The 72,089-nt window shown below is 42.8% G+C and overlaps 1 protein-coding gene across 1 annotated transcript; it reads right to left on the minus strand.

Moving 5' to 3' along the window:
- Positions 1 to 2,420: 2,420 nt before the first annotated feature.
- On the minus strand, positions 2,421 to 43,458 carry RGMA (repulsive guidance molecule BMP co-receptor a). The gene is made up of 3 exons (XM_070762094.1): positions 43,051 to 43,458; positions 7,752 to 8,263; positions 2,421 to 4,375 (listed from the first exon to the last, which is right to left on the minus strand). Exons 1-3 carry the CDS (start codon positions 43,130 to 43,132, stop codon positions 3,662 to 3,664), a joined length of 1,308 nt encoding a protein of 435 aa, XP_070618195.1. The 5' UTR covers positions 43,133 to 43,458; the 3' UTR covers positions 2,421 to 3,661.
- Between the last annotated feature and the right edge of the window lie 28,631 nt (positions 43,459 to 72,089).

Here is a 72,089-nt window from a genome sequence, read left to right on the forward strand (position 1 = left end):
TGCATTTCTGGAAGAAGCCGTAAGAGACAATTGATGGAAATTTGGAAAAAAATGTCTTGGAAAAGCTGGGTGGCTATTTTGTTATTGGATCGTGTTAAAGAATCGAATGGAAATGGGTGCCATGGCTTTATCCACACAGGCATGAATTATGAAGGCAACCTTCAGTCATTTATTCCTGGGATCTAACTACCATCTAGGATTTTTACTCCAAGCCAACTTGCCTGAAATGCCATCTACGTAGGGTCAATGGTGATACAACCTGGCAATCAGGCACTGTGTGGAGAGCAGGCCCCCACACTTCCAGTATCACCAGGCTCTGTAATAAAATGAAAAGTTTGGCAGCCCACCTGGGACATCTATTGAACGCTCTGTCGTCTCCAAATGTTTTGTCCACCTACAATCAAAAAGGTCACGGTAGAAATCACCTGTTTGCACAGAATGTCCCCTGTGTTGGGGTTTCATGCCAGATGCAATTCTAGTGTGATGTAAGTGGTGTCATTCTAGCTTCTTTTGAACACCTTCAGCAAACTGGAGAAAGTCCGTCTAGATCAGGGATAGGCAAAGTTGGCTCCTCTATGACTTGTGGACTTCAACTCCCAGAATTCCTGAGCCAATCATGCTTGCTCAGGAATTCTGGGAGTTGAAGTCCACATGTCATAGAAGAGCCAACTTTGCCTACCCCTGGTCTAGACCAGTGTTTCTCAACCTTGGCAACTTGAAGATATCTGGACTTCAACTCGCTGGCTGGGGAATTCTGGGAGTTGAAGTCCAAATATCTTCAAGTTGCCAAGGTTGGGAAACACTGATCTAGACTACAAGTTTGCAATAACTCTCAGAGCAACTACAGTTACCACTTTAGAAGGTGGAGGATTGTAAGCATTTTGGTGAAGACAATACAGGAAGTCCTCAACGTACAACAGTTCATTTAGTGACAAAGTTACAACGGCATTGGAAAAAGTGACTGACAACCATTTTTCAGAGTTACGACCTTCAAGCAATTCAATTCAATTCAATTTATTAGATTTGTATGCCGCCCCTCTCCGAAGACATCCCCATGATCATGTGATCAAAATTTAGACTCTTGGTAACTGGTTCATACTTTGGACCATTGCTGTGTCCCAAGATCATAGGATCATCTTTTCTGACCTTCTGACCAGCAACGTCAATGGGGAAGCTATGTTCACTTAACACTAGATTACTAACTTGTCAACTGGATTGATTCACTTAACAACTTTGGCAAGGAAAGGTCATTAAATGGAGCTAAACTCCCTTAACAACTGCCTCCCTTAGCAACAATAATTTTGGGCTCCAATGTGGGCAGAGGTAGAAGACCACCTGTCCTGTGGGATGAACCATTAACATCAGGTGCTAGACATTCTGACCTACCATTTTAGCAAAATCAAAGCCCTGTTTGTTCATGGTAATTTTGAGCTAAATGCGGGGAGAGAGTGCTATTCATCTTGACTTCCTAGCCATTAAAAATGTGGGAAGAGAGCACCCTATCTCCCCTATGACCCTCTCTAAGTGGCCCCAATTTGCTTCTCTCAAACTGAGGCAAAGCTATGGAGAAGACACTCGGGTCCACTGATTAACTAATCATGAGTAATTAAAAAAATATTCCTTTAATTCATGGTCCCCAAACTTGGCAACTTTAAAACTTGTGGACTTATAACTCCCAAAATTCCTCAGGCAGCTATGCTAGCTGGAGAATTCTGGTAGTTGAAGTCCACAAGTCTTAAAGTTGCCAAGTTTGAAGACCTCTGCTTTAAATATTTTAGGAAGGAACCAGGGGAATTCCATCTGTTTCTTCATTTGGCAAAATGACCATGTGTAAGATTTAGTATGTGTTTAATTTACTTCAAAAGATAAAATATGAGCTGGCAGATGATTAGTCAGATGTTCATGTTTGAAGCATACAAAAACATGGCTTTGTGTACAACAGGAGGACATCTGGATGTCCTCCTGTTGTTGTGATGGTCAGAGAGGGCTCACAATTTAGGAGCAGACTGAGCTCACTTTCAAAGGATTCCCTAAAACCTGCATGTTGTCAGTATACACAACAAACACACCCACACAATACGTCTCCTTCTCAAGAATGGGAATACACCCAGCATGGTGTATTCAAAATAGAAAGGGATCAGGATAGGTTTTAGGATGGGATACTTCTCTTCTGGCACCTGGACCTAAACCCAAGATGATGTTTCAGGAATTCTTTAGCTCAGGTGTTGTATAAAGAAAAACGTGGACCTAAAGAAGGTGCAACTTATAAAACAGTATTTCCAGAATCCGGAGGCAGATATTCCATTCCTGCCTTCATCCCTCGAATAAAACAATGGCATTGTTTACGAGGTCTACCCATCTTCTGGGAAACGCATGGCTTCCTGATCATAATTGATTTATGATTTATGATCCATCACCTGTTTGAATGTAATACGAGTTTATGCACCAGAGACAAATTCCTTGCGTGTTCAATCACACTTGGCCAATAAAGAATTCTGTTCTATAATACAAGACCCGAATGATACAGTAATGCCACCAACTCAACAGAGTGGAACAGCTCATCAGACCCACTGCAGAAGCCGGAAGGAACAAGTCGGAAGGTACAACTGTGGTTTGAAAACCAACACCACCGAAAAAGATGTCCCAGCTCTTCTATGGATTGGCATGGTTAGTTTTCCAAAATGAAAGATTCAAGGATTAGGTCAACCAGAAGATTTGCACCTAGAGGTGGCATGGACTGGAGTAATACTGGCCTAGTTCCCTAGCTTATGTTCCTAAGTACCAGAACAGGAGTGGACAACGAGTTTGAAAACAGGACAAGCGTTGTAGTTCTCAAACCACACCCAAGAGTTGGAAAGAAACACAATCTGGTCACATTGCCCAAGAAACCAGGTCAACTCTCTCACTCCTTCCAAGTTCATTCTCCGCTGAAGTGGAAAGAAGACGTTTTCTATGAAGGAGACCAAAATGGAGCGAGGGAGGAAGGAAATGAGTTTGTAGGGGTGGTGGCTGCCCAGAGGTGGCAAAGGGGCAATCAAGACCTTGCAGATTGGTTCCTAGGCAAAAGGAACCTCTAGAAGTGGAGGGAAACACCACTTATACACCCACCCATCCAAGAGCAGCTGCCAGCAGCTGCCCAAGCCAAACTGGAGATAAGTGGGCACCACCAGGCTTCCGTGCACAAGGATGCAACCACGCGGACCCATTTTTCATGAGCAGGATGCAAAAACAGACCCCCCCCAAACGCCGTAGGACTCTGCCCATGTCTTTGCCCACTTAGGGACTCTTTGAACAGTCATCTGTCATCTCCAAGCCACTCTATGCCCAGTCTGGAAGCAACAGTTCTGGTTGCGTCTCCAAATAATATGATACAAATGCCATTGTCAGTGTAAGAGGCGTCCAAGAAAAGTGAGAAGGAAGAGCTCTCCATCATGTGTAGCAACTGGAGGAAGAAGAAAAGTGGCTGGTGTGGCCCTTGACAACCCTTCCACATGGAGGAAGACCTTGTTGACAGGAAGACATTGGCAGGAAGATCCAAAGTCATGTTGTCTAGACGTAACCTGGGTCAACACAATGCCTGGTTGCTTCAGTTTCACGCCCACCCCAAACCGTTAACAGTGTTCCTCAGTGTCCCAGCTCCACCAAGCGTGTCTTGTCCAGTCTACAAGAAAAGAGATGGACTTTGATTCAGGCACAGGAACGCCAAGAGCGAAAGCAACAGAGCCACGGACAGCTCGGAGGCGGCCCTGTCGCCTGACTCCAAGTCTCGTGTCCTTTCAAAGAGGTGAAGCTTGTCCTTGTTGGAGTGGAGCATCTTGACGTCTTCAAAAGCATAATAAGCAGCCAGGGTGAAGTTGACGTCGCCGGTGGTCAAGAGATCAAAGACGCAGGACTGGAAGTACAAGTCCTCAACTGGGAGCTTCTCTTTGCATTTGGCTGTGGCGGATTCATAGGTGAAGACCTCCTGTGAGGAAGGTGGGTTGGAGCCTTTCCAGGGAGGGCGGTTTTCAGTAGCCTTTGGGGTGGAAGGGAAGGCGTGGAAGTCCAGCTGCTGGTTGAGGGGGCAGCCCCGGAGGCAAAGATAGAGGCCCTGGTTGTCTCCGTCCTCCACGGCTTTCACGACCTCCTCCGGCATCCGGACGGCAAAAGTGAGGTAGCGACCGACTTGCCTCACTACGATGGTGGTGCCAATGTATTTGGCCTGGATCTCAATGTGTTGGCCGGAGACCTTCTCGGTGATCTTCAGACTGTTGGCACCATGCTTGTCCCCGCCATTCTTCGAGCCATCAGCAAAGGCTGCTGGGAGTTCATCTGTCTCCGCCTGGTACACCTTTTGATCCACGCACTCCTGGAAGCTCTTGAAAATGATAGTGAGCTGGTGGGAAGGAAAGGCAAAAGGTTACTGACATTGGCAAGATGGTCTAGATCCATTCATAACCTGCCCATGTTCATTTCACTCTTCTGCTGGTTCCCCTAACATAATTTTAATCTTAGCTAAGGGACGTGATCAATGATTTTATGACGCCATTGAACTGGGGGAGGCTAAATTTTTCCATTTCTTTGGAATGGAATGGAGTAGAGTAGAGTAGAGTAGAGTGGGGTAGGGTAGGGTAGGCTAGAGCAGTGATTTTCAACCTTTTTTGAGCCGCAGCACATTTTTTACATTTACAAAACCATGGGGCACATTGAGGGGGGGGGGGCGCTAAAAAAAGTTTGGACAAAAAAATTCTCTATTCCTCCCTTTTGTTCTACAGTATTTCTCTCTCCCTCTTTCTCTCCCTCTTTTTTCTCTCTCTCTCTCCATCCCTCTTTCTCTCTTGCTTCTTTCCTCTTTTTTGCTCTCTTTCTCTCTCCCTCCCTACTTCCCTCTATGTCTTTCTCTCTCCCACCTTCCCTCCCTCTCTTTCTCTCTCTCTCTCTTGCTTTCTTTCTCTCTCTCTTGCTCTCTCTCTTGCTTGCTTTCTCTCTTGTTCTCTTTCTGTCTTTCTTTCTTTCTTTCGCTCTCTCGCTTTCTTTCTCTCTCTTGCTTGCTTTCTCTCTTGTTTTCTTTTTCTCTATTGCTCTTTCTTTCTCTCTTTCTCTTGTTTTCTTTATCTCTCTGAGCTTCGCGGCACACCTGACCATGTCTCGCAGCACACTAGTGTGCCACGGCACACTGGTTGAAAAACACTGGGCTAGAGTAGAGTAGAGTAGAGTAGAGTAGAGTAGAGTAGAGTAGTAGAGTACAGTACAGTACAGTACAATACACTAGAATTCTTTATTGGCCCAGTGTGATTGGATACACAAGGAATTTATCTTTGGTACATATGCTCTCAGTGTACTATTATTATTATTATTTATTATTATTTATTGGATTTGTATGCCACCCCTCTCCGTGGACTTGGGGCGGCTAACAACAGTGACAAAAACAGAATGTAAAAATCCAATACTAAAACAGCTAAAAACCCTTGTTATAAAACCAATCATACATACAAACATACCATGCATAAATTGTAGAAGCCTAGGGGAAAAGATTATCTTAGTTCCCCCATGCCTGATGGCAGAGGTGGGTTTTGAGGAGCTTACGAAAGGCAAGGAGGGTGGGGGCTATTCTAATCTCTGGGGGGAGTTGGTTCCAGAGGGTCGGGGCCACCACAGAGAAGGCTCTTCCCCTGGGCCCCGCCAACCGACACTGTTTAGTTTACAGGACCCGGAGAAGGACCACTCTGTGGGACCTAACTGGTCGCTGGGATTCGTGCGGCAGAAGGCAGTCCCGGAGATAATCTGGCCCGGTGCCAGATTACATAAAAGAAAAGATTCATTTGTCAAGAATCATGAGGTACGATACTGAATGATTGTCATAGGATTTAAATAAGCAATCAGGAAACAATCAATGTTAATATAAATCGTAAGGATACAAGCAACAAGTTACAGTCATACAGTCATAAGTGGGAGGAAATGGGTGATAGGAATGATGAGAAGATTAATAGTAATAGTAATGCAGACTTAGTGAGTAGTAAGAAGGAATTATTTGTGATGGCGTTCGGGGAAAAAACTGTTCTTGTTCTAGTTGTCTTGGTGTGCAGTGCTCTATAGCGACATTTTGAGGAAAAGTGTTGAAACACTTTATGTCCTGGATGGGAGGGGTCCATAAATATTTTAATGGCTCTCTTTTTGACTAGTGCAGTATACAGAAATGTTGGATACCTTTAAAGCAGTGCTTCTCAATTATTTTATGTTACCACCACCCCCACCCCTGAAGAAGTAAACATTTTGCGCACACACACCAACTCTCCACTGGGACAATTGTTTGCAATATTCGGCATGTTTCCGCTGAAAAAACTCAAGCACCTTTTTAGAGTCATTGGGGTGTAATGTGTTTAAGTGACGCCTTAATTTATTTGGCTTCATGCTGTCTGCTGGCAACATTTTTAGACCCAGTAAACATAGCGGTCTTTCCTTGTCTCCCACTGTCGTCACAATGAAGCCAAGCGCTACATACACTTCGTCATATTTCCTCATCTTAGCTTTCGGGAGACTTACGCTTGTCTCATGATCTCCGTCTCTCTCCTCCTTTCTTTTCTTCCCTGTTCAATATTTTTCCAAGGTGTCTCTTAAGGGTTTGTTATCTGTACTTCACATCTCCTACTCTGTGCTGTGCGCTACTCTATTCCCTGTTGCAAAAAAAGTACATTCCCCAATGTCACACACTCCCCCTGGCATCACTCCATGTCCCCCCCAGGGGGCCCGCCCCACTATTTGAGAAACACTGCTTTAAAGGGGTAAGACCTTTTTGTTTTTGAATCCCTCCAAAGTGTTGTGGTTAGCTCTGGCCCAGCTCCTGCCCCAAGGACTGTGGATGTGGGGGAGACATCCATATGCTGCAGGCCTGTTTTGCCCCCGGTGGAATCTGATGATGAAGGCTCCTCTGACCAAGAAGACATGAGTGACAGGGAGGAGGAGAGTGTGGCAGACAGCTCAGAAGGAGATCAATTCTCTAGCTCCTCCTTGGATTCAGAACAAGAGTTAATGATACAGCCACACATGCGGAGAGCGATGCATAGGCAACAACAACTGAGAGATTATTATCAAAGAAAATGAGGCCACCTGTGGTTGGGTGGGGCTGTGGTAATTAGTGAGGCTGCTATAAAGAGCAGCCTGTGGGTTTGGCCATTGTGGAGGATTATCTGATCGTTGTGTTTCATGACTGCTTTGCTGCGTTTGACCTTTGTGTGCTGATTTTTCCCTGCTTTGAAACTAAACCAGGGCAAAGTATGTTTCACTTTATGAAAGAAGAAGGACTGTGAATTGCCTCACAGCTGCAAGCTAAGTATCACAGAACTGATAAGGGACTTGTACAAATTACCAGTTTGTTTGGAGACAAGTGCTCTTTGCTATCCCAAAAGAGGGCTTGGTTTAAGTGAATTTTCATTATAAAGAACATTGTTTTGAATTTTCAAACATGTGTGTGTCTGAAATTGTATCTGTTCATTTTGGGGAGGATTCTATCAGAGAGCTCGACAGAACACAAAGTAGGGAAAATTGCCCTTATTGAGGTATTTCAGGGAGGCCTAAAGAATGAAACGAGAGTTCTGAGTCTCCCAAAGCATTCTTAAATCCCCCAAACAACCACAGAAGGATGATGTGGAGGTCTCCAGAACAAGCCAACTCAATTTTCATGAGAAGTCAAGCAAAGGAAGCTTTTCCAAAAACGTCCACAAGGGGTCAGATTCTCCAAGCAATGCTATGCTAAACTATAGGGACATTCCTACCTTGGTGGTGGCTGTGGCCAGGGAGCCAGGCAAGACTGGAGTGTTGGTGACTTGCACATTCAGGTAGTTGTTGTCAATGAGCGGCCAGGCCCCTTGGATTTTGCACGTCTGGAAGCTGTCTGAAAACGTCCGCAGGTGGGGGTCTCCAAACAGCCCACAGTGGGTGTAGTTGGGGCGTACGGAGTGTTTGTGGAAACTACGTTCATAATGGCAGCTCTCGGGGCTGTCCGAACGCTCCTGGCTGTCGCCCCGGGGCACCGGGGGGAGGCGAGGCTGGGAGGTGGGCCCGTCTTTGGAGCAGTTGTGTTGGGTCATGAGGTCATCAATGCCGTGGACTGCAGAGTGGTAGAAGAGGTCTCCCCGGCAGGTGCGAGCTGTGTGGTGGGTGCAGAGGGCGTAGGCGCGCAGGGCAGTGCAGAACTCAGGAGCATCCTCAGCGGCCGGGGGCTGCGTCCCCGAGGTCGCGGCCAAAAATTCAGAGTTGCACTTCATGATCTTGCATGGAGACATGGCTAAGAGAAAGAGAGAAAAGAGGACACCTGTTGGAAATGCCCAGGGAGGCTTTCTAACCTACCTATACAGGTAGCCATCAACTCCATCTCCGGGTGTATCCCACCTACATGCAAATAGACTACTGCAAAAAAATAAACAAACAAACAACAACAACAGCACAACAGAGTTGGAAGCAGGAATGGGCTGCTGCCCGGATTTGGGGTGGTGGGGTGGTGGAACGTAGTTGGGTAGCAAAAATGGAGCACCCAATTTGGACTGAAAGATGTTGAAAGAAAATTCATAAGCCACGGCCACAGTGCGGTGGTAAAACTTTTGGTAGTCCTTCACTGGTTGGAAGGGACTTTGGAGGTCTTCTAGTCCAACCCTCTGCTTAGGCAAGAAACCCTACGCTACATCAGACAGATAGTTATCTGCTTAAAAACTTCTAGTGTTGGAGCATTCAGGACTTCTGGAGGCAAGCTGTTCCACTGATTAATTGTTCTGACTGTTAGAAAATTTCTCCTTAGTTCTAAGTTGCTTCTCTCCTTGTTTAGTTCCCACCCAGTGCTTCCTGTTCTACCTTCAGGTGCTTTGGAGAATAGCTTGACAACCCCTGGCAACCCCTGAGATATTGGAACACTGCTATCATGTCTCCCCTGGTCCTTCTTTTCATTAAACTAGATGTACCCAGTTCCTGCAATCATTTTTCATATGTTTTAGCCTCCAGTCCCCTAATCATCTTTGTTGCTCTTCTCTGCACTTTTTCTAGAGTCTCAACATCCTTTTTACATCATGGAGTCCAAAACCGAATGCAGTATTCCAAGTGTGGCTTTTCCAAGGCCTTATAGAGTGGTTTTAACACTTTGCGTGATCTTGATTCTGTCCCTCACTTAATGCAGCCTAGAACTGTGTTGGCTTTTTTGGCAGCTGCTGCACACTGCTGGCTCATATTTAAATGGTTGGCCACTAGGATTACAAGATCCCTCTCACAGTTACTACTGTTGACCAAGGTACCACATATACTGTGCCTGTGCATTTTGTTTTTCATGTCTAAATGTACAACCTTACTTTTTTCATCATTGAATTTCATTTTGTTAGATAGCGTCCATTGTTCAGGTTTGTCAAGATCTGTATCATGGGAACTTCTGAGCATGCACAGAAGCCGAATTTCTGGCACTGCACGTGAACCAACATCTTGTTTTTCGCTTTTTTTGCATTTTTTTTAAAAAAAATTGGCATTCTGCACACGTGCACAAGCAAAGTGCCTGCGTTCCCACGAGGTGCAGCCATGCAGTACAAGAAGAAGCGAACTGGCAACGAGGTAAGTTAAAACCCACCCGTGAGTTTTCTAATAATTTTATTATTTTATGGTTGGGGGTCACCACCAAGGAGGAACTGTATTAAAAAGGGTCACAGCATTAGGAAGGTTGCTCTAAGAGGAAAAATGGAAAGTCACTAAAATTGTTCGCTTCACAAGGGAACACTGAGAAAGACATTAGGTAAGTAAGTACTGTATTTTTCGGTGTATAAGATGCACCTTTTTCCTTCCTAAAAGAGGCTGATAATTAGGGTGCATCTTATATTCTGAATGTAGTTTTTTCCCCCCCAGCCCTAACTAGCTGCTAACGATCTTCCCAGCTTTTACCTTGCTGGATCTTTTATTGTTTCTCTCTGTGAAGAATGTTTTCCAAGCCCTAAGTTTTTGTAGGGTTTTTTCCATTGCTCTAACTTGCTCTGAGTAAGTTTCTTTGGGATGTGACTAGGAGAGACTGCACAAGGCCTCTAGGGGGAGCTATTACTCTATGGATTTTATGGATTTCAATTGAAAGATTGAGTATATAATATACAGTACTTTGCCATTTCACTCATCTCTCCATATAAGGCCAAATTTCCAAAGGCAGGTGTCACGCATAAACTCAGCCAGCATAAGAGGGAGTATGCCTCGATTCTACAGGAAAGAGATCAAAACAGAGCAGCCGCCGTACATAGGGCCAACACTGGAAAGCAGAAATAGTCCCTTCAAATTCAATGATCATAGCAAAAATATTAGAATGTGCGGAAACAAACTGACTATGGAAATACAAAATGAAGATGAAACAAGAGTTTTACAACATTTGGACGAGTTGGCACAATTGGTTGGAACACAGAAGTAAAGTTAAGTAATGTGTAACATGTAGAAAATGAGGAGATAGGTAGACTGATTTGGATCGGATGTTAAAAGGCAAAGAAAATAGTAATAAGTAAGAATTAAGAAATATCTTGACATAGATAAGTTGGATGAATAAAAGCTACATTGACACTAAAGATATGATTCTTTTTTCTTTTTAAAAATAATTAACTTAAATATTAGATTTGTTTATATTGTTTTATTACTATTGTTAGCCGCCCCAAGTCTGCGGAGAGGGCGGCATACAAATTTGATTAATAAATAATAAATAAATGATGATACACAAAACACAAAACATACAAATACACAAAATGAACAATAACAAATTGTTATATGGTATGTAAAGGTTATATCATATAATGTTGATGTTATGTTGGTTATGTCGGTTAGGTCCCACAGAGTCGGCCTTCTTCGGATCCCGTCGACTAAACAATGTCGTCTGGTGGGACCCAGGGGAAGAGCCTTCTCTGTGGTGGCTCCGACCCTCTGGAACCAGCTCCCCCCCCTGAGATTAGGATTGCCCCCACCCTCCTTGCCTTTTGTAAACTCCTTAAAACCCACCTCTGCCATCAGGCATGGGGGAACTAAAACATCTCCCCCTTGCCCATGTTGTTTTGCTGTTTGATTGATTGTGTGCTTGCTCTATAAATATATTGGGATTGTTTTATGAATTTCTTAACTTAAAATTGTAATTGGATTGGTGGGCATTAGATTTGTCACTATGTACTGTTTTTTGCTATTGTGAGCCGCCCCGAGTCTGCGGAGACGGGCAGCATATAAATCCAATAAATCTAATCTAATCTAATCTATGTCTATATATATGTATATTTTGTACTTAAATTATGATGGCTTTTTTTAAACTATTCAATAAAAACTATTTAAAAAAACCAGAGCAACAACCAAATCCTTTTCTCAATGTTGCAGACAGTGAAACCCTCGGGAGCCCAGGTTGCATCACAAACTCATCTGCTTCTTTCCCCCCCTGGTTTTTGGATCTGTTACATGTGCGATAGTGTTGGGTCTACTACAAGTGTCCAGATCCCCGGATAGGAAATCTGGCATGGTCTTACCTGACCATACCTAGTAGAAACCTTTTCAGGTTGCCACAAAATATGATTCTTGGAAGCTAAGACTTTTTTTCTATTCTTTTCCTGCAACAGCTGGTCCTCTGGAGTTGCGTTATTCTCTAATGAGCTTAATAATAGTAATAGCACTGATATACTGCTTCACAGTGCTTTACAGCCTTCTCTAAAGCAGCTGATTTTCAGCCTTGGGGAAGTCCATTTTGCCCTCTGAAGCCCCGGAGTGCGAAAAATGGCCAGAAGGGAAACCAGAAGTTCAGAAAAACAGACTTCAGGTTTGCCCATTGTGCTGCTTTTTTCACCCACAGAGGCTCTGGAAGGGCGTTTTTGGCTTCCAGAGAGCCTCCAAGGGGACGAGGGCATAGTTCCCTCTAAGCTGAGCAGTAAGCAGTCGCTCACTTAAAAATCATCATCAACTCAGAGTTTTCCAAACCTGCCCAGAAGCCGAGAGGGAAAGAGTGAGAGGGAAGGAGAGAGAGAGGAAGAGAGAGAAACAGATAGAAAAAAGAGAGGAAGGAAAAGAGAAAGAAAAAGAATGGGAGTAAGGAAGAGAGAAAGAAAATCAAAATCTAGTTTGAAACTAGCTCAACTATTTAAGTGGCATTTTGATATTGATAGAGTTGCCCTATTATGAGCTCACTGTTATAGACAGTATTTTATTTTGAAATTCTCTGAGGCAAAACAGGGTGGGTTTTTTATTTGTTTGTTTGTTTATTTATTTATTTATTTATTATTTCTGTGCCGCTCAGACACTATACTTTTCCGCCCACCCCCCAAAAAAATTAGAGGGAACACTGGACGAGGGAGGGTATTTTTACCTTCCCCCGGCTCCAGGGAAGCCTTTGGAGCCTGGGGAGGGTGAAACATGAGCCTACTGGGCCCACCAAGTTGGGAAACAGGCCGTTTCCAGCCTCCAGAGGGCCTCCAGGAATGGGGGAAGCTGTTTTCACCTCCCCAGGCATTAGATTGTGGCTGTGGGCACTCGCACATTATTATTTTATTATTATTATTTATTAGATTTGTATGCCGCCCCTCTCTGGAGACTCGGAGCGGCTCACAACAAAAACAACAGTATGACAAATCCCATATATTAAAAGACATCTAAAAACCCTTTATTAAAACCATGCAGCACAATCATACCATACATAAACAATATAAGCCCGGGGGTATATTAATTTCCTCATGCCTGACGACATAGGTGGGTCTATAGCACACGCACACGCTCTTTCGGCACCTGAGGGAAAAAAAGGTTCGCCATCACTGTCCTATGCCATTTCAGACAAATGCTTGTACAATCCCAGCGACCAGTTAGGTCCCACAGAGTTGGCCTTCTCCGGGTTCCATCGACTAAACAATGCCGTTTGGCGGGACCCAGGGGAAGAGCCTTCTCTGTGGCGGCCCCCGACCCTCTGGAACCAACTCCCCCCAGAGATCAGAGTTGCCCCCACCCTCCTTCCCTTTCGTAAGCTCCTTAAAACCCACCTCTGTCGTCAGGCATGGGGGAACTGAGATATTCTCCTCCCCCTAGGCTTACCAAAAATTTATGCATGGCATGTCTATATGTATGATTGGTTTATTAAATTAGGGTTTTAAAATTAACTTAAATATTAGATTTGTTTATATTGTCTTATTATTGTTGTTAGCCGCCCCGGGTCTACAGAGAGGGGCGGCATACAAATCTAATAAATAGATAGATAGATAGATAGATAGATAGATAGATAGATAGATAGATAGACAGACAGACAGACAGACAGATAGATAGATAAATAAATTCTTAAAAACCTCCAATGTTGGAGCAGCCACAACGTCTGCAGGCAACTGCAGAACTGATTGTTTTTGTTTGTTTGTTTACATTTATAGCCCCCCCCTTCTCCAAATAGACTCAGGGAGGTGTACAACAATAAAAAAATACAATAATAAAAATACAGTTTAAAACCCCAGTATAAACATTCCTACATCATTCATTCATAGCAAATTGTTTTAACTGTCTAATTGTTCTAATTGCCAGGAAATTTCTCTTCTGTTGTAAGTTGATTCTCTCCTTGAATTACTTTCCACTCACTGTTTCCTTTCTTGCCTCATGGTGCTTTGGAAAATAGATTGACCCCTTTTCCTATGGATACGCTGCTATCATGGCATCCCTAGTCCTCATTTTCATTCAACTAAAAATATGCTTTAGTCTCCAGTCCCCTAATCAGCTTTGTTGCTTTTCTCTGCACTCTAAAAAAGACGTCTCAACATTGGCCTTCTCCGGGTCCCGTCGACTAAACAATGTCATTTGGCGGGCCCCAGGAAAAGAGCCTTCTCTGTGGCGGCCCCGGCCCTCTGGAATCAACTCCCCCCAGAGATTAGAACTACCCCCACCTTCCTTGTCTTTTGCAAGTTACTTAAGACACACCTGTATCGCCAGGCATGGGGGAACTGAGACACCTCCCCCAGGCTCTTACATTTTATGTATGGTATGTGTGTGTTGTATGGTTATTAAATGATGGGTTTTTTTAGCTGTTTTTTAATATTAGATTTGTTTCTATTGTAACATTGTTATTATTATTGTTGTGAGCCGCCCCAAGTCTGCGGAGAGGGGTGGCATACAAATCTAATAAATTATTATTATTATTATTATTATTATTATTATTATTATTATTATTATTATTATTTTATATATCACAGCAACAAAAACTGGATGCAATAATCACCTTATATTCCGGAGAACACCATCTACCAATCAACCAAATAATCAGACAATCATATGTCCTGGAAGTTTATTCTCTTCAAAACCTCACATAAAGGATGAACGCCCCCCACAAATTCATACTGCCCCCCCTGTCTTTGCCTTTCGCAAGAGTCTTAAGACTCTCACCCCCCAGGCCACCTGGCTGACTAATGTAATGTATGCTTGTTGTGTGAATGCTATTGATTGATTTTAATATTATTGGGGTTTTTAGAATAACTAGTTTTAATTTAATTGGATTAGGATGCTCATACTGTTTTTTATATGTTGTAAGTCACCCCGAGTCTTTGGAGAGGGGTGGCACAGAAATCCAATGAAGGAAGGAAGGAAGAAAAAGAAAGAAGGAAGGAAGGAAGGAAGGAAGAAAAAGAAAGAAAGAAGGAAGGAAGAAAAAGAAAAAAAGAAGGAAGGAAGGAAGGAAGAAAAAGAAAGAAAGAAGGAAGGAAGGAAGGAAGGAAGAAAAAGAAAGAAAGAAGGAAGGAAGGAAGAAAAAGAAAGGAAGAAAAAAAGAAAGAAGGAAGAAAAAGAAAGGAAGAAAAAGAAGGAAGGAAGGAAGAAAAAGAAAGAAAGAAAGAAGGAAGGAAGGAAGGAAGGTAGATTTCGGTTAGGCTGGTTCAAAATAATTCAAGGAATGAAACAAGTATACCCCTTGAATTCACAGTCATGGAACCGAATACAGCTTGCTTCCCACATCATGTTTAACCAGGCCGCTCACAAACCAAGCAGTTCCATTTGTGTCCCCCACCTGCTAAGCTGGGTTTTCAGCTTTGGGGATTTTATTTTTATAAATTTTTGGGTGGTGTGACTCCAGCCCACTCCGTTTGTGACTCAAAGGGCTGGATGAACTCAGAGAATGAATGTGCTGATGAGATAAGCATGCTAAGCATGATGTGGGATTCTATCCTTAGAAACCATAATTGGACTCCAACTCGCTTTGAAAGCCGGGCTCGTCTCCCTTCCTTCCCCTAACTTCCTCCACCCCCTCCACCCCCACCCTTCGTTCAGCCGAGATTTGGACTAGAGAGAGAGGCCGGGCTTTTTCTGGCGGAGAGCCTCCGCAGCTGTTGGATCACATTCTGTATCTTTTCCTAGCACAAATGCTCTTGTGACTCAGGCATTTTGGCCAGAGAGCAGGAAGCAAAGTTCACATTGCTTTGCAGGAAAGATGCTGAGACTCTAGAAAGGGTGCAGAGAAGAGGAGCAAGGGTGATTCTCTGTTTGTTTGTTTGCTTGTTTGTTTGTTTGTTTGTCTACTGTGCAGCAGCAGTAAAAAAAAAAGCAAATTCCATGCTTGGCATGATTAGGAAGGGAATCGAAAATAAGTCAGTAAGTGTTGTATTGCCTCTGTACAAATCGATGGTGAGACAACACTTGGAGTACTGTGTACAGTTCTGGTCACCGCATCTCAAGAAGGATATAATGGAACTGGAAAAAGTGCAAAAAAGGGCAACAAGAATGATAAAGGAAATGGAGCCCCTCCCTTATGATACCAGGTTGCAACGCCTTGGTCTCTTCAGCCTTGAAAGACGGCGTTTAAGGGGTGACTTTAGTGATGGGCGAACCCAATGGTGTTCAGGTTTGGCAAGTTCGGACGAACTTTATGCAAAATTCGGCCGAACACGAACCAAACCCGAACTCGAACCTGAACAGGGAATCCCTCCCACGAAGAGATTCCGGGGGCGGAGCTTTGACGTCACGGGCAGGTTGCTAAGGACGCCAAGGTGATCACTTCCTGGATTCCATGGAATCCAGGAAGTGATCACCTTGGCATCCTTAGCAACCTGCCGGTGACGTCAAAGCTCCACCCCCGGAATCTCTCCATGGGAGGGACTCCCCAGCTCCTTCAAAGGGAGGTCTTCACGTAAAAATAAACATAGTTATTTTTACGTGGAAGGACGCCGCAGCGGCGCTGCAAGCAAAGGGCGGTCCTTTCACATAAAAATAAACATTGCTTGATTTTGCAAACTTTAAAAAAAAAACACGATTCTTAAGCAATCGCATTTAAACTTATATACCGCTTCATAGTGGGTTTAATTTCACCACGTTGTCGCTCTTATTATATTGCTTTACCATTTTCCCCCCCACAACCCTTTTTTTGGGTTGTTAATAAAGCTGAACGTTAAATCTAGAGCATCCCATCCTGAGATCAGGCTGGGGGAAAAAAACCCCCACTCCCTAGCATCTGAGCTGCCTCTCCCTCCCCTGCCCCCACCCCCCTAAAGAAACCCTAGCCAAAATACTTTTGACAGAAGGCAGTGCTGGCAGAGCTCTGGAAGAACTCATTTGAACAGTAGCCAAGAAAACTCTGTTTGTTCAATTCTGCATAATCCATTTTCCATCGACTCAGAAATGCATTTGGGTTCCAGCCACGGATGACTTAGCATAGGAGCAGGCTGCTTTGTGTCTGCTGCTTGGAAAATTGACACACACAACAAAAAGTGGGGGGGGGCAGATATTCCGGAGGTTGGGGAGACAAAATCCTGCCCTGGGCCCAGAGTTTCCCCAAACAATTGTCTCTTATTTGCAAGCAATGCAGGAAAGTGTTTATATACAGGATGCAATTTTGCACACACATTACACGCGTGCCAATTAAAAACAAAACTGATACGGAACACGTTTTGTGTGTGTGTGTGTGTGTGTGGAGGGGAAATCTTGAGCATTTCGCTTCTTATTCAATTTTATCCCTTTAAAAGCAGCCAGATGCTTGTCCTTTTGGTGGATCCGACCATCTGCCCAGGTTGGCACCAAGCAGTTGATTTTCAAAGTGGCTAATTGATGGAGCCTCCCCATTTGCAGGCAAAGGCGACCTACACTCAGTGAAGGGCTACCAAAATTTGAGTCACAAACGGAGTGGGCTGGAGTCACACCACCCAAAAATTTATAAAAATAAAATCCCCAAAGCTGAAAACCCAGCTTAGCAGGTGGGGGACACAAATGGAACTGCTTGGTTTGTGAGCGGCCTGGTTAAACATGTTGTGGGAAGCAAGCTGTATTCGGTTCCATGACTGTGAATTCAAGGTATACTTGTTTCATTCCTTGAATTATTTTGAGCCAGTCTAGCCAAAATATACCTTCCTTCCTTCCTTCCTTCCTTCCTTTCTTCTTTCTTTCTCTTCCTTCCTTCTTTCGGTCCTCCGGTCTTTCTTTCTTTCTTTCTTTCTTTCCTTCCCTCCTTCCTTCATTCATTCATTGGATTTCTGTGCCACCCCTCTCCAAAGACTTGGGGCGGCTTACAACATATGACCTACACTCAGTGAAGGGCTACCAAAATTTTTACTACCACACTGAGGGGCCCCCGCACCTACCAGGCACGCATGCGGCCACAATGGTTCCTGGAGAGAGCACCAGTAGCGGCCGGTAAGTGGAACTCCCGCCTGATTGGTTGGATGTTCTTTGCTGAGATCTGCAAGTTGGCTAAGCAGTTTGCTTGAGGGGAGGGTGACCAGGGAATAACTGTCAGCAAAACCAGATGAAATGATGCAGCCAAAATGAGAGGAAGCCAAGAAAAATGACACAGGTCTCCTCAGTGTGCGAGTCGCGGAATCTATGTGCAGAATATTCTTTGGATCGCAGAGCATCCGTCGCCTTTCTTTCACGGAAACTAAATCATCCTCGACATACGTCACTGCATAACACATTTGCACCTCGGCTGTGCATTTCTTTTGCCCCCTGTGCATCATGGCTACCAGCCTTCAAATCTGGCTATGTCCAGGCATAGACATGGTCCTTGCCGTTACAGCCAGCCCATCTCTTCAACGCAGAACATAATTTGTTGACAAGCACATTATGGCAACAGTGCAAATTAGGTTTGCTGAGTGTTGCACCAGAGCTGTGGCTTATCTCTGATAAACTCCATCAGTCAAACCACTGGGGAGTTTTGCAGCCTGAATCCATCCTCTTTGTGGGGGTGGGGGTGGTGTCAACACACTTGCCTTTGAAATTTGACATGTATTTATTTATACGGTCAAATGATCAACAACACAAGAGAGATACAAGAGAGCAATTACAATCAGGATCTACAGGGAGAGGTGAGTGCAATTATAGATTAGCAACTGCAAAATAATTCCAATATGGTATATACTCTAAGCCCCTGCATTATTATGTCACGTTTCTTTGTCTAACACAAACAAATCTAATATAAACATTAGATTTATACATTAAATAATACATTATACATTAAATAATACATTAAAATATATGTAAAAATTATTAGGAAATAGCTAATCATAAGGCTGATTAAAAATAAGGGCTAAATAAATAATTACTAAATGGTATCAAACATAAACAATAATAAGGAAAAGAGAAGATAAGGTAGAAATAGAGTAGACTATTATATGAGGTATATAAACAGAATTGTGAAATATATGGATATAATAGGAAAAGAAATTGAAGAAGAAATAACTGCAAATCCTAAAATGTTTTCACGATGTGAAAATGTCCTAACGAAGGAAACTGTATAAATGTTTGTTTTTAAAAATGTTCAATAAAAATAAATAAATAAGGGTGTTTGCTTGTTTAGTCCAACTTTGGCAACTTTACGACTTGGGGACTTCAACTCCCAGAATTCCTCATGCGTTGGCTGAGGAATTTTGGGAGTTGAAGTCCACAAGTCATAAAGTTGCCAAGGTTGGAGACCCTTGGTTTAGCTGGTTTTCCCCCCTTATTATCATTGCAGCAGCACCAACTTCTGTTACTGTATTGGCAGTTCTGTGTTAGCAAAAACTTCAGAAGAGAAGGATTTAGGGGTAGTGATTTCTGACAGTCTCAAAATGGGTGAGCAGTGTGGTTGGGCATTAGGAAAAGCAAGTAGGATGCTTGGCTGCATAGCTAGAGGTATAACAAGCAGGAAGAGGGAGATTGTGATTCCGCTGTATAGAGCGCTGGTGAGACCCCATTTGGAATACTGTGTTCAGTTCTGGAGACCTCACCTACAAAAAGATATTGACAAAAATTGAACGGGTCCAAAGACGGGCTACAAGAATGGTGGAAGGTCTTAAGCATAAAACGTATCAGGAAAGACTTCATGAACTCAATCTGTATAGTCTGGAGGACAAGGGGGGGGGGACATGATTGAAACATTTAAATATGTTAAAGGGTTAAATAAGGTTCAGGAGGGAAGTGTTTTTAATAGGAAAGTGAACACAAGAACAAGGGGACACAATCTGAAGTTAGTTGGGGGAAAGATCAAAAGCAACGTGAGAAAATATTATTTCACTGAAAGAGTAGTAGATCCTTGGAACAAACTTCCAGCAGATGTGGTTGGTAAATTCACAGTAACTGAATTTAAAAATGCCTGGGATAAAAATATATCCATTGTAAGATAAAATACAGGAAATAGTATAAGGGCAGACTAGATGGACCATGAGGTCTTTTTCTGCCGTCACTCTTCTATGTTTCTATTTTTCTATGTTTCTATGAGAGAGGTGGGTGAATTTCAGAAAATGGAGAAAATGGTCCACCTAGAAATTATCTGATCTACCTTTGAATAAGGGGGCCAAGAGCTGAAAAAGGAGAGCCCACCTCTGACCTATACTGTCCACCCTCGGTTGAAAGGGAATCCCTGCTCTTTAAGTGCCTCCCAGCCCCTGGACCTTTGACCTGGCAATAGCAGCCAAAGAAGAACTCAGCTTCTCTCCCATCGGGCAGCTACAAAAGGCGGGAGGGCAGGAGGTCCTGCAAAACGGATCCAAAGAACTAAAGGAGAATTGCAAGGCAGCTCAGGTGGGGAAAAACTGGGCACAATGGAAGAAGTATCTATGGCCGCAATGGCAAAGATATGGCACACATGCCGGGGTAGCGGCACAAAGTGGGCACCTGCACTATGTGGGCACCTGCACCATCGCCAGCTGCTTTTCTGGTATCGGCTAGCTGGTCTTTGTGAGTGCTGGAAAATGGTGGGAAAAAACAGGCTGTTTTTTGGGGCCGTTTCCAGAAAAAATAGCCCCCCAAATAGCCGGAAAATGACCTGAAATATAGGCCTGTATGTGCCAACCAGTTGGTCTTTGGGTTTCTGGTGCTCGAGGGCAGTGTTTCCCAACCTTGGCAACTTGAAGATATCTGGACTTCAACTCCCAGAATTCCCCAGCCAGCGAATGCTGGCTTGGGAATTCTGGGAGTTGAAGTCCAGATATCTTCAAGTTGCCATGGTTGGGAAACACTGCTCTAGGGCATACACATGCATGGACCATTGAAGGGCTGCTCATCTTCAGCACTACTGGTGCACCCTCTGAGGCCCCTGGATGTGCTGATTCCAAAAATATGCTTAGTTTTGCTCTATCACATAGAGTTTCTGATATAGAAGCATTTTTGTTATTACATTATTTCTACATTTTCAATATACAGTGGTACCTCTACTTACGAACTTAATTCGTTCCGTGACCAGGTTCTTAAGTAGAAAAGTTTGTAAGTAATTTTTCCCATGGGAATCAATGTAAAAGCAGATAATGCATGCAAACCCATTGGAAAGAAATAAAAGTTTGGAATTTGGGTGGGAGGAGGAGGAGGAAGAAGAGAAGGACAGTCGCTGTCCAGAGCGAAGGGAGCGTTTCTTTTCTCTGGGCACTGGCAGAGGTTTATTCCCTCTCTAAGCGCCCAGAGAAAGGAAAATGCTTTGTTCGCTCTGGACTGCCAAAGCCTCCTTAAGCGCCAATGAAAGGCTCCTCTGGCAGCCCAGAAAAGCCCAAAATAGCCGGGATTAAAGGAGTAAGGGCTGGGACTTCGTGCCGCTCTCAAATTTCATAGGAAATTTTTCCAGGGTCGGGTTCTTAAGTAGAAAATGGTTCTTAAGAAGAGGCAAAAAAAGAATCTTAAACACCCGTTTCTTATCTTGAAAAGTTCTTAAGTAGAGGCGTTCTTAAGTAGAGGTACCACTGTATGTGGTGATTACTGTTTTCTTCATGTCACTAGTATATTTCCTATAACCTATAATAATGATGCTTATAATAATGATGCTGCGCTGTGGAAACTATGCTTGCAACAGAAAAACTATATCCATTTTTGAAATCAGAACCAAAAAATGATTCAGAAAAATACAAGGTCAACTGCGATGATTACAAAAAAATATTGTTTTGCAGAGCTGTGTAATTTCCCCAATGGATACCAGCATTTTGATCTTCAAAAGGCACCTGGTTATTTCTCTATCTCAGGAGGGGCCAACCCCCGGTCCATGGACTGGCAGAAACCAGGCGGTGCAAACAAGCAAAGCCCCATCCGTGGGATGCAGCCGGCACATGAAACCACACCTTTTCCAGTCCGTGGAAAAAAGCTCTCTCCACGGAACTGGTCCCTGGTGCCCCAAAGATTGTGGGGGCAGGAGGCTGCTATATCTCAACTAATACCCACAGATGTGTCTTTCCTTCTCGGTGGTGAATTTCCTGAACCTAATTAAAAGCCACTTAAATTTATGGCTGTCCCCCCATCCCACCCCTCCAATCCCGTGACCCGGGTATCTGTCCCGTTGTTTTAAGGTTGGATGGAGAAAACAAATCAACTGTATTGATCCGAGTGAAACATCTGCTCCTGGTGTGTGAAACAACAAGGCAACTCCTTTTTGAAATGCAGAAGGAGGCGGGAATCACGAAGAAATGCGAATTAAGCCAGTTGAAAACGTTATTTAAAAACATAAAATAGAATTTTTCTTTATCCCACACGATTCTGAAGAAAGTTGAGGATTAAGTTAATAATTACTAAATGGTATCAAACATAAAAAATAATAAGAGAAAGATATTTTAAATGTTTAGCTTTTTAAGATAATTTTTAAATTAATTATTTCTATTCATTGGATTAGAAGTGTTTTATATATTGTATTTTTATTGAAATGTTGTGATCTGCCATAAGTCTACGGAGAGGGGCAGCATATAAGTTAAATAAATAAATAAATAAATAAATAGTAAATAAATAAATACATACATACATACATACATACATACATACATACATACATGAAGGGAAATATAGACACGTAAACTTACAATCCTAAAAACTAAATTACAAAAGAAAAATACATTGTTGTAAAATTTAACTAACCAATTTATTATAATAACGAAAGAGTTTAGAATGAAGTAAGATGCCCTATATAGGCTGTTCAAAAGTTGTCATTCTCTTATTAACTGTTATATTTGTGATAAGATAGAGATATGTACGTATGTATACATTTTATTTTTTCTGCATGTTAATTTATGGTCCGTATTTGTGAGTGTTCGTTTATGTTGTGCGGGGGTTTTTTTTTTGTTAATAATTAATAAAGACTATTTGAAAAGAAAAAAGAAAACTTTTGCAAGCATGGAACAGCAACAGGATTCTTCTGCATGAATAAACCGATGACAAGGAGGCAAAGGGGGCAAAACTTCATTCGTGGCCCAACGGTTGAGTCAAAGCACCTACGGGACATCTCAATTCTCCATCTAATTTTCAGGGCCAGAAATTGGATTGGACAACTTTTTTCGTCCCCCAAATTTCTCCAGGGCAAAGAAACATCCTTCAACTCTTTGTTGATGACTTTCAGCGATAGGAGTTTTTTCCCCGAGGACCCTCCCTCCTTGTGTAAATCTTTTTTAATGGAAGAACCTGCGCAGGGGCTGTCTTAATGAAAGACGAGTGAGAGTGTAAGATTTTGCCAAGTGTAGATAGTTCTCGACGTACAGCCGTTCGTTTAGTGAGTGTTCGCAGTTGCAGCGGCTCTGAAAAAGCACCCCAACTACCTTTTTTTTCACACTGACGGCCACTGTAGCCTTCCCGTGGTCACGTGATCAAAATTTAGAATGCTTGGCAACTGACTTGTATCTGTGACTGTTGCAGTGTCCCGGGGGAAGGGGGAGCGTAGGATTACGGGATCCTTTTTTGCAATCCTTCTGACAAGCAAAGTTTATGGGGAAGCCGGCTTCACTTAACAATGGTGTTACTCACTTAACAACTGCACCGATTCGCTTAACCACTGTGGCAAGAAAGGTTGTAAAAACGGGACAAAGCTCATTTAACACATTGTCTCATTTCGCGACAGAAATGTTTGGGGCCAATTGTGCTTGGAAGCTGAGGATTTCCTATTGGCTAACTAACAAAATAGTATTTGCTATTCTTCTTTTACTCTACTTCCCAATCATCTTCCCTTCCTTCCTTCCCTCCTTCTTTCTTTCTTTCTTTCTTCCTCCCTTTCCTTCCCTTCCCCATCGTCCTCCCCTTTCTTTCTTTCTTTCTTTCTTTCTTTCTCTTTCTACCCCCATTCCCTTTCCTTTCCCCACTTCTTTCTTTCTTTTTCTTTCTACCCCCATTTCCTTTCCTTTCCCCTCTTCTTTCTTTCTTTCTTTCTTTTTCTACCTTATTTCCTCCCTCCCCTCCTCCTCTTCCTCCTTCTTCTCTCTTCTGTCAACATTCCTCTCTCCCTTATGATTCTGATTCCTTCCTTCCTCCCTCCCTCCCTCCCTCCCTCCCTGCCTCCCTCCCTTCCTTCTTTCTTTCTACTTTCCTTCCTTCCTCCCTTTCCTTCCCTTCCCCGTCGTCCTCCCCTTTCTTTCCTTATCTTTCTACCCCCATTCCCTTTCCTTTCCCCTCCTCTTCTTTCTTTCTTTCTTTCTTTCTTTCTTTCTTTCTCTTTTTCTTTTTCTGCCTTATTTCCTCCCTCCCCTCCCCTCCCTTCCCCTCTTCCTCTTCCTCCTTCTCCTCTCTTCTGTCAACATTTGGCAAAATCTAACTTTCCCTCATTTAGGGTGACCCATTTCCAAAACCATAGCGTCTGCAGGCGTAAGGGTCCTGAGCTTGAGAAGGAGTAAAAGGTTCTCTTTTCCCAACTGCCACCCAGGATGCAGTTTGATGTCGCAAAACATATGTTTGGTTTTATAATAAGGGTTTTTAGTTGTTTTATTAATTGGATTGTTACATGTTGTTTTTTATCATTGTTGTTAGCGCCCCAAGTCTACGGAGAGGGGGGGCATACAAATCCAATAACTAACTAACTAACTAACTAACTAACTAACTAACTAACTAACTAACTAAATAAAAAAAAAAAAAAAACAGAGGCCGGGAGGAATTGCCTGGAGAAATTGGAGGAACGGCATTTGCACAAGGTAACCCACAGCCTCTGGAGAGAAGGGCTGGTTAACAAGCAACGTGATAAATACGGATCTTTAAAAAACCCTCTCTTTTTCTCTACCGGAGACCCAGACAAGGCTCTCCCTCAGGGACCCATGTGTAATTTCTCCCTACTCTACTCACCCCACACCAATGCCCAAAGGCTAAAAGGAAGATGGAAAGCAGCTGAAATTGGAAGACAGATATTCCGGAAAGTTTAACGAATGTTGTTCTAAATGCCTGGCAAATCATTCTCTTTTTCCCCCCCCTAATGGAAAAAATCCAAATGGATTTGGACTAATTTTTGTGGGTTTTCCGAGCAGCTTTTGACACACACACACATAGACACACGCACACCGAAGAAAATGTCACGTAGAGATCCAGACATTCAGCAGAACAGAATTCACCAAACCTAGTTTGGGTTTTGCAATGGGCTTGGCTCAAGCCTCCCAGTTCTCTGCTTTCCATCCTCTCTGTGTATTTGAAGGATGTAATTCCTGGGATTTCATAAAACAAGAGGGGGTCTAAGGCTCCCAACAAGCTGCGCGCCCCAATACAGGTCATCCTCAACTTACAGCAGTTCATTTAATAACCGTTCAAAGTTACAACTGCACTGAACAAAATTATTTATTTATTTTATTTATTTATTCGATTTTTATGCCGCCCTTCTCCTTAGATTTAGGGCGGCTTACAACATGTTAGCAATAGCACTTTTTAAACAGAGCTAGGCTATTGCCCCCACAATCCGGGTCCTCATTTTACCCACCTCGGAAGGATGGAAGGCTGAGTCAACCTTGAGCCGGTGATGAGATATGAACCGCTGACCTTCAGATCTACAAGTCAGCTTCAGTGGCCTGCAGTACAGCACTCTACCTGCTGCGCCACCCCGGCTCATTAGCTCATAGCAAATAGCGACTGGTGACCTAAGACTTATTACAACGGTGGAAATCTCTTTGTGGCCTCATGATCAAAATTCAGACACTTGGCAACCGCATACTTATGAGAGTTGGAGTGTCCTGGGGTCATATAACCACCCCTCTCTATTGCCACCTTCAGACAAGCACATTCAATAGGGAAGCAATACAGAAAATAGTATAAGGGCAGACTAGATGGATCATGAGGTCTTTTTCTGCCGTCAGTCTTCTATGTTTCTATGATGGAAAGTGCCCTTCCAGTAACGTGAGAAAATGTTATTTTACTGAAAGAGTAGTAGATGCTTGGAACAAACTTCCAGCAGAAGTGGTTGGTAAATCCACAGTAACTGGATTTAAACATGCCTAGGATAAACATAGATCCATCCTAAGATAAAATACAGAAAATAGTATAAGGGCAGACTAGATGGACCATGAGGTCTTTTTCTGCCATCAGTCTTCTATGTTTCTATGTTTCTAAGCCAGATTTACTTAACAACTTATTTAACAACAACTTTGGTGATTCTTTTAACCACCATGACAAGCAAAGTCGTAACGGGGGCGACAAGTTCACTTAAAAAATAGTCTTGCTTAAAAACAGAATCACTGGCACTTTGCACCAGCCAGGTTTGCAAAAATATACCCTAATGTAGACCCAACCTGTTGGAAGTGTAAAACAGCTCATGGTGCATATTACCATTTATGGTGGATTTGCCCAGTGACAAGAAAATTTTGGAACATGATTAGGAACTGGATAAAAGAAATGATAGACTATGAAGTAGAATTCAATCCAGAAATGTATCTATTACGGATTTTGTCAAAGGGCAACTTACAAAAGCAAATTATTATCTTAACAGCCGCTAGATTATCACAGACATGGAAGGATGAAAATCCCCTGATAGAGAACATGGTGACCAAAAAATATTGGATTTTGCAGCAATGTGTAGGGTTACCTTAGAATTAAACAACGGTCAAGAGAAATAATATTTTACTGTGCGGGAAAAATTCTATAATTGGCTCGGGGAAAAGAAATCAATAACAATATTGTTATATAGTTTATATTTATATATTTAACAATTTATAATGAATTTATAATGTCGTTTGGCGGGCCCCAGGGGAAGAGCCTTCACTGTGGCGGCCCCGGCCCTATGGAACCAACTCCCCCCAAGAATTGCCCCCCCTCCCTGTCTTTCGTAAACTACTCAAGACTCATTTATACCGCCAGGCATGGGGGAGTTGAGATATTCCTTCCCCCTAGGCCATTACAAGTTATGCATGGTATGTTTGTGTGTATGTTTGGTTTTTATAAATAAGAGTTTTTAGCTGTTTTATTATTGGATTGTCACATGCTGTTTTATCATTGTTGTTAGCCGCCCCGAGTCTACGGAGAGGGGTGGCATACAAATCCAATAATTTATTAATTGATTATTATTTATAAAATTGTAAATATCAATATAATTGTAAACTAATAACAGTGATAGACTGACATGAATGCACAGAAATTGTATACGAAGAAACGGAAATGTTAAATGTAAATAGGCTTATGTGTTTAACTGTTTTTGTATTTCTCTTTATTATTTAAAAAACTGAATAAAAATTATTGGGAAAAAAATAAAAACAGAAATGTTGAGGTCAATTGAGGTTGTAAATCAAGGACTACCGTACTTCTATTTAGAAAATCACATTTGTCTTTCTATTCAATTTTTCCCCCTTCATCACGAATACTGTGATTTTCCTTCAAGAAGCTCCCAGAAAGCTATTGATCACTACGGGGAAACTCAAAACAGGTAAACCTTATTTAAAAAAAAAAAAAAGTCTGGCGAGTGGGTTGTATCTGATTTATTGAAAGCAATGGGTGGAAGCTGAACAAGGAGAGAAGCAACTTAGAACTAAGGAGAAATTTCCTGACAGCCAGAACAATTAATCAGTGGAACAGCTTGCCTCCAGAAGTTGTGAATGCTCCAACACTGGAAGTTTTTAAGCAGATGTTGGATAACCATCTGTCTGAAGTAGTGTAGGGTTTCCTGCCTAAGCAGGGGGTTGGACTAGAAGACCTCCAAGGTCCCTTCCAACTCTGTTGTTGTTGTTAAATGAATTTTAAAAGACTCTTTTTTGAGCTCTTTTTTTAGGGGAGGGGGATTAGTATTATTTGGATGTTAGATTTTGGGTTGTGGAGGACACCCAGAGTCTCTAGGGAGTTGGGCGGCATAAAAATTGAATAAATAAATAAATTAGAAACATAGAAGACTGACGGCAGAAAAAGACCTCATGATCCATCTAGTCTGCCCTTATACTATTTTTTGTATTTTATCTTAGGATGGATCTATGTTTATCCCAGGCATGTTTAAATTCAGTTACTGTGGATTTACCAACCACGTCTGCTGGAAGTTTGTTCCAAGGATCTACTACTCTTTCAGTAAAATAATATTTTTTCATGTTGCTTTTGATCTTTCCCCCAACTAACTTCAGATTGTGTTCCCTTGTTCTTGTGTTCACTTTCCTATTAAAAACACTTCCCTCCTGAACCTTATTTAACCCTTTGACATATTTAAATGTTTCGATCATGTCCCCCCTTTCCCTTCTGTCCTTCAGACTATACAGATTGAGTTCATTAAGTCTTTCCTGATACGTTTTATGCTTAAGACCTTCCACCATTCTTGTAGCCCGTCTTTGGACCCGTTCAATTTTGTCAATATCTTTTTGTAGGTGAGGTCTCCAGAACTGAACACAGTACTCCAAATGTGGTCTCACTAGCGGTCTGTATAAGGGGATCACAATCTCCCTCTTCCTGCTTGTTATACCTCTAGCTATGCAGCCAAGCATCCTAATTGAATAAATAAATAAATTGAATGAATAAATCAATCTCTTTTCAAAGTGATTGTTTTGCTCCTGAGTTTCTGCAGCCCGACTTGAAGGAGCACGGGGGCTGGAAAATAAGGACTGCACACGCCCCCACCCTCAAACTGCTATTCCCTTCGGGGCTAAACAAAACCTCCTTTCTCACACAGGTGTGCACAGGCTCCACCAAGCACTTGCATATCAATCAGGACGCCCATGTGAGCCAGCCCTCTTTCAGGTATTCTCACAGGACTCTGCATGCTGCAACTGTTTTTTTTTTTTTTTAAATTACTGGCACAGAAGGATTTCTGGTTGGAACTCGAGCGTTGTTTGGATCGTGCAATGCGCAACCTTTTGCTTGCTGGGCCTCTCATATACGCAAGCCCAAAAGGCATACAAGGAAAGAGCCCTGGGCGCCTCGCTCTAAATAACAACTTGAACACACAACGGAGCGCCTGCCAAAATCTCGTTGCATCTCGGGCGCTGGTGTCAATTCCAGAGAAGGGTGTGGAAATAGGCAGCCGAAAGCAGGCCGCTTCAATACGTGGGTTTCATAAACAGTGGAAGATCGGTTTTTGGGAAGCAGAGAAACGGAGAGGTGGATATTTATGGACGGGAGAATCTGGTTTGGATTCCTCCAGATCAGAGGTCTTTAATGCTGGCTTCTTTAAGACTTGTGGACTTCAACTCCCAGGATTTAGATTTAGATTCAGATTTAGGTATAGGTTTAGATTTAGGTTTAGGCTTGAGTTTAGATTAAGATCTATCTATCTATCTATCTATCTATCTATCTATCTATCTATCTATCTATCTATCTATCTATCTATCTAATCTATCTAATCTATCTAATCTATCTAATCTATCTACCTACCTACCTACCTATCTACCTATCTACCTATCTATCTAATCTATCTAATCTAATCTACCTACCTACCTACCTATCTATCTATCTATCTATCTATCTATCTATCTATCTATCTATCTATCTATCTAATCTATCTAATCTACCTACCTACCTACCTATCTACCTATCTATCGATCTACCTACCTATCTACCTATTTATCTATTGGATTTCTCTACTGCCCTTCTTCAAGGACTTCAAGGACTCCAAATCCAATCAAATTAAAATTACATAGCTATCTACAGATAAAATCCCTAGTTATATTAAAATCAATTTTACCCATTCATACATTTAGATTTATATACCACTTCACAGTGCTTTACAGCCCTTTCTAAATGGTTTACAGGAGAATAAGTATATTGTCCCCAACAATCTGGGTCCTCATTTTACCGACCTTGGAAGGATAGAAGGCTGAGTCAACCTTGAGCCTGCTGAGATTTGATCTGCCAAACTAGCTGGCTGGAGAATTCTGTGAGTTGAAGTCCACGAGTCTTAAAGTTGCCAAGTTTGCTCCATATATTTTCAGGGAGCTGTGAAGATGGAGGTTCTATCTCCCCTTAGCTGTGCTCCCCACATTCTGTTAAAGCCCTTTAGCCTTTCACCTTGACTGAAACTCACTGTCTGGATTTGTAGAACTTAGAAAAAGACTAGGTGAAAATACGGTTCATTCATGGCCCCAATTATGGAGAAGATGAGAGTAGGCTGGCTCTGCTGCTATGGACATATCCTGAGAGCAACACATTCCACTATTGCCAAGACTGCCTACCAACTAGAAGTCAATGGCTATAGTCTTTGGAGAAGGGCAGCATACACATCTAATAAACAACAACAACAACAACAACAACAACAACAACTTCATGGGCACCCAAAACAGAGATGACAAGACACCATCAGCAAAGATAAGCAAGCCGTGAGCTTGCATCCTGGAGACACAGCTGACCATGCCAAGTGTTGTTCAATGATCCAAAAAATGGATCCTACACTTTCAGAAATATGCTAGGAAGAAGGAGGAGATCATGGGGTTCATTATTGATAAACCAGCATGTACCAGGGTCGCCCAGAATGTAGTGCACCACATTTTGTTTCTTCAACAACTATTTATTGAACACAATGAAACTTACACACAAGAAAGAAGGATGTTTCTTCTATGCTCCCTATTTTTCCATGTAATCTTCATCCCATTCTATGACCTTCCTCCAGCGAGACATATATCCATTGTAAGACAAAATACAGGAAATAGTATAAGGGCAGACTAGATGGACCATGAGGTCTTTTTCTGCCGTCAGTCTTCTATGTTTCTAAGTTCTGTTGGGAGAATTGGTGCTAGACTTATGGTTGGGGGTCACCACAACACGAGGAACTGTATTAAGGGGTCGCAGCATTACAAAGGTTGAGAACCACTGCCCTAGTCCTTTTCTCTAGATAGCTTTCCCATTCACTGCCAGCCCAACAAACCTGGATTGGGCTCCGAATTTTCCAGCTCCTTAAAACTGGTTTGGAACCTACCTCCTGCTGCTATAAACCACACACATACACACACACACCACCCTTGTAAGTACCCAGGGTGATTACGGCAGGTGATTAAAACAGAAACAAAAGCGTTGTGGGATCACCCTCGTAATTACAAAATTTGACAATTGCAGGTTGCAGAGCTCTTGGAAAAAAACGTTTTACAAGCAATTTCCAGCTCTCCTAAAGAGAAAAGGCACCGCTGCATTTACTACAGAGATGGGCAAGATAAGTTCCCTTCGCAGGGCATCTAACTAACCCCAATAGAGAGGTCAATTTTCCTTCCCAGCCTTAATTTTGCAACCCTTCCAATTACTCTGGTTTCTAATGCTTACCCCTCCCAAAAAGCCTTCCCACGCGCATCAGATCTGCCGGGCCGATTCTCTTCCAGGTGTCAAAAGCCACTTGGTCTTCCTAGCCCGTAATTCCAGTCTGGATCGCTCCAATCCGCCCAGCAACTCACTTGCTTCCCTCAAACTAATACCAGCTCGGCCATCCTGAAATTCTTCCTCCCTTCTTAAAATTCTTCCTCCCTTCTTGAAATTCTTCTTCCCTTCTTCCCTCTTTTTTCCTTCTATCTTTCTTATCGTTTTCTTCCCTTCCCTTTTTCTTTCTCTTTCCTTTTTTTCCCTTTATTTGTCAATAATATTAATACAACTATTTCATTCATTTCATTTCATTTTATTAGATTTGTATGCCGCCCCTCTCCGTAGACTCGGGGCGGCTCACAACACAATAAAAACAGTTCCTGACAAATCTAATAATTTACAATTTTAAATTTAAAATAGTTAAAAAAACCCATTTTTAAGCAGACATACCTACAAACATACCATACATAAATTATAAAGGCCCAGGGGAGATATCTCAGTTCCCCCATGCCTGACGACAAAGGTGGGTTTTAAGGAATTTACGAAAGGCAAGGAGGGTGGGGGCAGTTCTAATCTCTGGGGGAGCTGGTTGCAGAGGGCTGGGGCCACCACAGAGAAGGCTCTTCCCCTGGGGCCCGCCAACCGACATTGTTTAGTTGACGGGACCCGGAGAAGGCCCACTCTGTGGGACCTAATCGGTCGCTGGGATTCGTGCAGCAGAAGGCGGTCTCGGAGATATTCTGGTCCGATGCCAACTATATATTTTATATTTTATATCTATTATATATTATATGCTTTTAAATAATACCAACAGCACTATGACCTTTCCCTTTTTCTTCTCTTTCCTTTTTTTTTTCTTTATTGTCAATAATATTAATACAACCATATATTTTATATTTTATATCTATTATATAGTATATGCTTTTTAATAATACCAACAGGACTATGACCTTACTTGTTATGAATACCAACCCATATATATATTATTGACTTGTTTTTACTCTGTTTGTTATTTCTTTCTCTTATATTTGTAATAAAATTGAATAAAGATTATTTAAAAAATAAAAAAGAAATTGGCACCCAAGGAAAAAAAGGTTCGCCAACACAGTAGTCCCTCACCTATCACTGGTGTTACGTTCCAGACCTGGCCGCGATAGGTGAAATCCACGATGGGAAATTTATCGACTAATAGTACTTATTTAAGTATTTATATTGTAATTGTTTGGTAAGTTTTCATTGTTTTAAGTGTTTATAAACCCTTCCCACACAGTATTTATTTTAGATACAGTATTTAAATACAGTATTTACAATTTTAGATATTATTATTTTTTTGAAAAACCTGCCGATCGAGTTCGGCGGGCTGTTTAAATCTGCCGATCGACTTCCTCAGAAACCCGCGATGAAGTGAAGCCGCAGTAGGTGAAGCGCGGTATAGCGAGGGACTACTGTACTTAATTCAAGTATGCTCGGCTGTATTTTTCTGTTTTCTGGCATTACAAAAAGGGACTTTCTGCCTTCTTACAACACACTGAGCATAAAGCAGCCTGCCTCTTTTCAGCTTAGCATGTGCCTAAATTCCCTTTTGCATGGTTATTTTATGGCTCAGTGCGTTGCGTGAACACAATAATCTAAATTGCTTAAACCTGCCTACCTTTGTTGAAGAGAGATTCAGCGAAGGAACAACTACTCCCGAGTCTTCCTTCGGAGAGGGGTGGCATACAAATCTAATAAATTATTATTATTACTGTTCCTGCAGCAGTCAAGAGGCCATTACGAGTAACAAGCTGATCCACCATGAATTTCTCCATCATGTTTTGAAATCAGGCAGATTGGCAACACTGCGACTGTATAGCAATAGAGTTTAGACTTTTATACCACTTCACAGTGCTTTACAGACATCTCTAAGCAGTTTACAGAGTCAACATATGGTCCTCAACTATTTGGGATCCTCATTTTACCCACCTCAGAAGGATGGAAGGCTGAGTCAACCTCGAGTCGGTCAGGATCGAACTCCTAGCAGTGGGCAAAGTTAATTTGCAATAGCAGTTAGGCTTAGCACTTCACAGAGCTTTACAGCCCCTCCCTAGCAATTTACAGAGTCGGCCTCTTGCCCCCAACAATCTGAGTCCTCATTTTACCCAACTCGGAAGGATGGAAGGCTGAGTCAACCTTGAGCCAGGTGAGAATCGAACTACCTGCAGTACTGCATTCTAACCACTGTGCCACCACAGCTCATATACAGGTAGTATACAGATGGTCGTCAGGTTACAACCATAATTCAGTCCAACATTTCCATCACTAATTAAGAGAGTGGGTAAGTACCTTCCAACAGTTCCCATCCTGAAATCCCATGACCCCCATTTTGGGTGCTTGGAAGATTAGCTCAATTTATCGGACAACTGTGTTAAATAAATGAATACTTTATTGTCATTGTACGTATATACACAGTATGCCCATGCAACGAAATCCGTATGACGCCAAAAACCAATCAGTCCAAAAAGGTTAGGATGAGAAGAGTCTCTGAGAATGTTGTGCACTTTTCTAAAACAGCGAGATGTGAAGATATCGTCCAGGTCTAGTAGCTGGAGCCCAACGATATTCTGAGCAGTTCTAATAATTCTATGTAAAGAGCAGAGTGTATTCTAATTTTGTTCTTATTTCTTTGTTCTAATTCTGTGTTACCCTCTCTACCAAGAGGGGCAGCATAGAAATCTAATTAATAATAATAATAAAAATAAAAATAAAAAAATAATAAATAATAAATAATAAATAAAAATAAAAATAATAAATAAAAATAATAAATAAAAATAAAAATAAAAATAAAATAAATAAATAAATAATAAATAATAATAATTGAAGTGACTCACTTAGCAACTGTAGCAAGCCGGATTGTAAAATGGGGCAAAACGTTGCTTAACCAACTGCCTTGCTTAGTGGACAGTGGGCTTCAATGGTAGTCGTAATTAGAAGGCTACCTGTATTTCCAGCTTCTTCCCCGCAGTTTCTTTTAAATTTCCTACCAAGCAACATTTGTGGAACTTCCCCCTTCACACGACACTCATTCCTCCCCATTCCCAAGATTGGGCCTACCATCTTTTCACATCACCAGGCTTCAGTTAACACTTCTATGTTACCAGCTGTTGACATTCCCCCTTCCACAGCATTTACTCAGAAGATAACTGGAGTTAAAACAACTCCTCTACCCTCAGTCTGCAAATTCATTGATACAGGACTTAAAGATGCCTTGCGTACTGCATGAGTCAAAAAGAGGGCCAAGGAAATACTGACCCCTAGCATCCTAAGCATAAATTGTTTCAACTCCTACCCTCAAAATGACGCTATAGAGCAGTGATGGCGAACCTATAGCACGGGTGCCACAGGTGGCACGTGAAGCCATATCTGCTGGCATGTGAGCCGTTACTCTAGCTCAGCTCCAACATGAATGTGTGTGCTGGCCAGCTAATTTTTGCCTCGCACAGAGGCTCTGGGAGGGCGTTTTTGGCTTCCAGAGATCCTCTGGGGGGATGGGGAAGGGCGTTTTTATCCTCCCCTGGCTCCAGGGAAGCCTTTGGAGCCTGGGGAGGGCAAAACACGAACTATTGAGCCCACCAGAAGTTGGGAAACAGGCCGTTTCTGGTCTCCAGAGGGCCTCCTGGGGGCGAGGGAAGCTGCTTTCGCCCTCCCCAGGCATTGAATTATGGGTGTGGACACTCGTGCACGGGCAATAGCACACATCCACGCTCTTTCGGCACCCGAGGGAGAAAAGGTTCGCCATCACTGCTATAGAGCACTGCACACCAAGACAATTTGGTCAGGCATCGGACCAGAATATCTCTGGGACCGCCTTCTGCCACACGAATCCCAGCGACCGCTTAGGTCCCACAGAGTTGGCCTTCTCTGGGTCCCATCGACTAAACAATGTCGTTTGGCAGGTCCCAGGGGAAGAGCCTTCTCTGTGGCAGTCCCGACCCTCTATAACCAGTTCCCCCCTGAGATTAGAACCGCCCCCACCCTCCTTGCCTTTCGTAAACTCCTTAAAACCCACCTCTACCGTCAGGCATGGGGGAATTGAGACATCTCCCCCGGGCCTATACAATTAATGTATGGTATGTTTGTGTGTATGTCTGCTTTAATGACGGGTTTTTAAAAATGTTTTTAAATTATTAGATTTGTCTTGAATTGTTTTATTGTTGTTATGAGCCGTCCCGAGTCTACGGAGAGGGGCGGCATTCAAATCAAATCAAATCAAATCAAATCAAATCAAATCAAATCAAATCAAATCAAATCAAATCAAATCAAATCAAATCAAATCAAATCAAATCAAATCAAATCAAATCAAATCAAATCAAATCAAATATAAATAAATAAATGCATATATAGTTTATGCATGGAGTGATTGTGTTGCATGGTTTTAATGTTGGGTTTTTAATGATTTTTAATATTATATGTGTTATTTTGTTGTGAGCCGCTCCAAGTCCAGAGAGAAGGGCGGCATACAAATCTAATACATTATTATTTAGTAAATTATTAGTGTTTGCTTGTTTGTTCAAAATAAATAAATCTGGTTGGTGTCAAGCAGTGATGTGTTCCTATGGGTACAGTCAGGTATACAGAACCGGTAGAAAAATTTTGATCAGGTACACAGATCTGGTAGAAAAATTTTGATTTTTTTTTTCTTTCCCCCCCCTTCTGAGCTCTGGGTATGTTTTTCCTATAGCAGTAAATGAGGTTGAATGTGTATCATTTTAAAAGAGCTTTGTGTGTGTGTGCGTACATACACATACAGTTTATATATTAATGTATATTTTTGTGTGCCTGTGTGTAATATGTATGTACAGATATGGCATATATACATAGAATTAAATAGTATATTTTGGATGTTCAGTAATAGTAAATAGTTAGGGAAATTATATCTCTTTGAGGAGAGAAGAGGCCAGGCACCCTAACCCAAACCCTTGACGTGAGTGATGTCAAGTTGGCCACCTTTAAGCCAGTCAAATGATTGTCAAGCCGCTTCCACCTGGTCACATGGATGGCAAGCCACACCCACAAAATAAGCCACGCCCACAGTGTGGTAGTAAATTTTTTTTGCAGCCCTTCACTGCCCTGGTTCTGGCCCAATGTGACTGAACAGGGGAAGGGCAGGACAACACCTGATCAAAATACATGGAGAATAACTGCATTTGTAGGATGTCTACGGAAATTCTCAATTATCCAGGTCATAGTTGTCCCCAAGGTGCTTTTCCAAAAAGGCAACTGGACTTTCTGGTTTTGTTTTGTTTTTCCTTTTTTCTTCTCATCCAAGAAGCTGCTTCTTTGGTTTTGCATTTTCTGGAATTATTTTTAACTGAATGTGAACTCGAAGGGATGCTTTTTTTAAAAAAAGTTTCTATCCTGGCCCCGAAGCCCTTTTGACCCCTGGAGTAGATTACTCAAAGAAAAGTTTGGAAAGCAAGGGAAAAAAACCACCACCCTCTCTTGGCATCCAGGAATCGAGCATTTGCAAACTTGCAAAATCAAGGAACAATTGTGCAATCTACAGCCTATCTATTGGTAAAATAATTACTATTATACTCCTACAAAAAGGAAACTCAAAATGGTGTTTAAAAACAACAACAACAAAGCTTGCAGCAATGTTGCTCAGAGATAAGGAGGGGGGCATTTAATATGGGGTGACTTCAGCCCTGTAGGTCCTTAGAGACCCACTGATTTATCAGAGCATAAGCCTTTGCAAATTCTCATCTCGTCACACCCCCTTCACACCCCCTCTTCTGCCGCAAGAAGTGTTGAAGGCTGCAAGCTTTCCAGACCTTAAAAAGAGATTAAATAACTTTGCAAAAAGTAATGAAGTAGTCTAGGAAGACTGTGAAAAAAAACACATCTTCACAAGTCTTAGTTATCTGAAGTGAATGAAGAGGGCCATTAACCCCAGGGAAAATAATAATACCAGCAAGGATAGTCTGGCCCTAGCAGGAGGAAACAAAGGCATAAATGAATCTCCGGGACCACCTTCTGCTGCATGAATCCCAGCGACCAGTTAGGTCCCACAGAGTTGGACTTGTCCGGGTTGTCGTTTGGCGGGACCCAGGGGAAGAGCCTTCTCTGTGGCGGCCCCGACCCTCTGGAACCAACTCCCCCCAGATATCAGAGCTGCCCCCACCCTCCTTGCCTTTCGTAAGCTCCTTAAAACCCACCTCTGTCGTCAGGCATGGGGGAACTGAGACATTCCCTTCCCCCTAGGCTTATAAAATTTATGCATGGTAGGTCTGTATGTATGATTGGTTTCTTAAATTGGGGCTTTTTACATTACTTTTAATATTATATTTGTTCATATTGTCTTTTTACTGTTGTTAGCCGCCCCGAGTCTACGGAGATGGGTGGCATACAAATCGAATAAACAAACAAACAAACAAACAAATAAATGCATGAATGCATGGATAAATAAATAAATAAACAAACAAACAAACAAACAAACAAACAAATAAATAAATAAATAAATCCTTTGCCAGAAATATCCCTTTTAGTTAACAGGAAGATCCTTTTAGTTAACTGCTCTCCAAGAGATTACAACCAAGATGAATTGGGCAGAATTTGAACCCAGCCAAGCAAAGTCGATGTTTTTTTGGAACAAAAAACATCATCTACAGTAGACCTAAGATTTCTTCGTTGCTCCTTTCCCTTCCTCCCCCATTTAAAAAAACACAACAAAACACTGCCAAGTCAAAAGAATACTTTCTGGGTTCCCCACCTCTTTTTATTATTCATTCCTATTTGGGCTGCTCAGCCTGAGAATAAGGAAATGGATGCGCAAACAACGCCCCAGATCGAAAATCAAGTTCCTTCTTGCAGGGCGATTTGGAACATGACTTGTGTTTTCACCAGAAAAGAATTTAGTACCAATAAAGGAAAATCTCTGTAGCTCAGAGTGGGAATGGAAGGGTCCCTGGCTGTTCTCCTCAGCTAGGTGGGTTTCTTGCAGATGTTTCATCACCCAAACTAGGTAAATCATCACCTATCATATCTATCTATCTATGTATCTATCTATGTATCTATCTATGTATCTATCTATGTATCTATCTATGTATCTATGTATCTATGTATTTGTTTTCTATGTATCTATGTATCTATGTATCTATGTATCTATGTATCTATGTATCTATCTATCTATCTATCTATCTATCTATCTATCTATCTATCTATCTATCTATCTATCTATCTATCTATCTATGTATCCACCTATCTATGTATCCATCCATCTATCTATCTATCTATCTATCTATCTATCTATCTATCTATCTATCTATCTATCTATCTATCTATCTATGTATCCATCTATCTATGTATCCATCTATCTATGTATCCATCTATCTATGTATCCATCTATCTATGTATCTATCTATGTATCTATGTATCTATGTATCTATCTATCTATCTATCTATCTATCTATCTATCTATCTATCTATCTATCTATCTATCTATCTATGTATCCATCTATCTATCTATGTATCCATCTATCTATGTATGTATCCATCTATGTATCTATGTATCTATGTATCTATGTATCTATCTATCTATCTATCTATCTATCTATCTATCTATCTATCTATCTATCTATCTATCTATCTATGTATCCATCTATCTATGTATGTATCCATCTATCTATGTATGTATCCATCTATGTATCTATGTATCTATGTATCTATGTATCTATCTATCTATCTATCTATCTATCTATCTATCTATCTATCTATCTATCTATCTATCTCTATCTATCTATCTATCTATCTATCTATCTATCTATCTATCTATCTGTGTATCTATCTGTGTATCTATCTGTGTATCTATGTATCTATCCATCCATCCACCTACCTACCTACCTACCCACAGTATCTGCAGTGTTTACAGTATCTATCTATCTATCTATCTATCTATCTATCTATCTATCTATCTATCTATCTATCTATCTATCTATTTTTCTTGTACGCTGCCCAATTCCCAAAGGAGTCTGGGTGGCTTCCAATAAATAAGAACAATACATAAAAACAGTATAAAAACATTAATAAATATCCAGCCAAATATACATACTAGCATTGATGATGTTACCAGTTTGGGTAATGAAATGTCTTCAAACAACAACCACCGCCAAACCTAGAGAGCACCAAGAACCCCTCAAAGAATTTTGGATTTGCTTGGACTCCATAGCTCCTTCCCAAAGATGGAGATGGGCAGTTTAAGGAAAGAGGAGGGAAGCTATGGCAAATCTAGACAACATATTAAAAAGCAGAGACGGTACCCTGCCAATAAAAGTGTGTATAGTCAAGGCTGTGGTTTTCCTGGCTGCAAAGTATGGCTGTGAAAGTTGGACCATAAGGAAGGCTGAGCCCCAACATATTGAGACCCTTGAACTATGGTGCTGGAGAAGACTCCTGCGAGTCCCTTGGACTGCAAGGGGATCCAACCGGTCAGTCCTAGAGGAGATCCATCCTGATTGCTCTTTAGAAGGCCAGATCCTGAAGATGAAACTCAAATATTTTGGCCACCTAATGAGAAAGAACGACTCACTGGAGAAGAGCCCAATGCTGGGAACAATTGAGGGTAAAAGAAGAAGGGGATGACAGAGAACGAGGTGGCTGGATGGAGTCACTGAAGCAGTCGGCCTGAGATTAAATGGACTCCAGGGGATGATAGAGGACAGGAAGGCCTGCAGGAACGTTGTCCATTGGGTCATGATGGGTCAGACATGACTTTGCCACTAACAACATCATGGCTATTTCCTAAAGGATTATTGGTTCTGTTATCCATTTCATGAGAAGTATAGTGAAGTTTGAAAAGTTAAGAAACAATGGTGGTGGGGAGGGGAGTGAATATAGTTCGTGCCACAGGCAGCCAGATGTTCAAACAGGAGTTGGTGTTTTTATCCACCTATTGATTTCTTCCCAAAGACTAGGGATAAGTCAGGAGGTTATTGTTGTTGTTGTCATTTAAGATTTACTCTTCAATTCGATTCATAGTCTGGGGCTGGTAAAAACTTAACATTTAAGTCCTAACCAAAGGCCTAAGAGCTATTAATGTAGCCTCTGAATACACAGGCCGTTCCAAGTAAGATGGTTTTCCGCAAAGTCAGACTATTCAGGTCTAATACGTTCAAAATTTTCATGTGTTTAAGAAGACCTTTGGGTATTGATCCAAGGGCTCCTCCCTTGGACTTCAACTTCTCCCTCCACAATCGCTCAACTTCAATTGTCAAATCACAGATATTATTTTTTCCTAGCTTTTCCTCTTCGATTCGGGCATCACCTGGCGTTATTGCAAAAACGATGCACCCGCTGTTTTTATTTTATTTTTATTTTCCACAATGGTGATTCCAGGTGTGTTGTGTGCCAGTTCTCTGTCTGAGAAATTTTTGGAACTGAAAAAAGTCCCACTGATTTTCGACCCCTTCGTTCATTTGCAAGAACTTTTGGCAACTTTGGTGGCTCCCATTGGATTATTATTATTATTGTGTCTGCACACTCAAGCAAAACACACACACACACACACACACACACACACACACACACAGGTGTTTGTAAGCTGGATGGTCTTTGTTTCTAATATAAAAAAAATGCTCCCCTGGCAGTTATCATTTCTCACCTCCGCAAAAGAGGTTTTGCAGAAAAAAAAAAGAAAAAGAAAAAAGCCACTCAGCAGCCTGTATCAACAGACAAATTATCCCTCGCGCATTACCCCCTTTCTCCTGTGTGTCCCCCTCCTCTCCCTCGCCTGGAGCCGGTGGGGAGGGGAGGGGGGCAGAGAAAACAAGCCCAGCGGCCACGAAATCGGAGAGTTTTGGAAGGGAACAACTCCGCCAGTGTGAAGTTACGCTCCCTTCCCCCAACCCAAAGAAGCATGCAGGAATTTGCAAAGCAGGATCTGCCAGAAACGCTGTGAAAAAGCAGTGGGGGAATTCATTGGAAACAGATGGCGGGGTTTTTTTTCCAGCCCTGATGCTGAACATTTCGCTCCTTTCCCCCCAGGACTTCGTGAAAACAAACTGGGGGGGGGGGGGGGCTGGTGAAGAAGAGGAGGAAGAGAAGAAGAAGATGATGATGATGAAGAGGAGGAGAGAAGCGAAGAAAGGAGGAGAAAGGAGACGAAAGAGAAGAAGGGGAAGGAGAAAGAAGACAAAATAGAAGAAGAAAGAGAAGAGGAGGAAGAGGAGAAGAAAGGAGAAGAAAGAGGAGGAAGAGAAGAAGAAAGAGGAGAAAAAGGAAGAGGAGAAGTGAAGAAAAAGAAAGAGAAGGAGGAGAAAGGAGGCAAAAGAGAAGAAGAAAGAGGAGGAAGAGAAGAAGAAAGAGGAGAAAAAGGAAGAGAAGGAAGTGAAGAAAAAGAAAGAGAAGGAGGAGAAAGGAGGCAAAAGAGAAGAAGAAAGAGAAGAAGAAAGAGAAGAGGAGGAAGAGGAGAAGAAAGGAGAAGAAAGAGGAGGAAGAGAAGAAGAAAGAAGAGAAAAAGGAAGAGAAGAAGCGAAGAAAAAGAGAAGGAGGAGAAAGGAGGCAAAAGAGAAGAAGAAAGAAGAAAGAGAAGAAGAAAGGAGAAGGAGGAGAGAGAAAGAGAGAGAAAGCGGGGATTCTGGAAATTAAATACACTCGCCTGCAACTAAAGCGAAGGAAAACTCGCAAATAAACAAGAACGAGGCAACGGGAGGGAGGGGGATGGGAGGCGAGGAAGGGGGGGGGAGAATCAAGAAAAGAGATCAAAACATTCCCAGCGCCTGTGTTTCCCTCCCCCCAACAGCTGTCCTCCTTCTTTGGGCTTTGAAATAATATTACTCAGATCAACATCTGGCAACGTAGCTCAAAGCACAAGAAACGAACACAAGCGCAGGTCCCAGCCGGGAAACCATTCGGCCGGCACAACAAGCCTTTCACACACTTCTTTCCACCCCCCTAACCCCGACCCCACCGCCAAAAAGCGGGCCTCCACATGTTCATTCCTTTCTGCTTCATTCCCGTCTTCTCCCGGCCCCCAAGTTGCGGAGAACAACAATCAAAACTGGCATTCAACGGAGCAAAGTTAAGTCCGGCTGTCAGGTCCACGGCGCCATCTTCCTCCTCCGCGCGCCCCCCCCGTACATCCCACCCCACAAAATAATAAAATAAAATAAAAATTCTAACTTCTTTCCAAAGCCCGAAGAAATTAAAATCAAGGCGATCGGCGACCACGCGCGCGCAACGATTTCCAGAGACTCCTTGTTATTATTTGTGCAAACTCTTTACATAAACAACCCCCGAGAAGGCGAACCGGGGACTCTCCAAACGAGGAGCAGGGAAGCGCCTTCTCTAGAAAGAAACCTTCTCCAAAAGGACCCGGGTTCAGAAAGGGTTTGGCCGAAAAACCCACGATTTAAACGGCGAGGTAGGGGAGGATCCGATGGGCCTTTTTGGAGACCGGGAACATCACCGGGGACCCGAAGGAAGAGATCTAAAAGAAGCAGCAGATCCTCCGAGGAAGGCGGGATCTTTGGGGTAGATCCCTCGCCAGGTCCAAGGATCCTGTTGAGGAACCCGGAGGTCCAAAAACCCAGCGCTCCGGGAAGGACCACCGGGAAGAGAAAACTTAAAAAAACAACCGCCGCGTTAAATTGCGCAAAAGCGATTTTGGCAAGGTCCCGAAATCTCGGAATAGCGAAGGAAAGAGGGGTTGGTTGCCTGCCTCCAAAATCACCCCATGGCTTTGTTTTGCCCCCACCCCCCAAATTGTAAAGGCAGAGCCCCCCCCAGCCTCGCCAATTCGCTTCCCAGCCAACTAAACTAAGAACCAGCGGGGTTCTTTTCCAACTCTTCCCAAATGTACTTTCTTTCTCTTTTTTTGGCGTGCGCTCCTCTCTCGCCTCTCGCCAGGGAGGCTTTTGAAGGGGACTCCGTCTTAGGCGACAGACAAAAGCCGAGCGAAGGAATAACTACCATATATAAGGGAGACATTTATTTTTAAAAATTAATTAAAATAAAAAGAATAAAACAGCCTGTCCGGGATGGAGGGCATCCGGCTGGGTTTAAAAAAAACACCCGGTGCTTTTTAAGAGGGACCAAGGGGCCGAAGGACGAGGCCTTCCTTGAGGGGGGGGGACCAGCAATCCATCTTGGTTTTGCAAAAGACCCTCCTTTTCCCCCAAGTTTCTAAGATTTTTTTTTTTAAACCCCAAAAGCAGACAGACAAAGCCAAGGGACGCGGGGAGAGACCCGGCGAGGGTTCCTTACCTGCGGGGAAGATGGAGAGGCACAAGAGGAAGAACTGGATCACTCCGAGGGCTTTGGCGCTTGCCCCTTTCCCCATAACCATCCATCCAGCTTCAGATCTAACCACTAGGCTCTCCCTGCGAGAAGAGTCGGTTTCCAAGGAGAAGGAGAGTCGGGGCGGAGAAGGAGAAGGAGAGAGAGAGAGAGAGAAGAGGGAGGAGGGAGGAGGAAGAGGAGGCACGGAAGGAGAGAAGAAAAACCGGGATCAGCAGAAGAGCACACAGAGACAACGGAGCAGCAAGTCAAAATATTGTAGAGATATAGAGATATATATAAAGGGGGAAAGGCAAACGGGAGCGTCCGGTGGCGCAGCCAACTTCGGCAGCCGCAGCAACTGAGCCTGGTAGGAATGGCCTCCTTCTCCTCCTCCTCCAACCCACCCCGCCTCCGTTTCTCTTCCCTGCAAACAGCCCCGGCCGTCAATCACTCCTCCCAGCCTTCCAATGAGCTCCCGGGCTCGGCTCGGCGTGTCTAAGCCACCAGGCGGAGGATCCCGCCTGCCCAGGCATACAAATACTGTACACACACACACACACACACACAAAGCGCAGCCCGGGTGCCAACCAATCGCGCCCAAGGCAGGAAGCGAGGCGGTGGCGGAGCTTGGATGCCAGGCGCGCCTGTTGGGGAGGTTTGGGGAAAGCGAGCTAGCGAAGGCTGCGGGGGGCCCCGGCCGGAACCTCGGGAAAGGCGGCCCGTTCCGCGCAAAGGGAATGCACGCGCGCACACACCCCAAAACACCCACCCAGAGACACACAACACACACCCACACAGACACAACACACACAGACACACAACACGCACACAACACACAGAGACACAACAGTGACACATAACACAGAGACAACATGCACACGCACACACACACACAGAGAGACACACAGCAGGCACACAACAGACACAACAGACACAGAAACAACACAGAGAGACACATAACACAGAGACAACACGTGCACATGCACACACAACACAACACACATACACACAGAGAGACACAACAGGCACACAACACACACAGACACACAACACACAGACACAACTCACAGAAAAAGACACAGACACACACCACACACCACACCACACCGAGACACAACATGCACACAACACACACACAGACACAACACACAGAGGCACATAACACAGAGACAACACACACACATGTCTCTGAGAGTCTTCCCAAAAGGGTGGCATACAAGTCTAATAAATAATAATAATAATAATAATAATAATAACAACAACAACAACAACAGCAAAATAATAACAACAATAATAACAACAATAATAACAACAATAACAACATACATACAACACACAGATACACAACACGCACACAAAGACACACAACACACACAGACACAACACACAGACACAACACACAGACACATAACACACACATACACAACCCACAGACACAAAGAGGGGAATGGGAGAATGGCCGGGGTTTCCTGGAGTGGTGTCTGCAACCTATCAGAACAGAATAACTAGGAAGGGATCTGGAAGGTCATCTAGTCCAGGGGTCCCCAACCGCCGGTCTGCGGACCAGTACCGGGCCGCAAGGCATGTTGCACCGGTCCGCGGAGTCAGCAGCTGCTGTGGAGCCGGCGAGTGCCAAGCTGTTTCCTGTCTCTTTCCCCTCACGTTCACTTGGGACCGCCATTTGCCTCGGGCTGAGAAAACCTTTGCTTGCTTGCTTTCTTCCTTTCCTGTCTTTCTTCTCTCGTCGAAAGTGGTCTATTTCCTCCTTGCGAAGCCCTTGCAAAGCCCACGCTCTGCCTGCAGCTCAAACGAAAAGGCTTTGGCATTGTGCAGCTCTTTTTTGCTAGGCTCCCCCACCCTATTCCCGGGGTCCTGGGTGGGAGCGAAGCCAGGGGGGGGGGTGTGACCATGAAACCCCCACCACCAGCTCTGGTAATTTTCTTTTGGAAGGATTCCTTGCTGCAAGAAAATTACCAGACCTGGCAGTGGTGGGCGCTCCAAGCAGGCAGCGATCGCAAAGGAAGGTGACTGTGTCCGTGGAGGCACCTCCCCCTGCTCTGGGATTCCTTGCTGCAATCCCAGCCGGAACGGGGGGGGGGATGTCCTCTGGAACTGCTGAAGGCAAACGGCGGTCCCGAGTGAACAGGAGGGGAAAGAGACAGGAAACCGCCCCCTCCTAACCTTCCTCCCTCTGTCACCTCAACTCCCCCGCAAAATTAAAAAAGGGGGGGGAGAGAGACAATGGAATGATAAGCTAAACCCCCTTTCCGCCCCCACCGGGCCATAGAAAAATTGTCTTGCGGAAACTGGTCCCTGGTGGAAAAAAGGTTGGGGACCACTGATCTAGTCCATCAAGGGAGGTGAAAAGCAGCAGGTTCTGCAGAACCAGTAGCGGAATTTTTTAAATAGTTTGGAGAACCTGTGAATGCCACCTCTGGGGGGGGGGAGTTTCCCAGAAGTGGGGTGGGAATGGAGATTTTGCAATATCCTTCTCAGTGAAGGGCTGCAATTTTTTTACTGTGGGCGTGGCTTATTTTGTGGGTGACCTTTCAGCCATGTGACCGGGTGGGAGTGGCTTGATCATGTGACCAGGGAGTGGTGGCTTAAAGGTGGCAACTTGACGTCACTCCTGTCAAGGGTTTGGGTTAGGGTTAGAATGACACCACCACACACCCAAGCAGGGGACCATTTCTGAAAGATGGAAGTCCTGTCTCTACTTGAAAGCCTCCAGTGATGAAGCTCCCACAACTACTGAAGGCAACTTCCGGTCCATGGGTTGGTTCTCTCTGTGTCAGAAAATTCCTCCTTATTTCCAGGCTGAACCGCTCCTTGTTTAGTTTCCATCCATTATTCCTTGTCTGGCCTTTGGGGGCTTTGGAAAATAGCTTGACCCCTTCCTCCTCTCTGTGGCAGCCCCTCAAATATTGGAAGACTGCTGTCGTGTCTCCCCTGGTCTTTCTCTTCACTAGACTTGCCATGCCTCGTTCCCGCAACCGTTTTTCGTATGTTTTTGCCTCCAGTCCCTAATCTCTGGGACCACCTTCTGCTGCACGAATCCCAGCGACCAGTTAGGTCCCACAGAGTGGGCCTTCTCCGGGTCCCGTCAACTAAACAATGTCGTTTGGCAGGACCCAGGGGAAGAGCCTTCTCTGTGGCGGCCCCGGCCCTCTGGAACCAACTCCCCCCAGAAATTAGAATTGCCCCCACCCTCCTCGCCTTTCATAAGCTTCTTAAAACCCACCTTTGCCGTCAAGCATGGGGGGGACTGAGATACTCTTTCCCCCTAGGCCTTTACAATTTATGCATAGTATGTTTGTATGTATGTTTGGTTTTATAATAAGGGTTTTTTAGTTGTTTTAATATTGGATTGTTATATGCTGTTTTTTTATCACTGTTGTCAGCCATCCCGAGTCTACGGAGAGGGGCAGCATGCAAATCCAATAAATAATGATGATGATGATGATGATGATGATGATAATAATAATATAATAAAAATAATTAAATAATAATAATAATCCAGTGTTTCCCAACCTTGGCAACTTGAAAATATTTGGACTCCAATTCCCAGAATTCCCCAGCCAGCAAATGCTGGCTGGGGAATTCTGGGAGTTGAAGTCCAGATATCTTCAAATTGTCAAGGTTGGGAAGCACTGCCCTAATCATCCTGGTCGCTCTTATAACAACTGACTTACAACAGTTTGTTTAATGACCGTTCAAAGTTGCAACAGCCCTGAAAAAAAGTGGCTTACATTTTTCACATTTATGATCATGGTGGTATTATCCCCAGTTTCCCAAAGGGGCCCTGCCCCAGGCAAAAGAAATTTTATTTTCACTCTTGCATCTCATCCTGCGAGAGGTTCTCTTGAACCCACCCAAGAACCGGGTGTTCGGTTAGGGGGTGGGTGGGTGGGAACTGGAGGAAGGGAGGTGAGCCAGGTTGATCTCCCCAAGCCAGGCGGTGGTCCATGCCAGAAGGGCCCCCACATGGGCCGGGAAAGAAGCAACAGCCCCGTCCATCTTGACGGGACCGAGCGAGACTTTGCAGCCGAACAAAGACTGCCTTGTTATGTTATGCCTTGTGTGCGCACAACTTTGGCAGATGGTACCTTTGGCTCTCGCCTCCCACAGGAGCCTCTTCGTCACAAGGCTGAGATGTAAACTTCACACTTGTGGGCTTTTTCCAAAGTGGTCAACAGGGGAAGGGGGGGAGGGGTGGCTGGGCTGGGAACTGTTCACTGTCCATTTTGTTCTCAGCACGGAGCAGCCCCCGCCTTTCACTGGGTCAGAGATTGATTTCCAATTAAGGTGCTCCCCTTCTCTCTGTCCCTTCCTCCCTCCCTCCCTCAATCCCTCTCTCAATCCCTCCCTCCCTAGATCTCTTTCTTTCTTTCTTTCTCTCCCTCTCTCCCTCAATCCCTCTCTCAATCCCTCCCTCCCTAGATCTCTCTCTCTGTCTCTCTTTCTCTCTGTCTCTCTTTCTCTTTCTGTCTCTCTTTCTCTCCCTCTCTCCCTCAATCCCTCTTTCAATCACTCCCTACCTAGATCTCTCTCTCTCTTTCTCTTTCTCTCTCCCTCTCTCCCTCAATCCCTCTCTCAATCCCTCCCTCCCTAGATCTCTCTCTCTTTCTTTCTTTCTCTCTCTCTCTCTCTCTCTCCCCCTCAATCCTTCAATCCCTCTCTCAATCCCTCCCTCCCTAGATCTCTCTCTCTCTCCCCCGCTTTTTCCACCGGCCATGGAATACGTTTCAGCTGCATCCCCCACCTTCATTGGGGATCAAAGGGGTAGCCCCAGGCGGGGGTTCCAGCTCGCCACCGCTGCTGATGCAGTTGTGCGCGCAGCTTTGGGTGACCGGAGTGTGCACGTGTGCATTGGCGCAAGATTTGGCTTTTGCACATGCACAGGAAGCAAATCTTGCATGAAGATGTCCGAGCATGCAATATTTCAGTGATTTTTTTTGCTTCCGCGCTTGCATCGAAGCAGAAACCACCAAAATCTCACACGACCGCATGTCCTCTCATGAAATTTTGCTTCCTGCGCATGTACAGAAGCCAAATCATGCTCCAACATGCGTGTGTGCCCACTGGTCATCCAAAGCTTCGAGCACAGCTCCATTTTCACTACCGAAACGCCATTCCCACCCATTCCCAGCGACCAATTAGGTCCTACAGAGTCGGCCTTCTCCGGATTCCGTTGACAAAACAATGTCATCTGGCAGGACCCAGGTGAAGAGCCTTCTCTGGTCCATGGAAAAAATCTCTCTACAGAACAGTCCCTGGTGCCCAAAATGTTGGAGGCCTCTGGTTTAGGCTGACCGACTGAGTCACTTAGCATGCAAAGACACGGAATGGATTCCTATAACTCACTTCCGTCTCAGCTCTCCTTCTCCATTTACTCCTAGCCTAACCTGGTATACGCTACAGTCTGGCATGCCACTCAAATAAATAAATAATTAAAAAAACAACAAGAGCCAGAGATTGATGGCATTGTCATCAAGGGCTTGCAGACAGCCCTGTCAATCAAGATGCTCTGTCCTTGCAATTGTAATTTGGTATGCGGTGCATGAGATCCACATTTTGGACATTTTATTTGAATGTTCGCCTCGCTGGATCGTTTTTTTGTGGGGGAAAATAGGAGAAGGAAGATGTGGTGGATATATTCGATACCATGAATTAATTTTACATATAATAAAGGAGGGGAATAATAGATAGATAGATAGATAGATAGATAGATAGATAGATAGATAGATAGATAGATAGATAGATAGATAGATGATAGATAGGTAGATAGATGATAGATGACAGCTAGAAGAAAGAGAGAAAGAGATAGATAGATAGATAGATAGATAAAAAGTAAATATGAATGATGCATTACAGATGGCCAGATATGAGATTTAAACCCAGATCACTTAATAATAGATAGATAGATAGATAGATAGATAGATAGAAAGGTAGGTAGGTAGGTAGATGATAGATGACAGATAGAAGGAAGGAAGAAAGAAAGAAAGATAGATAGATAGATAAAAAAATAAATATGAATGATGCATTACAGATGGCCAGATATGAGATTTAAACCCAGATCACTTAATAATAGATAGATAGATAGATAGATAGATAGATAGATAGATAGATAGATAGAAAGGTAGGTAGGTAGGTAGGTAGATGATAGATGACAGATAGAAGGAAGGAAGAAAGAAAGATAGATAGATAGATAGATAAAAAAATAAATATGAATGATGCATTACAGATGGCCAGATATGAGATTTAAACCCAGATCACTTAATAATAGATAGATAGATAGATAGATAGATAGATAGATAGATAGGTAGATAGGTAGATAGGTAGATAGGTAGATAGGTAGATAGGTAGATAGGTAGATGATAGATGACAGATAGAAGGAAGGAAGAAAGAAAGAAAGATAGATAGAAAGATAGATAGATAGATAGATAGATAGACAGATAGATAAAAAAATAAATATGAATGATGCATTACAGATGATTAGATTAGATTAGATTAGATTTATTGGATTTATATGCCGCCCCTCTCCGAAACCCAGATCATTTAATAATAGATAGATAGATAGATAGATAGATAGATAGGTAGGTAGGTAGGTAGGCAGGCAGATAGATAGGTAGATGATAGATGACAGATGGAAGGAAGAAAGAAAGAAAGATAGATAGATAGATAGGTAGATAGATGATAGATGACAGCTAGAAGAAAGAAAGATAGATAGATAGATACTATAGATAGATAGATAGATAGATAAAAAATAAATATGAATGATGCATTACAGATGGCCAGATATAAGATTTAATCCCAGATCACTTAATACGGCCTTCCAGATACAGCAGGATGATGCCCCCCAAAATCCCAGCTAATGCAGCTTTTGAGATCTCTTCTGGATATAGCAGGACTTTAGATAAAATCCCAAGGAGAATGCTGTTTGAAATGGTGGTGGTGGTGGGGTTGACTTCAAGTCATTCACAGGCCACTCTTTGGCAAAGGTCTGCTTTCTGCAACATTCTTATTCCTGATCTTGTGATTTAAGAAAAGCAAAAAGCAAAATAGGTACTTTAAAAAAAAAATCCAAATATTTTTTTAAAAAAACAATTAAAAACCACACACGCACGCGCACACACACACGCAATTAAAGTGGTGTTCCTAAGCCATGTTCAAAGCACAATGCAGATTTTCTTTTATCCCAGCCTCAAAAGCACAAATAAGGGTTATCCTGTGGGGTCTCCCTTTTCAATTTAAGTCCATAGTGAACCTCATTGACCACAGTAGGTGGCGCTGTTCTCCCTGGAGGGGGGGGGGTGAGGGGGGAGAATGTTTGGCTCGATGGGGAGAATCACATACAGTGATACCTCATCTTATAAACACCTTGTCATACAAACTTTTCGAGATACAAACCTGGGGTTTAAGATTTTTTTTGCCTCTTCTTACAAACTATTTTCACCTTACAAACCCACCGCCCGCCGCTGAGATGCCCCGCCTCCGGACTTCCGTTGCCAATGAAGCACCCGTTTTTTGCGCTGCTGAGATTCTCCTGAGGCTCCCATCCATGGGAAACCCCACCTCCGGACTTCCATGTTTTTGTGATGCTGCAGGGAATCCCAGCAGGAGAATCCCAGCAGCGCAAAAACGGGCGCTTCGCTGGCAACGGAATTTTGGAGGTGGGGTTGCCCAGCAAGGGGACCCTCAGTGAAATTGTAGCATCACAAAAACACAGAGGTCTGGAGGTGGGGTTTCCCATGGAGGGGAGCCTCAGGGGAATCCCAGCAGCACAAAAATGGGCGCTTCAGCTGGCAAAAGGGGTGAATTTGGGGCTTGCACGCATTAATCGCTTTTCCATTGATTCCTATGGGAAACATTGTTTCGTCTTACAAACTTTTCACCTTAAGAACCTCGTCCTGGAACCAATTAAGTTTATATGACAAGGTATCACTGTATTTAGAATAAATATCTCCTTAAACCGCAGGACACTACAGCTGTTTCCCAGCTTCTCATTAAAATCTCAATTTTCCTAACATATCCCAAAATTGTTGGAAATGTAAGCAAGAAATAGGTTCCTATTACCACCAGTGGTGGACCTGTCCTAAAACTAAATCATATTGGAACATAATAGAAAAGTGGATAAAAGAAATTACCTTACAGGACATAAAGAAAACCCCAGAATTTTTAAAATTAGGTATAACAAAACAAAAATATAAAAAAGATATTCTTTTCTTAATTACTCATATTTTGACAGCGGCTAGGATAGTTTACGCACAAAACTGGAAAGGAGAAGACATTCCCAAGGAGGAGGATATAATAAGGAAAATCATTGAATGTGCTGAAATGGATACGATGACCAGGCGGCTAAATAATCAAGAAGAATCTGATTTTTATAATATTTGGAATAAGGTTTACGTATGGTTAAATTAAAAAGAAACAAAAATACTAAATGACCTGAAAGTAATGTAAATGTATAAAAATAGTTCATTCTTTTATAATCATAGTTATCAATGGTTAAACTATATAAAAATAAAAATTCTTCTTTTCATTCAAACTACTAGGTTGATTATATAAATTTTAGTATATTCCTTTTCTGTATTAGAAAGACTTCTATAATAAGTGGGGTAATTGTAGCCCCAAATATATGTTAAAGGTATGTATGTCTTGCCTGTCTTTTTTCGAAAACTAATAAATTTAAAAAAAAAAAAAATACATCTCAATTTGGGGGAAAAGAATCCGTCTTGGTGGGCGGCCACAATCAGAAAGCAGAATCGAACCAAAGCAAAGATTCAGCTTGGGGCCTGAGCATCTCAATGTTAAACTCAGAAGCACTCCTACCATATTTTTTGGAATATAAGATGCACCTTTTTCCTTCCTAAAAGAGGCTGATAATTAGGGTGCATCTTATACTCTGAATGTAGCTTCCCCCCCCCCTCCAGCCCTGACTAGGTGCTAACGATCTTCCAGCTTTTACCTTGCAGGCCCTTTCATTGTTACTCTCTGCAAAAAATGTTTTCTACGCCCTAAGTATTTGCAGGGTTTTTCTCCCATTGGTCTAACGTGCTCAAAATGTTTCTTTCCAGCCCTAACCAGGTGCTAACGAGTTCCCAGCTCTTACTGCTTGCAAGCTCTTTCATTGTTACTCTTTGGGAAGAATGTTTTCCAAACCCTATGTCCTTGCAGAGTTTTTTTCATTGCTCTAGCTTGCTCCAAATAAGTTTCTTTCCAGCCCTAACTAGGTGCTAACGATATTCCCAGCTCTTAGCCGCTTGCAAGCTCTTTCACTGTTACTCTCTATGAAGAATGTTTTCCAAACCCTGTCTCTGTAGGTTTCTTTCCATTGCTTTACTTGTTCCAAATGTTTATTTCCAGCCCTAACCAGGTGGTAACAATGTTCCCAGCTCTTACTGGCTTGCAAGCTCTTTCATTGTTACTCTCTGCAAATAATGTTTTCTAAGCCCTAAGTCTTTGCAGGGTTTTTTCTCCCATTGGTCTAACATGCTCAAAATGTTTCTTTCCAGCCCTAACCAGGTGCTAACGAGTTTCCAGCTCTTACCTGCTTGCAAGCTCTTTCATTGTTACTCTCTGGGAAGAATGTTTTCCAAACCCTTTCTCTGTAGGTTTTCTTTCTATTGCTTTACTTGTTCCAAATGTTTCTTTCCAGGCCTAACCAGGTGCTAACAATGTTCCCAGCTCTTACCTGCTTGCAAGCTCTTTCATTGCTACTCTCTGGGAAGAATATTTTCCAAACCCTGTCTGTAGGCTTTTCTCCCCATTGCTTTACTTGTTCCAAATGTTTCTTTCCAACCCTAACCAGGTACTAACAATGTTCCCAGCCCTTACTGGCTTGCAAGCTCTTTCATTGTTACTCTCTGGGAATAATGTTTTCCAAGCCCAGGGTTGGGCAGCAGGCAGGACGGGGTGGAATGCAGAGGGGCGGCATATAAATCTAATAAATTATTATTATTATTATTATTATTATTATTTATTATTATTATTATTATTATTATTATTATTATTATTATTATTTCTTTATAAAATGATTCTCTCTTCTTCTTAATCTTTCTTTTTTCCAGAGTACATCCTGAGCTACTGTCTTGGGAAGAGAGGTGGACTAGAAGACCTCTAAGGTCCCTTCCGGATTTACGGTTCCATCTTGCAAGCCAATCTTTTCCCGTTCGCTGAGAATTCTGGGAATCGTAGTTCTAGCTTACCTGGAAGGCCCTTTTGCACCGCCTCTTGGGCTGCAAGATGGAGGAAAAGGCCAAAGCTACAATTTTTCTCTCTTTTCTAGTCCACTGCAATCTTACTTTGGGATTGCTGGCTGACTTTGTCAGCTAACAATTCTCTGGAAAACTCCACTCTTCCCATCTGTTTTCCATCCTTCTGCAGTTTGAGCAGCTGGTTAGCTGCCTATCCTGTGAGTTGAACTTTGCACTGCATATGCATTGTTTTAAAAACTCTTCCAATTTGTCAAAGCACAGCAGGAATAAGGTTTGGGGCGATGCTTTTATTTTGCCTCTGCATGTGATTTGTCCTATACAATAGATATTACATAAAACAAATGAAATGCGGAGAGAGAAAAAGACCAAGGAATTCAATCTTAATCTTAATCTTAATCTTGCATTTATTGGGGATGTGTTTTATTCAAAGCAACTCCTTGGTGCTGCATTCACGAAAGACAAAATTTAGCTGGGTCGATAAACTTGGAGGGTGCATTCTCACAACAGTTTAAATGTGACTGGTTCTAAGTGTGGCAACAGGTTTTATCTTGTGTGTGTTTATGTGTGCAATCCTATCTCTTTGTGGGAAAAAGCAAATTAATCCAGAAATGAGGTTAAGAATGAATAAACGATTAGAAAATAGTAGATACTGGAATGTAAATGAAAGTTTTGGGGTACACATAGAGTAACACTGATGATGTTACCTAGTCTGGGGTAATGAAACATCTACAAGAAAACCACCAAGCTTAGAGAGCACAAAGATCTCCTCCTCCTCCCAAAATCTCACTCCCTACCAGTGAAGGGCTGCCAAATTTCTTACTGCCACACTATGGCCATGGCTTATTTTGTGGGTGTGGCTTGATGGTCATGTGACCAGGTAGGAATGGCTTGCCGGCCATGTGATCAGGTGGGAGTGGCTTGACAATCCTGGGACCGGAGGGGGGTGACTTAAAGATCACATGACTGGGTGGGAGTGGCTTACCGACCAAGATAAGTTTTCAAATAGACGCTTGGATTCTATTTCAGTTGATGAAGTCACATTATTTGAAGAGCCACCAAAAGGACAAATGATAGGCAGCATTATTTGCTGAGGAGCACTGTAACATTTTAAGGTTTTGTACTGAACCCGCATAGTTCAGTATGATAACAGATTAGGCAAGTAGCTCAATTTTCTTGAATTGCTACAAAAGTTCAGTTCTAGATAATGATTAAAATGATTAAAGCATTTATGGGTAAAAACATACTATTGAATTATTTCCTATTTTAAAAGTAATTAAGGATTGTACTAAGGTACTAGAGAAGGAAGGACAATAAAAAACTATTAAGTATTCAATAAATAGTGCATAAACTTACTACCTCTATTATGCCCCCCCCCCAAATGGGGGCAGTAGCCCATCAATGAACAAGGTGCCACCTTGTTTCACCAACAGATTTATCTAAACACTGCCTCCGAGATGGTGAGCTTCAGTCCCAGCAAGCCTCTGGCACATGGAAATGAGTGCATTAAACAGGAAAGGAGCTAATTAGATCAATAGTGGGTGTAAATTTGCCTGCCCGGTCTTTAAAGATATTTTTTCCCTCCATCAGCAGCACTTTTGTTAAAAAAAACCCCCAGAATCAGCCTTGCAATTACAAGTGTATAGAACCTAACATGGCAGAATACTAACCTGCCCACCTAGAAATAACTCTCATTTCTGAGTCCTGCTGGAGTGGGCGGTATATAAATATAAACAATAAATAAATACATAAATAATAATAAATTTCAGGAGAATTTGTTTTGCACCCAATTCCGAGAGAGGTTTAAAGGAAAACAGGGAGGGAAGATACGAAGGTAGGAAGGATGGAAGCCTGAGGATGAGAATTAAGGAATGGATCTTCCTTTCTGTAAAGAAACCCCCGAACCTCAACCCCCTGCGAGTATTCGCGTTGGGAAGGCATTGGTTTCACACAACCCCAACCTCAGCTGAAGTTTGCGTGAGGAGGGCAACCCAGCCAATGTGGCCTTAACCAGCAGTGAAATGGTTAAAAATGTAAGGGTGGCGTGCATGTATGGTTTGAGAAGGATATTTGAAAGCTGTTATTAGTTGTTGGTCGATGGCTGAGAGATGGCAATGATGATAATGATGAAGATGATGATGATGTTTACAGCACATCTTACAAAGCATTCCACTTTTTCTAGTATCTTTTGCCAAACTGAGAAAAAGCTGATTCCCATGCCATTTAACACAGCTTATTACTGGAGAAAATCTCCCTCTCTCCCCCCCTCTCTTTCTCTCCCTCTCTCTCCCCTCCCTCCATATCATCTCTCTCTCCATCTGTCTGTCTGTCTACCCATCTATCTTTATCATCTCTATCTCCCTCTCTCTATCATTTCTGTCTATCCCTCACCCATCTATCTACCTACCTGCCTACGCTACCTACCTATCTCTATCTATACCTACCTTTATCTCTCTCTCTCCCTCTAGCTTTTCTATCATTTGTCTCTCATCTATCTATCTATCTATCTATCTATCTATCTATCTTTCTTTCTTTCTTTCTTTCTTTCTTTCTATCTATCAATCTTTCTATCTATCTATCTATCTATCTATCTATCTATCTATCTATCTATCTATCTATCTCTCTTTCTCTCTTTCTCTCTTTCTCTCTTTCTCTCTTTCTCTCTTTCTCTCTTTCTCTCCTTTCTCTCTTTCTCTCTTTCTCTCTTTCTATCTATCTATCTCCCTCCTTCTATCATCTCTCTCTCCCTCTATTATTTCTATCATCTGTCTCTAATCTCTCTCTCTTTCTCTACCCACCTCTATCATCTCTCTCTCTCCCTCCCTCCCTCTATCATCTCCCCTCTCCCTCTATTATTTCTATCATCTGTCTCTCATCTCTCTCTCTTTCTCTACCTACCTCTATCATCTCTCTCTCCCTCTATCATTTCTATCATATGTCTCTCATCTGTCCGTCCATCCGTCCGTCCATCCATCCATCCATCCATCTATCTTCCATATCCATCATTTATCCATCTATCAATCCATCCATCCCTGTTTCTCTTCCAGTCCAATGGTGGACTGCTATGAATTGGCTTGATAAGACCTGGATTGGCACAACACACGAAACCCAGGTCCACACAATGTTCTGTGACAAACCATGCCTGAGCAGAGGTTTTGGCACAATATTTTGTGCCTCCCTTTAAATGCCTCAAAGAAGCACATGGATTCCCCCCAGCGCAGTCCACCCATTTTTGCCTAGTCTAAAGTGTCGTGGGGAAACCAACCCGACTGGCCGAGACTGTCAGTTCTAAGGAATGAGGGTGTCAGAGAGAGATTCCATGCTGGATCCTTGGTAACAAGATCAGGGATTGGCAGCCGAGGGATTTATTTTCTCAGAGGAACCCAAAGACCATAAACTGGTGCATAAGCACACCAGCATGCCCACCGCCCCTGTCGTACTGTTCCCATTATTCCTACCCATTTCTTATGCATATACTTTACCTGCTTATACTTAAGATGTATACATGTTATGTTCGTAATTATAATTGTTTTCTCACACATGCTTGGCAAACTAAATAAAAAAATAAAAATAAACAGATTGGACAAAAAAACAACCCCAAACTGATTTTGCCCAGGAAGGAAAATACATTTTAATTTGGAGTGGAAGTGAAACTAATTGCAAAACTGTCACCTCTAGCTGCCTTCACACCTTCCTAAAGTGGTTTATGTAGCTTTGACTTAGTCCGAGATACGACCACTCGTGGCTGGATTAGCAGCTTCCCAACGGTTGCAGATCTACTGAGAAATAAACCGGGATTGACTGAGCGCAAGTATTTTCCTTAGTTAAAGGCGCTGAGAGTGGCATCCTTACTGCTGGCTGTGAGCAAGATGCTGCTTGAAATGTGCAAACGACCATCCCGAATCCAGGAAACAGGTTGCGCGTCCGCCCCTCCCCGAAATAAAAGCCTTACTCCCAGTAAGCTTCTGAAAACTTAGCAAGGTGCACTCGAGTCTAGCTGAGCTCCCACTTACTCCCGAGTAAATCTGCACGGGCTGGCGGGGGCGGGGGGGCGGGGGGATGTTTACAGCCGGCTGGATGAAAACACCTTCCTACCGTTGGATACCGTTCCCTTCTGGAGGAACCGCAGATCAGAGAGTTCGGGGTAACTTATACTCTCGGGGATCCAGGTGTGGATCCAGATGTGCTTTTTTTAAAAAAAGGATGGGTAGGAATAGGAAAAAAAGATTTTATTTCCGAGGAGGTGGAGAGAGGGGGAGGGAGAGAGGAAGAGAAAGAGAGAGAAAGAAGGGTGAAGGGTGAAAGAGGGAGGGAGAGAGAGAAAGAGAGAGGGAGGGAGGGAGAAAGGAGGAGGGAAAGAGAAAGAAAGAGAGAGGGGGAAAGGGAGGGTGGGGGAGAAAGGGAGGGAGGGAGGGAAGGAGAGAGAGAGGGGAAGGAAAGAGAAAGAAAGAGAGAGAAAGAGAGAAAGAGGGAGGGAGAGAGAGAGGGAGGGAAGGGAAGGGAGAGAAAGAGATGGAGGGAGGGAAGGAATGAGGGAGAGAGGGGGAGGGGAAAAAAGAAAGAGAGAGAGAGAGAAAAAAGGGAGGGAAATGGAGGGAGAGAAAGAGAGAAAGAGAAAGAGGGAGGGAGAGAGGGAGGGAAAGAGAGGGAAAAGAAAGAGATGGGAGGGAAGGAGAGAGGGAGGGAGAGAGAAAGAGAGAGAAAGAGAGATAGGGAGGGTGAGAGGGAGGGAGGGAGAGAGAAAGAAAGAGAGAGAGAAAGAGAGAGAAAGAGAGGGGGGGGAGTTTTATTTTAAAGGGTTTTTTTTTAAAAAAAGGTTACCCGAATTTAGTAGCAGGTAGGCAAACCGGGAATGGGTGGGGTGAGAAATCCCCTCGTTTTAGCAATCCTCCTTTTTGAGCAGAGGGGCGTGTGAGTGTGTGCGCGACCCTCTCAACGGCAGGACGGTCACCCCCCTCCCTCCGAGTGTATGTGTGGGGGGAGAGAAATGAAACGAAATAAAGAAAAGTCTCCGGGTCCTCCCCAACAGGCAAAGCCGGCGAAACGACGGAGAGGGGGACGCGGTTCTTATTTATAAAGGCGTGGAAGACAAGATACCTTCCTTCCTTCCTCCTCCTCCTCCTCCTCCTCCTCCTCCTCCTCCTCCTCCTCCTCCTCCTCCTCCTCCTCCTCCTAATCCTCCTAATCCTCCTAATCCTCGTCCTCCTCATCTTCCTCCTCCCAGTCCCGTTGCCTTCTCCCCGCGCCCCGCAATTTTCCCCGGCACCCCCGTTTTTATTTTGGGATGGGTGGGCAGAGGGGGGGGGATCAGCTTACCTTGGTGGCTTCATGAGCCTTTCCACCTGAGGCTTTAAGCGGGCAGCCGCGGACGGTCCGTCGATGCAAAGACGGGGGGGGGAGAATGGAGAGAGGAGGAGGAGGATGGAGAGAGGAGGAGGAGGAGGAAGGGGCCAGTGAGCAGAATTGTCCGCAATGGAGTCACCCCCTCCCCGTAGAGTTACGGGCTGGCGGAGCCCCTCCTCTCCCACCCGCGCCCCCCCACCTCTTCAACAGCTGGAGGACTCCGCGCCGACCCCGCTCTCCTCCAGCTGCATCTCTGCCAAAGGGACTCGCTGGAAAGCACAACCGCCCCGGGAGAGAGAGAAACAGAGAGAGAGAGAGAGAGAGATGGAGCGCTTCCCCCCACCCGCAGGCGATGCCAGCCTCGCCTCCGCCTTTCTAGGGGTGGCTTTGGGGGGGGGGGAGAGCTGGAGAAGCAGCAGCGCCTGGCTGTAGAAGAGAAGGGAGCCCGAAGAGACCCCCCAGTAACTGCAGCTGGGGAAATTATTATTTATTATTTTATTAGATTTGTATGCCGCCCCTCTCCGTGGTGCAACGGGGAAGATGATGGAGGATGGAGCAGGAAAGGGTAGGAATTGACACCCCCCCACACACACACAAACCTTTCAGGGATTAATAACAATAGCCTTTAGATTTATATCCCGCTTTGCATTGCTTTGCAGCCCTCTCTAAGCAGTTTACAGAATCAGATTCTTGCCTCCAACAATCTGGGTCCTAATTTTACCCATTTGGGAAGGATGGAAGATAAAGTCAACCTTGAGCCAGCCAGGATTGAACTCCTGGCAGTGAGACTAGAGAACTGCATTCTAACCCATTGCACTAGGTGTATTAATCTGTATTAAGCCAGCGAATGCTGGCTGGGGAATTCTGGGAGTTGAAGTCCAAATATCTTCAAGTTGCCAAGGTTGGGATACACTGTTCTAGTCCAATCCCCTACTGAAACAGGGGACCCTATACCAGTGATGGCGAACCTTATTTTCCTTGGGTGCCGAAAGCGTATGAGTGCACACTATTGTGCAGGCGTGAGTGCCACACTCATAATTCAATGCTTGGAGAGGGTGAAAATAGCCTCCCCTGCCACCCCAGAAGCCCTCTGGAGGCCAGAAATGGCCTGTTTTCCCAACTTCTGGTGGCCCTGGTAGGCCTGTTTTTCACCCTCCCCAGGCTCCAGAGGCTTCCCTGGAGCCTGGGGAGGGTAAAAACGCCTTCCCCCATCCCCCAGAGGCCCACCAGAAGCTGAAAATACCCTCCCAGAGCCTCCATGCAAGCCAAAAATGAGCTGGCCCTCTCATTTTGGAAGCAATAAATGAACCCTCCAGGATACCCCTGAGCATGGGCAAAGTGGCTCTCTCTTAACAGATGGCGGGAGGATCTGCAAAGAACTCTTTTATGAACACAGTTCATTTAGGTGGAAATAGGACTCTCCAGATTTAGGAGGGAAGATAGCTTGAAAATATAGGTAGTTTGCTCCAGGAATAAATCAAAGTTCCGCTTTGTTGGAATGACCTCTTGGGGTTTCTCCTGCGCTGATCATTAGTGGGGTGGTCAGAGCTGGGCTGGAGTTTGTTGTTTGCAAAAGGTGTTTATACAAGGTTGTTGCTCATCTGAAATGGAGGAAGGAGAAATTGAGAAGTGTGTGTGTGTGTGAATGGCAACAGGTCCCTTCTTTGCCAAAGCTGTTAACAACCAATTTCTTTCAAACAACACATGATTTACTTTAAGCTTGCACTGATATTCTGAGTGCATGCATGCAAACAAACATAAAAGGCTGCAATCTTATCTATAGGCACCTTAATATACACTTGGCAAACATCTGCACCAAGAACCATCTGGGAACATCCTTTTTGTCGGGATGGGAAGGCAACGCAAACAAACTCAGGGCTTACAACCTGGGAGCTGAGACAGGCCTGGGCAAGTGGGCTTTCTTCTTTCTTTCTTTCTTTCTTTCTTTCTTTCTTTCTTTCTTTCTTTCTTCCTTCCTTCCTTCCTTCCTTCCTTCCTTCCTTCCTTCCTTGCTTTCTTTGTCCTTTTTCTTTCTTTCTTTCTCCTTTTTCTTCCTTCCTTCCTTCCTTCCCCCCTCTCTCTTTTTTAAATCTTTCTTTCTTTCTTTCCTTCCTTCCTTTTCTTTCTTTCTTTCTCTCTCTTTGTGTGCACCAAGTCAAATTCCTTGTGTGCCCAATCACATTTGGCCAATACAATTCTGTTCTGCCGGGCTCTCTGGTAGGAGCCTCCCGAAAATTCAAGGGTACAAATTTCAGACACACACACATGTTTGAAAATTCAAAACAATGTTCTTTATCACAAAATTCAAAATAAACTAAGCACTCTTTTTGTATTGCAAAGAGCACTCGTCCCAAAACACCCGGGTAGTCTGTACATTTTCCCTTAAGCAGTCATTAAGTACTTAGCTAGCAGCTGTGAAGAAACTTCACACCCCTTCTTCAGGATTCCTGAAGAACTGCGATCAGATACTCTTCCACAATGGCCAAACCCACACGCTGCTATTTATAGCAGCAGCCCTAATTACTGGAGCCCCACCCAAACACAGGTGGCCTCTCTTATCTCCTGTAATATGTCCTTACTTAGTCTCTTCTACGCATAATTCTGCGCTTGTGTGGGTCCAAGACGTCTTCATCCGAATCAATGGACTATAATGGAGATTGACTGCCTGGGCTGTGTGCCAAGCCCCCCTCTTCCAAGTCACTTCCACCTTCTCCTTCGTCCGAGGAAACTAAACTCTGAACTGACTCTGTTGGCAATAACACAGGCCTATGACATGTTGAAGTTTCCCCTGCATCCACCTCCACATTCCCTGGGGCAGGAGCTGGGCCAGAGCTAACCACAGCACAATTCTATTTTATTTTTCTATTCTAGTCTCTTTCCTTCCTTCCTTCCTTCCTTCCTTCCTTCCTTCCTTCCTTCCTTCCTCTTCCTCTTTCTCTCTCTCTGTCTTTCTTTTTCTTTCTTTCTCCCTCTTCCTTCTTCCCTCCCCTCCCTTTTCCTTCTCTCTAAAGAGAGAAAGATGGAGGGAAAGAGCAGTTACTTTTACATTGTCTTGGAAAGGTTAATTTCACAGGAACAAGAAAGATAGAGTGAATATGCCCAGGTGGGCTTCTGTCATTCTTTTTCCTCCCCTGCAGAGGAAATGTCTGAAGTACAGTATTTAACAAACTCAAACACAGAAGACAACTGGCACCAGTTCTTGAGAGGGAAACATTTGATGGCATGAAGGTTCTGGAATCCCAGATGTCCTTTAACAAGAAAGTCTCTTTTAACCATTGAACCAATTTAGTCTTAAGCCCTTCGGATAGTCTCCTGGACTTCCTTCATTCTGCTAGCAGTTCCAGATCCAGTTTGCTATGCTGGGTGGTACCCTCCTGGTGTGGCTTATTTTGTGGGTGTGGCTTGCCGGCCACGTGACTAAGTAGGAGTGGCTTGACAATCATGTGACTAGGGGGTGGCTTAAATGTCATGTGACTGGCTTAAAGGTGGCCAACTTGATATCACTCACGTCAAGGGTGATATTAGGGTGCCTGGCGTCTCCTTGCCTCAAAGAGATACAATTTCCCTATCTATTTACTACTACTAAACATACAAAATATGGTATTTATGTATATATGTCATATATGGTCATACATATTACACAAAATTATACATTATCTACTATATAAACTGTATGTGTATGTACACACACACGCATGCACAGCTCTTCCAAAATTATACACATTCAACCTTATTTACTGTGATAGGAAAAACATACTCAGAATCCAGAAGGGAAAAAAAGAAAACAAATTTTCCAATGGTTCTGCATACCTGACTAAAATTTTTCTACTGGTTCTGCGTACCTGACAGTACCTATAGGTGCCCATCACTGGCTGGAAGGCACTCAGAGGTCTTCTAGTCCAAATCCCTGTTCAAATTCTGGAAATTTGCAGGTTTGGGAAGGCTCTGAATTAAGATTGGGCTGTTATGTCAGGATCGTAACTCTTCGGACTGGCACAATAGCTTCCTTTATGGCTATAGTGCTTTTTCTTCCTTCCTTCCTTTCTTTCTTTCTTTCTTTCTTTCTTTCTTTCTTTCGTTAATCCAATACACAATGAGGTTTTTAGTGGGTATACATATATATACACACATAGTAAAATACATGATGAAGGTTATAGAGGAGATACTCATAGTAAAATATATCTAAGAAAGAATAGAAAAGAAGATATAGTAATAGAACATATCAATGAAAGAATAGAAGAGATATAGGAATAGAAGAAAGGTATAGGAGATATAGGAGAGCAATAGGACAGGGGACGGAAGGCACTCTAGTGCACTTGTACTTGCCCCTTACTGACCTCTTAGGAATCTGGATAGGTCAACCGTAGATAATCTAAGGGGGTTTGGGGGATGACACTATGGAGTCCGGTAATGAGTTCCACGCTTCAACAACTTGGTTACTGAAGTCATATTTTTTAGTCAAGTTTGGAGCGGTTAATATCAAGTTTAAATCTGTTGTGTGCTCTTGTGTTGTTCTGGTTGAAGCTGAAGTAGTTGCCGACAGGCAGGACGTTGCAGCATCTTGTGGGCAATACTTAGATCTTGTTTAAGGCGTCTTAGTTCTAAACTTTTTAGGCCCAGGATTGAAAGTCTAGTCTCATAGGGTATTCTATTTCGAGTGGAGGAGTGAAGGGCTTTTCTGGTGAAGTATCTTTGGACATTTTCAAGGGTGTTAATGTCTGAGATGCGATATGGGTTCCAAACAGATGAGCTGTATTCGAGGATGGGTCTGGCAAAAGTTTTGTAAGCTCCGGTAAGTAGCGTGAGATTGCCAGAGCAGAAGCTACGTAGGATTAGGTTTACAACTTTCCAACAGACTCACGTTGAAGTGTTTAGAGATGCTTTGGGGAAACATTTACTTTGGGAAACGGAACGGCATTCCTGAGGATATCCAAGGTGAATGAATGTCTGGCCTTTTGTGATAAAAAAGGAGGACAAGGAGACACTGAATGACGTCTCACTTCAACACCCATTTTACAGCACATAAACAATTCTGTTTATTACCACTGTTTATTGCTCGTCTCTCTCCGACTTGCCATGCCACAGGCAACATTTCAATTGTGTTTATATTTCACCCAATTTTCTTCCAGGGATGAATGAGCTGCCTCCGACTGAGCTTTGAGCACATTCTTAAGGTGGAAATAAAACCCTCCGTCATATTTTTCTGACGCTTCTTTTATCCTTGAAGCCTCCAATTCCTCAGTTGTTGTTCAGAAGTTTAAAAATCTTAAAACTGCTGCCAAGAACCAAAAAGAGGTTTGGGTCAAGCAGGTAAAGTTTAGTTTAGTTTAATTGGATTTGTATGCCGCCCCTCTCCAAGGACTCGGGGCGGCTCACAGCATATATAAAAGATATAATAAAACAATTGATCCAATTAATATAATTAAAAAATCTTTAAAAATTCTAAAACACTTTAAAAACATTCATTGACATTCATTCGATAAATCACGCTAAAAACACTTGTTGGTCAGGGGGAGAGGTCTAATAACCCCAGGCCTGGCAACAAAGATGAGTTTTTAACTCTTTCAGAAGGCAAGGAGAGTGGGGGCAGTACGAATCTCTGGGGGGAGTTGATTCCAGAGGGCCGGGGCCCCCACAGAGAAGGCTCTTCCCCTAGGTCCCACCAGCCGGCATTGTCTGGCTGATGGGACCTTGAGAAGACCAACTCTGTGGGACCTCACCAGACGCTGCGGCAGAAGGCGGTCTCGGAGATTATCTGGTCCTATGCCATGTAGGTCTTTATAGGTCATAACCAACACTTTGAATTGTGTCCGGAAACCGATCGGCAGCCAATGAAGTCCACAGAGTGATGATGAGATATGGGCATGCCTTAGGGGGCCCATAACCGCTAGCGCGGCTACATTTTGGACAATTTGAAGTTTCCGAACACTCTTCAAAGGTAGCCCCATGTAGAGAGCATTGCAGTAGTCGAACCTTGAGGTGATAAGGCCATGAGTGACCATGAGCAAAGACTCCCTGTCCAAATAGGGCCGCAACTGATGCACCAGGCGGACCTAGGCAAACGCCCCCCTCACCACAGCCAAAGGATGGTGTTCTAAAGTCAGCTGTGGATCAAGGAGGATGTCCAAGTTGCGGATTTCCTAATCTCCAAGAAAATAAAAATCTGAAAAGCCGGTCGTTGGCTGTTCCTTGGACAAGTTATTTCTGGATTTCTTCTCCATGGAGAAGGGAATTTTGAATTTTGATCTTGCATATGGATTTATTTTCTTGCACTAATCAGGGCCACCAAACTGATTCACAAAATAGCGAGAGGCACATTTTAGCCTAATGCTGTGCAACCCCTTTCAGCACGGTTAGTGAATTCATCAAGGGGTGACAGCTAAATAATACCTCAATTATTCTCTTGCTTGTGGGTTTCCCAACAAGTGGTGAACACAATTCTGGACCAGACAAGAGGTTTTTGATCCAACCGGGTTAAGTTCTTCTCAAAGCCATAATATTAAGGCTGATGATACGGAACTATTTTACTGCATTTTTCTCCGATATTATAAATTCATTTCAAAATTCTTCAATAAAATTCATGGAGGGAGGGAGACAAGGAGAGAGGGAGGGAGAGGGAAAGGAAGGAGGGGGAAGGGAGGGGAGAAGGAGGGGATGGGAAGGAGAGAGAGAGAGAAAGAGAGAGAGAGAAAGAGAGAGAGAAAGAGAGGGAGAGAAAGAGAGAAAGAATGAGAGAGAGACACAGAGAGAGAGAGAGAAAGAAAGAGAGAGAGAGAGATCAAGAAAGAAAGAGAGAGAGAAACAGAGAGAGAGAGAAAGAAAGAAAGAGAAAGAGAGAGAGAGAGAAAGAAAGAGAGAGAGAGAGATCAAGAAAGAAAGAGAGAGAGAGACAGAGAGAGAGAGAAAGAAAGAAAGAGAAAGAGAGAGAGAGAGAAAGAATGAGAGAGAGACACAGAGAGAGAGAGAGAAAGAAAGAAAGAGAGAGAGATAGATCAAGAAAGAAAGAGAGAGAGAGACAGAGAGAGAGAGAAAGAAAGAAAGAGAAAGAGAGAGAGAGAGAAAGAAAGAGAGAGAGGGAGAGAAAGAGAGAGAGAAAGAAAGAAAGAAAGAGACAGAGATATCTTACCATATAAAATTCTAGGAGTCCTTTACTACTTCTTGTTATTTTTGTCTTTTTTTTTTTTTTTTAAGAAAAACAAACTTCAAGAAAGTGGTTGGTAGCCTGATGCCATTTTTATTTTACTACAGGGAGGATTAATGTGGGTCCTAGATTGTTCTTGCAGATGAAAACTTTGGCTGGGATCTACGTTAGCATGATTTTGGCACCAGGTAAGGATCTTTCTGTTTTCCCTGGCTTTTTACGAGGCGTTTAAATCGGCCCTTAGTTTATATTGTTTTTAGATTTTGAAGGAGCACCTTGCTCCTGCCTAATTTGTGTGGTCTTTGGCACTGGATTTGATTTTATGGCACGTCTTTATTCAAATTGTATCTTTTTGGGTGGTTTATTATTTAAATAGCTAACCGCATAATAGGCAGGGTTATGAGCTTGGGTTCTGAACCTTTGCCTTGACACCAACCAGGTTTAATTTTAGAATAATAACATTTTGCTAGAAGCCAACCATGTACTTTATGGCCTGTCACTTTCCCATGTCATTTTTTTTTACTTTTAAAAAATCCTAAAAACAAAATGCAATAAAAAAACCAGGACCATGAAATCTGTCTGTCTGTCTGTCTGTCTGTCTGTCTGTCTGTCTGTCTGTCTGTCTGTCGGTCTGTCTGTCTGTCTGTCGGTCTATCTATCTATCCTATCCTATCCTATCCTATCCTATCCTATCCTATCTATCTATCTATCTATCTATCTATCTATCTATCATCTATCTATCTATCTATCTATCTATCTATCCATCCATCCATCCATCCATCCTACCTACATCTATCTATCTATCTATCTATCTATCTATCTATCTATCTATCCATCCATCCTACCTACCTACCTACCTACCTCCATCCATCCATCCATCCATCCATCCACCCATCCACCCACCCACCTTCCTCCATCCATCCATCTATCTATCTATCTATCTATCTATATTAATTTGTCAAAAACAAATTTGTAATACACATAGATACAACTTTGTTTACATACATAAAATGGGTACTGATAAGAGGGAACAATTGGACAGAGATGGTAGGCATGCTGGTGCACTTATGCTGGTGCCCTTACTAACCTCTTAGGAACCGGGTGAAGTCAACAGTGGACAGTCTAAAGGTAAAGTTTTGGGGGTTTGGTGACAAAACCACAGAGTCAGGTAGTCAGTTTCAGGCATTAACCACTCGATTGCTGAAGTCGCATTTTCTACAGTCAAGTTTGGGGTGGTTCACTTTGAGTGTGTATCTGTTGTGTGCTTGTGTATTGTTGTGGGTGAAGCTGAAGTAGTTGTTGATTGGTAAGACGTTGTAGCAGATGATTTTATGAGCAATGCTTAGTTAGGTCATGCCGAAGGCGACATAGTTCTAAGCTTTCTAAGCCCAGGATTCAAGTCTGGTTGAGAGAGATATCAATGCCTTCACATACCCCAAACCTGGATATGGGAGACCTAGTAGGTAACCACTCAGCATAAGACAGAACAAGAAGCAATGGATGGAAAGGAATCAAGGAGAGATCCGACCTAGAACCAAGAAGAAATTTCCTGACAGTGAGAACAATTAATCAATGGAACGGCTTGTCTCCAGAAGTTGCGAAATTATTTATCTATCTATCTATCTATCTATCTATCTATCTATCTATCTATCTATTTATTTATTTATTTATTTTGTCCAATACACAATGAGGGTTTTAGTGGGTATATATCTATATACACATAGTAAAATACATGATGAAGGTTATAGAGGAGATACTCATAGTAAAATATATCTAAGAAAGAATAGAAAAGAAAGGAATAGGAGATATAGGAGAGCAATAGGACAGGGGACGGAAGGCACTCTAGTGCACTTGTACTCGCCCCTTACTGACCTCTTAGGAATCTGGATAGGTCAACCGTAGATAATCTAAGGGTAAAGTGTTGGGGGATTGGGGATGACACTATCGAGTCATATTTTTTACAGTCAAGTTTGGAGCGGTTAATATTAAGTTTAAATCTGTTGTGTGCTCTTGTGTTCTCCTGCTTGAGCAGAGGACTGGACTAGAAGACCTCCAAGATCCCTTCCAGATCTGTTATTCTGCTACTCTTGCTTAGGCTATTCAATAAACTCAAGAAGGACCAAGGTCTGAACTCACCCTGTACCCCAATTCTCTAAGAAAGACTGCCTTCTTTTGACTTCTGAGTATGTCCCTCCAGCATTTCCACTCTATTATGACCCAAATTAAGAGCCACGCAGTGGTGGGGGTGAGGGAGAGGGAAAGTTGTCTATTATGCAGACTCAAGGACCAGAGGTTCCCTGTTCAAAGGTTTCCAAGGGGCTTCCAGTTGCTACCCACAGACAAAGGGGGTGGGTGGATATATTGCACCCGTCACCAATAATCCATTATTCACCTTGTTCTTAGAGTCAACTTTCCTGCTGAAAGGAGCTCAATGTGGGTTTATTGGGAAGAGGCCAAGAGAAATCTCCAATTCCACACCCAGTTGCTAACTTTATTTATTTGTTTTATTCATTTATGTGTTTGTTTGTCAAACATGTACAAGATAGCAGGTAAAGGTATAAACATGAACATAAGCAAAGCAAGTACAGAATAAATTTTGCACAAAATAAATATTAGAGAGTCTTTGGAGAGGGGAGGCATACAAATCTAATTAATATTAATAATATTAATAATATTAATAATATTAATAATATTAATAATATTAATAATATTAATAATATTAATAATATTAATAATATTAATAATATTAATAATATTAATAATATTAATAATATTAATAATATTAATAATATTAATAATATTAATAATATTAATAATATTAATAATATTAATAATATTAATAATATCAATAATATTAATAATATCAATAATATTAATAATATTAATAATATTAATAATATTAATAATAATAACAACAGCAGCAGCAACAACACCACACCAGACATCCTGATTGTGGAGAAGAAAGTATGGATCATCAACATCGCAATCCCAGGGGACAGCAGAATTGAGGAGAAGCAGCTAGAGAAATTAGTGAAATACGAAGATCTAAAAATTGAGCTGCAACGACTCTGGCATAAGGCAGTGAAAGTGGTCCCAGTAGTACTTGGCACGCTGGGTGCAGTGCCAAAGAATCTCAGCAGACATTTGAAAACCATCGGAATTGACAAAATCTCCATCTGTCAATTGCAAAAGGCCGCTTTACTGGGATCGTCAAACATAATTCACTGCTACATCACACAGTCCTAGGTGCTTGGGAAGCACCTGACTGGTGATGAAATACAAAATCCAGCATATAATAATAATAATAATAATAATAATAATAATAATAATACCACTGGGATCACTTTCACTGGCTTATGCCAGAGACGTTGCAGCTCGATTTTTAGATCTTCGTATTTCACTAATTTCTCTGGCTGCTTCTCCTCAATTCTGCTGTCCCCTGGGATTGCAATGTCGATGATCCATACTTTCTTTAATCAGGATGTCTGGTGTGTTATGCTTCAGAATTCGGTCAGTCTGAAGTCCCACAGTAGTTTTGCTTGCTCATTTTCGACCACTTTTTCGGGCTTATGATCCCACCAGTTCTTTGCCACTGGTAAATGGTAGTTCCGGCACAAGTTCCAGTGGATCATCTGTGCCACAGCATCATGGCCTGTTCTTGTGCCACCAGTATTAGTCCTTCTGTCTCCTTTTTGAGTGTTCCACTTGTAAGCCATGACCAGGTCTTTTCTTTATCCACTTTGCCTTCAATCTTCTCCAAGAACTGGCTATGCAATGCTTTGTTCCGCCAACTGTCCATACGACATTGAGTTACATTATTATTATTATTATTATTATTATTATTATTATTATTATTATTATTGTTGTTGTTGTTGTTGTTGTTGTTGTTGTTGTTGTTGTTGTTATCATTATTATTGCCCTAGTCTAACTGAATGTGCAAATAAAAAATCATTTTTTCCTAGAAATTTTGTAACTGGGGGTGGTGGTGTAAAAGTCCCCCCTTTCCTTCTTTCCTCCCTCTCTCTCCTTTGTTCTTTCTCTCGTGAAAGAAAATGTAAATTTCCTTTTGGGAGAAATAGAAAGCCATCTTCATTTTCACAGCGGCTTTTTGCTCAATCTAAATTCACCTTGCTACTTTTGCAAATGCAAAGATACGTCTTGGCTTTGCTTCCCAAATTATATTTCTCAAATGTAAAGATGTAATTTAATCAAGGAGCGAGTTGAAGGTGCTTTAAAATGCTTTTATTTCATCCTATTGAGGCTAAAAGCTGCAGAATACTAAGGCATTTGCATCACTACGTTTTGTCAGCTGGCAAGTTGCCCCAAAAATAGAAGAATTGAAAGCAAATTCCCCCCTCCCCAAAAAAAGAACATGATCATAAAGTAGAAAATGAGAATGTGGCCATAAAACAGAATGATATATTCTGACTTTCGATTGCTGCATGTGTTACTTTAAAAAAGGAAAGAAGTGAGGGAAACAGGAAAAAACAGGATTCATAGCAAATCAGTTCCACTTTAGACATTGTCTATTCAGTCTAATTTTGGAATGATTGGTATTATTAGGAGTTTCTGTTTCTTCTGAGATTTAATTTTTAGCCTCTTGATAAAGACTTCTTGGTCTGAAAAAATGGAACAGTTGTCAATTTCTCCCTCCTCTTTCACAGATCTGTCTTTTTTTATATATAAACTGCCGAGCCCTTTATGCAAAGCTAAAATGATTCCTAGTTTGTTATTAGAAAACATTTCGGGTGGGAAAAAAACATAGCAATCTGTGAATCACCTTGATTTGCATTCATAATGATAAAACAATCCTTAATTGGAGTTTATGAAAGAAATATTCTTTCCAAAATGTTGATTGTTTTCCTTATGGTTTGGAAGGAACCAAAAATATTTCGTTTTTTCTTGGATTTTTAACCCTGCTTTTTCTCTAGGACTTCAAGAAGTCATTCATAGCATCCCTGTCTCCATTTTCCCCCCAGAACAAGAATCCTGTGGGAGTAATGGACTGCTGACCCCACGGGGGGCCAGATAGTAAGTTTATGCACTATTTATTGAATAATATTTTATTTTATTTTCCTTCCTTCTCTAGTACCTCAGTATGATCCTTAATTACTTTTAAAATAGGAAATAACTCAATAGTATGTTTTCATCCATAAACACTTTAATCATTTAATCATTTAACATTTAATCATTATCTAGAACTGAAATTTTATAGCAATTCAAGAAAATTGAGCTACTTGCCTAATCTGTTATCCTACTGAACCTTGTGGGTTCAGTACAAAACCTTAAAATGTTACTATGCTCCTCAACAAATAATGCTGTCTATCGTTTGTCCTTTTTGTGGTTATTCAAATAATGTGACTTCATCACCTGAAGAAGAGTCAAAGCACCTATTTGAAAACGGATCTTGGTTGGTAAGCCACTCCCACCCAGACACATGACCTTTAAGCCACACCCAATCACATGATGGTCAAGCCACTCCCAACTGGTCCCATGACCAGCAAGTCACACCTACCGGGTCACATAACCATCAAGCCACAGCCAAAAAATAAGCGACGCCCACAGTGTGGCAGTAAAAACTTTGGCAGCCCATCACTGTCTGTGGGGTAGGCTGGGCTAAGAATGTAAGAAGTGGCTGGTAGACAAGAAAGTTGACCTGCTCTGTTGTAGTCTAACTTCTGAATCAGATTTTTTTTGTCTGTGGAGAGTGTAACATGACTGCTTATAAACCATCCCTTTAGAGCTATGTGCCAGTAGTTCTCCTTCTTCTTTTCTGAAATTTTAGATGAGAAGATCTTTGGGACTGGGACATGTTTCAATTGTTGGCTTGTTTTGCTGGTGAGGGTGGAAGGAAGAAAGGAAGGAAGGAGGGAAGGAAGAAAGGAAGGAACTAAGGAAGGAAGGAATCAGAATCATAAGGGAGAGAGGAAGGGAGGGAGGGAGGAAGACAGAAGAAGGAAGGAAGGAAGGAAGGAAGGAAGGGAGACAGACAGGCAGATAGACAGAAGAAGGAAGGAATCAGAATCATAGGTGAGGGAGGGAGGGAGGGAGACAGAAAAAGTAAGGAAAGAAGGAAAGAAAGAAGGAAGGGAGGGACGCAGAAGAAGGAATAGAGGGAGGGAGAAGAAAGGAAGGAAGAATCATAGGGGAGGGAGGAAGAGGGGGAGGGAGACAAAAGAAGGGAGGAAGGAAGGAAGGAAGGAAGGAAGGAAGGAAGGAAGGAAGGAATCAGACTCAAGGGGAGAGAGGAAGAGAGGGCGGGAGACAGAAGGAGGGAGGGAGGGAGGGAGGAAGGAAGGAAGCCCTTGACCAAGGCATAGTTTGAA

The sequence above is a fragment of the Erythrolamprus reginae genome, chromosome 10 (genome assembly GCF_031021105.1).
Source record: "Erythrolamprus reginae isolate rEryReg1 chromosome 10, rEryReg1.hap1, whole genome shotgun sequence".
Classification (NCBI taxonomy): Eukaryota; Metazoa; Chordata; class Lepidosauria; order Squamata; family Dipsadidae; genus Erythrolamprus; species Erythrolamprus reginae.

What these genes read in the sequence shown, in the direction of transcription:
- RGMA (XM_070762094.1), bottom strand. Translation starts at nt 43,132, where the DNA reads ATGGTTATGGGGAAAGGGGCAAGCGCCAAAGCCCTCGGAGTGATCCAG. An exon ending in CCTCTCCATCTTCCCCGCAG is followed by an intron (nt 8,264 to 43,050) that starts GTAAGGAACCCT and finishes TCTTTCTCTTAG; the next exon opens with CCATGTCTCCATGCAAGATC. An exon ending in TGGCCACAGCCACCACCAAG is followed by an intron (nt 4,376 to 7,751) that starts GTAGGAATGTCC and finishes CCTTCCCACCAG; the next exon opens with CTCACTATCATTTTCAAGAG.